This window comes from Mesoplodon bidens, assembly GCF_964165515.1.
Source record: "Mesoplodon bidens genome assembly, contig: HAP1_SCAFFOLD_397, whole genome shotgun sequence".
NCBI classification, from domain to species: Eukaryota; Metazoa; Chordata; class Mammalia; order Artiodactyla; family Ziphiidae; genus Mesoplodon; species Mesoplodon bidens.
The window spans coordinates 294,314-366,402 of record NW_027672072.1 but is presented as its reverse complement, the minus strand read 5'-3'; the positions used below and the strand labels follow the sequence as shown (position 1 = coordinate 366,402).

At 38.8% G+C, this 72,089-nt stretch overlaps 1 protein-coding gene and 1 pseudogene across 2 annotated transcripts in view; one reads left to right on the top strand and one right to left on the bottom strand.

Moving 5' to 3' along the window:
* Nucleotides 1–18,757: 18,757 nt before the first annotated feature.
* Nucleotides 18,758–60,649, top strand: LOC308610618 (ferritin light chain-like; annotated as a pseudogene). Its single transcript has 2 exons — nt 18,758–18,778; nt 59,966–60,649. The product of its transcript is annotated as a ferritin light chain-like (transcript).
* A 10,152-nt stretch (nt 60,650–70,801) lies between these two features.
* The window catches only part of LOC308610613 (UDP-N-acetylglucosamine--peptide N-acetylglucosaminyltransferase 110 kDa subunit-like), a gene marked incomplete at its 5' end in the record, with an annotated part of 4,322 nt that continues 3,034 nt past the window's right edge, over nt 70,802–72,089 (bottom strand). Inside the window, one exon of the mRNA XM_081259681.1 lies at nt 70,802–72,089. This exon is cut by the window's right edge and continues 3,034 nt beyond it. Within this exon, the coding sequence (XP_081115807.1) occupies nt 71,983–72,089 (107 nt within the window). The 3' untranslated portion in view covers nt 70,802–71,982.

Below are 72,089 nucleotides of genomic sequence, written 5' to 3'. Positions count from 1 at the left end.
AGAATTGATCCATTGCTGAAGCTTAAAAACAAACTAGCTATAAATGTTACTAGTTTTCTACACTGCTGTTACAAGACTTGACTGACATCCGTGATGTACTCTGTAATATTTTTGAAATGATGAAATGTGTGATCCAGAGACTTGAAATATTTCAATACTTGTGTATAGGAATTTTCTTCCATGAACTAGAAATGAAAAAAGTGAGAATGTTTCCTTGCTCAAATCACATTAAGTGGATTCCCTTACATTACTTGCATTCATTTTTAAGATAGTCATAAATGGTTACATAAAATACAGGAATATTATCTGTTGAAGAAGTTGATGGTTTTTATAGTCAATGTATGTATTCAAATGATAAATATTTCTGCATAATCTCTGACCCAACAATACCATTCCATGCCACTCCAAGAATTCTTCCATCAAAAGTAAAAGCTCCAGGACATAAAGACATGAACCTCTATGTCCATTACCACATTTCTTGAAATCATAAAACTGTCTGGAACTTAATAAATGTTTATCAATGGGTTTTGACTGAATGAAATTATGGCTCACTCATAGTACACATTACTGGGCATCTACTAAAGGTAATATGGTAGTGACATATGCTAGATATCATTAATATAATAGAAACACAATGTACTAAAAGTGTTTTGCAACTAAAAATCACTATACATTGTATGGCTTTAAAAAGGAATGAAATGCTGCTACATGCTATAACATGGATAAACTTTGAAAACATTATGTTAAGTGAAAGAAGCCAGACACAAAAGGACAACTATTATATGATTCCACTTATATGAGGTAGTTAGAATAGGCAAATTATAAACCCAGAAAATAGAATAGAGTTAACCAGAGGCTAAGGGGAGGGGAGAAATAAGGGGTTATTGTTTAGTGCGTACAGTTTCTGTTTGGGATAACAAGAAAGGTCTTAAAATGGATAATGGTAATGGTTGCTCAACATTGTGAATGTACTTAATACCAATAAATGATACACTTAAAAATGGTTAAAATGGTAAATTTTACATTATGGGACATTTTACCAAAATAAAAAATAAAAATATACTCTAAAATAAAGTAAAAATTTACCTCATACTAGGCATACTATGAAGTTTGCATAAAATTGCACTTATTTTAGGAGCTTATATGGTTATTATCATATTTGGGGACGTGTAAAGAAAGCAACAGCTTAAGTAGTCCTCTTGAGTTCTTTCTCTCCATCTTTCCAACCTGGTGTTTTCTAGATTAATGATTTTGTCACGCCTCTCTTTGAATACTAGCATCAGTAGGAATGCTAGCTAGTACTCGTTTACTTAAGTATCAGCTAAAAAGTTTAATGTATTTTTATGCTGGTAATTGTTTTAGAACCTGGGAGGGATGTCATTGTTTTCTTAACTTGCCAAAAGCAAATATAGTACTGTAGACAGCATTACTAGAAAGAAATAGTAACTTTGAAGTAGACATATGTCCATCCTAAGCAAACTGAATATATTTCAAAGCAGACCACACCACTCAACTGCTGGCAATGTTCTTCCACATACTTGGCAGTATACTACTCGAAGTCTGAGAACTGTTTCTTTTTTGTAAAAATGATTTTGATTGGAAAACCCTGAATAAATCCTTTGGAATGTGTAACGTTTAGAGCTCCTTCTGGGATTCCTTTTCCATGAATCAAGGTTCTTTGATTCACTATCCTCCTTGGCACTTGCTTCCTAGTCATCTCAGCAGCCTTTGTGCCAGTGCTAATGAAGAGCTCCCACTTTAGGTCCTAAAGCAGGGAGAACAATAAAAGGAGAACCTCATTTCAAGTACCAGAAATGTCTGGGCTATAAAGGACACACATATTGTCAAAGTAAGCCCAGAGTGGGGTGACATCACCAAGGTCATTCCTGGCTCCACGTCCCCCACAGGAGGAACAACTAACAATTATTTGGAAACAGGACACTATTTGAGAGAATCCTAGAACATGGAGGTGAGGCTGAAGCACCCCCGTGCACCACAGAGACCAAGACAGACTGCATTAGAAGGGTGAGAAAAGGAGCTTGACCACACTGCCCCTCCCCCAAGCCAGTGGAGCACCATGGGTGAGGTCTCCCCTGAACCTCTGGTTCCTCCAGTAGGGGAAGAGAACTGGGGGACAGCAAGCACCACCACTAGCATTGGGGTTGCTTTGTGGGAGCCACTGCTCTAATCTGCTCCACTGGGATTGCAGGGGAATCTGCAGGGTTTGACCACTAAAAGTTGGACTGTGATGAAGGGGGAAGGGGCATGCAACAGCCAGCACATGGATTGTGACCGATGGAATTCATACCTGCAGTGCCCAAGTAGTGATCACAACTGGCACCTTTGCTTATCTACAGAGCCAGGTTGGTGGGACACTACAACCGGGGAACTCAGCAGGGTACAGATCCACCTGATACGCATCTGGCCCTTGAACCTGGTTTGCCCATACCCAGGGAAAGAGCAGAGTCACAGCCCACCCACTGTGGAGAGTGTTTTCTGGCCATCTGACCAAAAGGGCTGGCAATAAATCCTGGAAGCTATTTGGCCTAGTCGTGCTCCAGCCAAGAGGCAGGCAGCCAGAGCTCATCACTGGCTCTGGTACAAAGCAGAGCCAGTATCAGGTGTGGAGGGATCCTGTACCATGCACAGGCAGGGAGATTAATTCATATCCAAGGCTGAGAGGAGCTCCCAGCTCCTCCCAACTGGGGAGTCTGTTTGAGAAATTAAGAGTCGCCTGGAGTGGTCCCTCCTCATCCCACCCAGGCAAAGGAACTGGGACTAGCCCCATCCCATCTGCTGGGAGAGTGTCTTCCTGGCCCATCTGACTAGAAGGATTGGTGACAACTCCTAGAAACTGTGCGGCCCAGCAGTGCTCAAGCCTAGAGAAGGGTAGACAGAGCTGATAGTCGGCAAAGCAAAGCCAGTGGCCTTGTTCAGCCACAGAACGTGGAGTGTGGATCAGCTTGAGTTAAGACAACGAAGAGCTTTACTGGCTTTAGAGCTGCTTCTCCTGCTGCACCCAGGCAGGAAATCTAATTCATAGCCCTACTCATCACTGAATACAGCCTTCAGCACGTCCAACTGGGGAACCTAACCAGAGAACATGGGAAGCTGTACAGCCCATTAAACAGCCCTAGATACAGTGGCACTTGAACAGACAGCACAGCCTGTGGCCTCCCCCTTCTGCAGGGCAAAACCAGTGCCCTCACCTGACCAGGGAATTAAGTGCACACTCTGGCCTGATTTGGGTTCCCAAACAATGAACTATACAGGCTCTGGGTCCTGTCCAGAGCCAGGTCCTATACAAGCTCTGATTCTCTGCCAGGAAACTAATTCATAGCCCCATGTACTACTACTACTGAATATAATACCCAGTTAAGTCTGGAGGAAGAGCCCAATTATTCAGATATGCAGATACCAATGTAAGGAATCAAGGATCACAAAAATTAGGCAAATAGGACACCACCAAAGGAAAGTAATAAAACTCCAATAACTGACCTTAAAAAAATGAAGATCTGGGCTTCCCTGGTGGCGCAGGGGTTGAGAGTCCGCCTGCCGATGCAGGGGATGCGGGTTCGTGCCCCGGTCCGGGAGGATCCCACATGCCGCAGAGCGGGCTGGGCCCATGAGCCATGGCTGCTGAGCCTGCACGTCCGGAGCCTGTGCTTCGCAACGGGAGAGGACACAACAGTGAGAGGCCCACGCACCGCAAAAAAAAAAAAAGAATATCTATGAACTGTCAAAGAATTCAGAATAATCCTCCTAAGGAAGTTTAGTGAACTACAAGAAAGCACAGACAGCTAAGTGAAATTAGGAAAACAATGCATGAACAAGACAAGGAGTTTGACAAGGAAATAGCAACATCAAAGAAACAGGAACACTAGATTTTAAAAATACAATAACTGAACTGAAGAATTCAATAGAAAGTTTCAAAGGTAGATTCGACCATGCAGAAGAAAGAATCAGCAAACTGGAGGACAGGACTTTAGAAATTACCCAGTGAAAGGAACAAAAAGGAAAAGAATAAAAAGAGTGAAGAAAGCCTATGGAAATTATGGGACACAATAAAGTAAACAATGTTCATGTATGGGAATTCCAGAAGAAGAAAAGAGAGAGAGAAAGGGAAAAAAAGTATATTTAAAGCAATAATGGATGAAACTTTCCCAAACCTAGGATGAGAAATGGACATCCATATCCATGAAGTCCAAACAAGCCCAAATAGGTTGAACTCAAATAGGGCTACTCTGAGACACATTGCAATTAAATCATCAAAAGTCAAAAACAAAGAAAGAATTTTAAGACCAGCAAGAGAAAAGAGAGAAGTTACATACAAGGGAACCCTGGGATAATTGGATATTCACATGTAAAAGAATGAAATTGGACCAATATCTTATACCACTCACAAAACTAACTTGAATTGGATTAAAGACTCAAATGTAAGACCTGAAACTATGCAACTGCCAGAAGAAAACATAGGAATAAAGCTCATTACATGGGTTTGGTAATGACTTTTTGGATATGACACTGAAAACACAAACGACAAAATAAAAAATAAACAAATGGAACTACATCAAACTAAAAAGCTTCTGCACAGCAAACAAAAACAAAAACAAATCAACAAAGTGATTGAAAAGACAACCTATAGAATGCGAAAAACATATTTGTAAACCATATATCTGATAAGGGTTAATATCCAAAATAAATTAAAAATTCATACAAATCAATAGCAAAAAAAAAATTACCCAATTAAAAAAATGAGCAAAGGACCCAAATAGACATTCTTCCAATGAAGACACACGAAAAGCCAACAGGTACATGAAAAGATGCTCAATACCACTAGTCATTAGGGAAATGCACATTAAAACCACATTGAGATATTACCTCACACCTGTTAGAACAGTCATCCTCAAAAATGTCAAGAGATAACAAATGCTCGTGAGGATGTGGAGAAAAGGGAAGCCTTGTGCTGTTGGTGGGATTGTAGATTGGTAAAGCCAGTATGGAAAACAGTATGGAGGATCCTCAAAAATTAAGACTAGAACTACATATATCTAGCAACTCCACTTCTGGGAATATATCCAAAGAAAATGAAAACACTAACTCAAAAAGATATCTGCACCCCCATGTTCATAGCAGCATTATTTATAATAGCCAAGACATGGAAACAATCTAAGTGCCCATTGATGGACAAATGGGTAAAGAGGTTGTTTTATATATTTATAGATATATACGTATTATATGTATACACACACACACACACACTGAAATATTATTCATCTGTAAGAAAACAAAGAAATGCTACCATTTGAGACAACAGAAATGGACCTTGAAGGCTTTATGCTAAGTTAAATAAGTCAGAGAAAGAAAGGCAAACACTATATGATCTCACTTATATGTGGAACCTAAAAAAAAAGAAAACAGTCATAGAAAAGGAGATCAGACCTGTGGTTACAGGAGACAGAGGGTCAGGGGAGGGGAAATTGGAGGAAGATGGTCAAAGGTACAAGCTTCCAATTGTAAGATAAATACATACTATGGACATAATGTACAACATGATGACTACAGCTAACACTGAGGTGTGATATATAGAAAAATCGTTAAGAATAAATTCTAAGCATTCTCTTCACAGAAAAGTATTATTTGATCTCATTTATATAAATTTGTGTGTTTGTGTGAGAGAGAAGGACAGAATACAAAAATGCAAAAAGAAAAGTTGTAAAGTATGAAGCTGCTTAGGTTTATATCTCAATCTATAACAGATAACAATTTGTTTAATTTTAATAGGTACAAAAATAAATATTAAGCATAGAACAAGCAAAAAGAAAAACTGAGCCCAGCGTAGATGTCCTTAAAGCATTTGCAAAGGAGGGCTTTATTAGGTCCGTGAACACCTGCAATTACAGGCAAAATTCTATGTGTGTGTGTTGTGTATGTACTTGGGGAGTGGACGCATAGCCTTTAGTGAATTATTAAAGGGGATGTTAAGACCCAAAAGTTTAAAAAGCACTGGAAAGCCTGACCACAAAACCATTTTAAACTACTCTGATTATGTTTTTATAGTTTTCCTTCACTCGTTAACACTTCAAAGAACAGCATGTGAATGCGGAAAGAATCTCTGCCATTTAGGTAAGATCTCTGAGTCTCAGTGTAAAATTAGCATATAGTAGAAGGATGAAATTATACACCATAGATGAAAGTACCTAGCAGAGCGCTTTAAGACTAGTACTTATTTATGCAAGACATCTTCCCCTGCTTACTTGTTTTCAGTAGAATGAAAGCATACTGAAAGCTGGTACAATGTCTTCTTTAAAGTTTTCTTTTGTAATGCTTACTATGCTTTTTGATACGGATGAGCCAATATCCACTTAAGGGCATGTAAGCTCACAATAACTTTTGTTGAATATAACTGTTTGAATGTACTTTCACTATATTATTATATAGGGATTTTAAACTAAAATGTACCTGCACACACTATTTAGAGCCTAACTTGGATATTTGAGTAGGTGGATATACACCCCTGGAAAATAATAGCTAATTTCTTCACTAAAATCAAATTGCTGAACATCTACTTTGCATATACATAGCTAGGCACTGTATTATGAGTTTCAGGTAATAAAAAGTTGTTAGTCAAAGACTCTGCTCCCTAGGGTTATTTTACAACAGCAAATCATGTTCAAACTAAAGGATAGACCAAAATAGAAAGTGCCACAGGCATTTAGACAAGGGAGAAACACATCTGAAATGAGAAGGAAGGTGGGTATGGGGAAGGGTTCATGGAAGAGGCAGTGTATGCTGTGAGCAAGGTTTCAACGTGTAGCAGGGTGAGTGAAAGGAACAAATGAAGACATATAGTCGTGATATCATGAGGCACAAACTAGAAATAAACAGCACTTGTTCTAGGCTGGTCATGAGGTAATTTAAGGGGATTAGTGAGAAACTAGATAAAGAGATATCTCTTTATGTATTACTTATTAATAATACTTTTGAACACAAGTATTTAATTTTTTAAAAAAAGAACAATATTGGGATAGGAGACTAGGAGGTACAAACTATTATTATAAAATGAGCTATAAGGATATACTGCATAGCACAGAAAATATAGCCAATATTTTATAACTATAAATGGAGTATAACCTTTAAGAATTGTGAGTCACTATATTTTACACCTGTAACTTATATAATATTACACATCAACTATACTTCAATTAAAAATGCTATTTTAGTGAATAAAACACTAAGCAGTAAAATTTTTAAAAAAGAACTTAGAAGAGAACTTAAAAATAAAGACATAAAGAGCAGGTTGAAACAGCACAGAAATCTGGCAATTAAGAGGCCATTGATAACTTTCAAAATAGCACTTTTTCTACCCATTCTCAGTGGAGGCAAAGCCTTATGAATCCTACTATTTCTTTTTCTGTTTTTCAAAATCTCAGGATAAGTCTACTTCAATTGTAGCTAATGGCAGTAAAGCAGCACCAGAAAATGCCTTTTGTAAAGAGAGGGCAACTTTGTGAATCCTAAGTGGGTACTCAAGTCTTAAATTACTGATAACACTGACCACCCACCAGACTAAATGTTTTTTTTTACGTGATTGGAAAGCAACAGATTGATTTCAATTCTATCTTGTCATATCTACAAAAAAGTTCCTACAGTTCATTTAGCAACTAATAGAATACATCCTTCTATTTGGTATTAATCCTCCTTAACACGGGGCAATTAATTTTTCCTTTCTCTGGGAAACGTTTTTAACAAAGGAAATAGAGTCATAAATTAATTTCGGTTAGGAAATCATACAACTATTTCTACCTAGGGCTTTGAATTTAGAAACTTTCCTCAGAAATTGTTTAAATATAACGAAGTCCAAATTCAGAAATACCTTAAATTTAATTATCTTAGTTGCACTAAAATAACAAATTCTATTTTCTATCTTGTTTTCTTTCTTCCCCAGAAGGCTTCTCCAACCCTAATCCATAACTTAATGCATTCATCTCACCTATAAAATCACTGGCAGGTATGATGCCGGCTTTGGCGGCTCCAGTCGCCTAATCCTGACCCATTTCTTGCCAAAGAACTCAGTTTCTTCAGAAACCAAGTAACAGACATTTCAATTTCTAACCATCATTAGCATATTTTCATGTACTAATACTCAACATAAAAACACCTTTCAAAATTACAGAAATTTTTACTGTACTTAAGATCAATTGCACTAACCTGTATTTCATAAACCTTGGGCTACTTTCAAAAAAATGAATTATTATTTTAATATGTTTTTCACCTATTATTCAGAATAATTATTCATATAATTAAATATTTTACAATTAGGTAAGAAAGGTGGAAAATCCGATTTCGGAGGAAGATGGCGGAAGAGTAAGACGCGGAGATCACCTTCCTCCCCACAGATACATCAGAAATTCATCTACACGTGGAACAACTCCTACAGAACACCTACTGAACGCTGACAGAAGACCTCAGACCCCCAAAAGGCAAGAAACTCCCCACATACCTGGGTAGGGCAAAAGAAAAAAAGAATAAACAGAGACAATAGGATAGGGACGGGACCTGCACCAGTGGGAGGGAGCCGTGAAGGAGGGAAGGTTTCCACACACTGCAAGCCCCTTCGCGGGCGGAGACTGCAGGTGGCGGAGGGGGAAAGCTTCGGAGTAGCGGAGGAGAGCACAGCAACAGGGTTGTGGAGGGCAAAGCGGAGAGATTCCGGCACAGAGGATCGGTGCCCTCAGGCACACACCAGCCCGAGAGGCTTGTCTGCTTGGCCGCCGTGGCGGGCGGGGCTGGGAGCTGAGGCTCGGGTATCGGCTTTCAGTCGGAGCGCAGGGAGAGGACTGGGGCTGGCGAAAGGACGAGAGCCTGAAGGGGTTAGTGCACCACGGCTAGCCCAGAGGGAGTCCGGGGAAAGGGTCTGGAGCTGCCGAAGAGGCAAGAGACTTTTTTCCCTTTTGTTTCCTGGTGCACGAGGAGAGGGCATTAAGAAGGCTGCTTGGGGAAGCGCCGGAGACAGGTGCGAGCCGCGGGTAAGGCGCGGACCTCGGAGACGGGCGTGAGATGCTGGGGCTACTGCCGCCGCCGCCGCCGCCGCCGCGGCCCGCCGCCGCCGCCGCCGCCGCCGCCACCGCCGCCGGGCCTGTGTGCGAGCGCGGGTCACTGTCCGCTCCGCCTTCCGGGGGGCCTGTGCACCCCGCCACTGCCGGGGTCCCAGGATCCGGGGACGGCTTTCCCGGGAAAGCGCACGGAGCGCCACGGGCTGCTGCAACGTCACGGCGGCCTCTGCCGCCGCAGGCCCGCCCCACACTGCGCGCCCCTCCCTCCCCTCTGCCGGAGTGAGCCAGAGCCCCCGAATCAGTGGCTCCTTTAAACCCGTCCTGTCTGAGTGAAGAACGGACGCCCTCCGGCGACCTACGCGCAGAGGCGGGGCCAGGTGCAAGGCTGAGACCCGGGAGCTGTGAGAACAGAGCAGAGACAGGGAAATCTCTCTGTGCAGCCTCGGAGGCAGCGGATTAAAGCTCCACGGTCCATTTGATGTGCCCTGCGTCTGTGGAGTGCATGAATGGACAGCGAATCATCCCAAATTGAGGAAGTGGACTTTGAGGACAAGATTTAAGACTTTCCCCCCTTTTCCTCTTTTTAAAACGAATTATCCCAAATTAAGGAGGTGGACTTAGAGAGCAAGATTTCAGACTTCTCGCCCTTTTCCTTTTTTTACAACGAATTATCCCAAATTGAGGAGGTGGACTTGGAGAGCAAGATTTTTGATTTTTCCCCCTGCTCTCTTTTTGTGAATGTGTATGTGTAATCTTCTGTGTAAGATTCTCTCTGTATAGCTTAGCTTCCACCATATGTCCCAGGGTTCTATCGGGCCGTTTTTTTTTCAATAATTACTTTTTAATTTTAATAACGCTACTATATTTCATATTTTATTCTATTTTACTTTACCTGCTCTTTTTTTCCTACCTTCCCTTCCTCCCTCCCTCCCTCGGCTCCTCCTTTCCTTCTTTCTTTTTCTTTCCTCCCTCCCACCCTTCTTCTTTCCACTTTCTTTTTCTTTCCTTCCTCCCTCTCTCCCTCCTGTCTTTCTTTCTTTCGTTCCTTCCTTCCTCCCTCCCTCCCTTCTTCCATTCACTCTTCCTTTTGCTTTCATTCCTCACTCCCTCCCTCCCTCCTTTCTTTCTTTCCATCCTTCCTGCCTCCCTCCTTTCTCTCTTTCTTCCTTCCTTCCTTCCTTTCTTCCCTTCTTCCTTTCTTTCCCTCTCTCTTTCTTTCTTCTACTAATTCTTTCTTTCTACTTTTTCTCCCTGTTATTCTGAGCCGGGTGGATGAAAGGCTCTTGGTGCTGCAGCCAGGAGTCAGTGCTGTGCCTCTGAAGTGGGAGAGCCAACTTCAGGACACGGGTCCACAAGAGACCTCCCAGCTCCACATAATATCAAGCAGCAAAAATCTCCCAGAGATCTCCATCTCAACACCAGCACCCAGCTTCAGTCAACGACGAGCAAGCTACAGTGCTGGTCACCCTATGCCAAGCAACTAGCAAGGCAGGAACACAACCCCACCCATTAAAGGAGAGGCTGCCTAAAAACATAATAAGGCCACAGGCACCCCAAAACACACCACCAGACGTGGACCTGTCCACCAGAAAGACAAGATCGAGCCTCAACCACCAGAACACAGGCATTAGTCCCCCCCACCAGGAAGCCTACACAACCTACTGAAACAACCTTAGCCACTGGGGACAGACACCAAAAACAACGGGAACTACGAATCTGCAGCCTGCAAAAAGGAGACCCCAAACACAGTAAGATAAGCAAAATGAGAAGACAGAAAAACACACAGCAGGTGAAGGAGCAAGATAAAAACCTACCAGACCTAACAAATGAAGAGGTAATAGGCAGTCTACCTGAAAAAGAATTCAGAATAATGATGGTAAAGCTGATCCAAGATTCTATTTCCAAGATCCATAATCTTGGAAATAGAATAGACAAAATGCAAGAAACAGTTAACAGGGACCTAGAAGAACTAAAGATGAATCAAGCATCGATTAACAACACAATAAATGAAATGAAAAATACTCTAGATGGGATCAATAGCAGAATAACTGAGGCAGAAGAACGGATAAGTGAGGTGGAAGATAAAATAGTGGAAATAACTGATGCAGAGCAAAATAAAGAAAAAAGAATGAAAAGAACAGAGGACAGTCTCAGAGACCTCTGGGACAACATTAAACGCACCAACATTCGAATTATAGGGGTTCCAGAAGAAGAAGAGAAAAAGAAAGGGACTGAGAAAAGATTTGAAGAGATTATAGTTGAAAACTTCCCTAATATGGGAAAGGAAATAGTGAATCAAGTCCAGGAGGCACAGAGAGTCCCATACAGAATAAATCCAAGGAGAAATACACCAAGACACATATTAATCAAACACATATTAGTCAAAAATTAAACACAAAGAAATCATATTAAAAGCAGCAAGGGAAAAGCAACAAATAACACACAAGGGAATCCCCATCAGGTGTACAGCTGATCTCTCAGCAGAAACTCTACAAGCCAGAAGGGAGTGGCAGGACATAATTAAAGTGATGAAGGAGAGAAACCTGCAACCAAGATTACTCTACCCAGCAAGGATCTCATTCAGATTTGATGGAGAAATTAAAACCTTTACAGACAAGCAAAAGCTGAGAGAGTTCAGCACCACCAAACCAGCTTTACAACAAATGCTAAAGGAACTTCTCTAGGCAAGAAACACAACAGAAGGAATATACCTACAATAACGAACCCAAAGCAATTTAGGAAATGGGATTAGGAACATACATATCAATAATTACCTTAAATGTAAATGGACTAAATGCTCCCACCAAAAGACACAGAGTGGCTGAATGGATACAAAAACAAGACCCATATATATGCTGTCTACAAGAGACCCACTTCAGACCTAGAGACACTTACAGATTGAAAGTAAGGGGATGGAAAAAGATATTCCATGCAAATGGAAATCAAAAGAAAGCTGGAGTAGCAATTCTTATATCAGACAAAATAGACTTTAAAATAAAGACTATTAGAAGAGACAAAGAAGGACACTACATAACGATAAAGGGATCGATCCAAGAAGAAGATATAACAATTGTAAATATTTATGCACCCAACATAGGAGCACCTCAATACATAAGGCAAATACTAACAGCCATAAAAGGGGAAATCGACAGTAACACAATCATAGTAGGGGACTTTAACACCCCACTTTCACCAATGGACAGATCATCCAAAATGAAAATAAATAAGGAAACACAAGCTTGAAATGATACATAAAACAAGATGGACTTAGTTGATATTTATAGGACATTCCATCCAAAAACAACAGAATACACATTTTTCTCAAGTGCTCATGGAACATTCTCCAGGATAGATCATATCTTGGGTCACAAATCAAGCCTCGGTAAATTTAAGAAAATTGAAATTGTATCAAGTATCTTTTCAGACCACAATGCTATGAGACTAGACATCAATTACAGGAAAAGATCTGTAAAAAATACAAACACATGGAGGCTAAACAATACACTACTCAATAACGAAGTGATCACTGAAGAAATCAAAGAGGAAATAAAAAAATACCTAGAAACAAATGACAATGGAGACATGACGACCCAAAACCAGTGGGACGCAGCAAAAGCAGTTCTAAGGGGGAAGTTTATAGCAATACAATCCCACCTTAAGAAACAGGAAACATTTCGAGTAAACAACCTGACCCTGCACCTAAAGCAATTAGAGAAAGAAGAACAAAAAACCCCCAAAGTTAGCAGAAGGAAAGAAATCATAAAGATCAGATCAGAAATAAATGAAAAAGAAATGAAGGAAACGATAGCAAAGATCAATAAAACTAAAAGCTGGTTCTTTGAGAAGATAAACAAAATTGACAAACCATTAGTCAGACTCATCAAGAAAAGAAGGGAGAAGACTCAAATCAATAGAATTAGAAATGAAGAAGGAGAAGTAACAACTGACACTGCAGAAATACAAAAGATCATGAGAGATTACTACAAGCAACTCTATGCCAATAAAATGGACAACCTGGAAGAAATGGACAAATTCTTAGAAATGCACAACCTGCCAAGACTGACTCAGGAAGAAATAGAAAATATGAATAGACCAATCACAAGCACTGAAATTGAAACTGTGATTAAAAATCTTCCATCAAACAAAAGCCCAGGACCAGATGGCTTCACAGGCGAATTCTATCAAACATTTAGAGAAGAGCTAACACCCATCCTTCTCAAACTCTTCCAAACAATATCAGAGGAAGGAACACTCCCAAACTCATTCTACGAGGCCACCATCACCTTGATACCAAAACCAGGCAAGGATGTCACAAAGAAAGAAAACTACAGGCCAATATCACTGATGAACATAGATGCAAAAATCCTCAACAAAATACTAGCAAACAGAATCCAACAGCACATCAAAATGATCATACACCATGATCAAGTGGGGTTTATTCCAGGAATGCAAGGATTCTTCAATATATGCAAATCAATCAATGTGATACACCATATTAACAAGTTGAAGGAGAAAAACCATATGATCATCTCAATAGATGCAGAGAAAGCTTTCGACAAAATTCAACACCCATTTATGATAAAAACCCTGCAGAAAGTAGGCATAGAGGGAACTTTCCTCAACATAATAAAGGCCATATATGACAAACCCACAGCCAACATTGTCCTCAATGGTGAAAAACTGAAACCATTTCCACTAAGATCAGGAACAAGACCAGGCTGCCCACTCTCACCACTCTTATTCAACTTAGTTTTGGAAGTTTTAGCCACAGCAATCAGAGAAGAAAAGGAATTAAAAGGAATCCAAATTGGAAAAGAAGAAGTAAAGCTGTCACTGTTTGCAGATGACATGATACTATACATAGAGAATCCTAAAGATGCTACCGAAAAACTACTAGAGCTAATCAATGAATTTGGTAAAGTAGCAGGATACAAAATTAATGTACAGAAATCTCTGGCATTCCTGTACACTAATGATGAAAAATCTGAAAATGAAATCAAGAAAACACTCCCATTTACCACTGCAACAAAAAGAATAAAATATCTAGGAATAAACCTACCTAAGGAGACAAAAGACCTGTATGCAGAAAATTATAAGACACTGATGAAAGAAATTAAAGATGATACAAATAGATGGAGAGATATACCATGCTCCTGGATTGGAAGAATCAATATTGTGAAAATGACTCTACTACCCAAAGCAATCTACAGATTCAATGCAATCCCTATCAAACTCCCACTGGCATTTTTCACAGAACTAGAACAAAAACTTTCAAAATTTGTTTGGAAAAACAAAAGACCCCGAATAGCCAAAGCAATCTTGAGAACGAAAAACGGAGCTGGAGGAATCAGGCTCCCTGACTTCAGACTATACTACAAAGCTACAGTAATCAAGACAGTGTGGTACTGGCATAAAAACAGAAAGATAGATCAGTGGATCAGGATAGAAAGCCCAGAGATAAACCCACGCACATATGGCCAACTTATCTTTGATAAAGGAGTCAGGAATGTACAGTGGAGAAAGGACAGCCTCTTCAATAAGTGGTGCTGGGAAAACTGGACAGGGACATGTAAAAGTTTGAGATTAGATCATTCCCTAACACCATACACAAAAATAAGCTCAAAATGGATTAAAGACTTAAATGTAAGGCCAGAAACTATCAAACTCTTAGAGGAAAACATAGGTAGAACACTCTATGACATCAATCACAGCAAGATCCTTTTGGACCCACCTCCTAGAGAAATGGAAATAAAAACAAAGATAAACAAATGGGACCTAATGGAACTTCAAAGCTTTTGCACAGCAAAGGAAACCATAAACAAGACCAAAAGACAACCCTCAGAATGGGAGAAAATATTTGCAAATGAAGCAACTGACAAAGGATTAATCTCCGAAATTTATAAAGAGCTCATGCAGCTCAATAGCAAAAAAACAAACAACCCAATCCAAAAATGGGCAGAAGACTTAAATAGGCTTTTCTCCAAAGAAGATATACAGACTGCCAACAAACACATGAAAGAATGCTCAAGATCATTAATCATTAGAGAAATGCAAATCAAAACTACAGTGAGATATCATCTCACACCAGTCAGAATGGCCATCATCAAGAAATCTAGAAACAATAAATGCTGGAGAGGGTGTGGAGAAAAGGGAACACTCTTGCACTGCTGGTGGGAATGTGAATTGGTACAGCCACTATGGAGAACAGTACGGAGGTTCCTTAAAAAACTAAAAATAGAAGTACCATATGAGCCAGCAATCCCACTACTAGGCATATACCCTGAGAAAACCATAATTCAAAAAGAGACATGTACCAAAATGTTCATTGCAGCTCTATTCACAATAGCCCGGAGCTGGAAACAACCTAAGTGTCCATCATCGGATGAATGGATAAAGAAGATGTGGCACATATATACAATGGAATATTACTCAGCCATAAAAAGAAACGAAACTGAGCTATTTGTAATGAGGTGGATAGACCTAGAGTCTGTCATACAGAGTGAAGTAAGTCAGAAAGAGAAAGACAAATACCGTATGCTAACACATATATACAGAATTAAAAAACAAATGTCATGAAGAACCTAGGGGTAAAACGGGAATAAAGACACAGACCTACTTGAGAATGGACTTGAGGATATGGGGAGGGGGAAGGCTAAGCTGTGACAAAGCGAAAGAGAGGCATGGACATATGTACACTACCAAACGTAAGGTAGATAGATAGAGGGAAGCAGCCGCAGAGCACAGGGATATCAGCTCGGTGCTTTGTGACCGCCTGGAGGGGTGGGAAGGGGAGGGTGGGAGGGAGGGAGATGCATGAGGGAAGGGATGTGGGAACAGATGTATATGTATGACTGATTCACTTTGTTATAAAGCAGAAACTAATAAAAATAAATAAATAAATAAATACATTGGGGGAAGAAAAAAAGAAAGGTGGAAAATAGTTTTGCTATTCTTGTTCTTTGTTCTCTCTTCTAGTTGGTGTGCCTGAGTCAAAATTTTAGAATATTGAAAATTTAATATTTCAAACCCAAACCACATTTAAAGATAATAATAACAACCAGCCAAAACAATATCGGTCCAGAGGTTTGCATGGTCCGGGGAACAGTTCTCTGAGTGGGCCACTTGGAGTGGGATTTGCCCACCCCCCTCCACTCCTTCTGCCTCATATACTGAAGATAGAGACAAAGAAACCAACTCAAATCTTTCCAAAGTGTATTTATAAATAGAGAATTTGTAATCAGAAAAACAATAACAATATATAATAGAAGTAACATGATTTTTCAGAACCAGTATCTTGTTCTAAAGCAATATATAAAAAAGAAGGTTAGCTATAAACCCTGGACCTCTTTTTCATTGATCTCCTATTTTAATTTGTTAAAATAAAATCCATGGCCTTTTGAGTCAAACTGTCTCTTTAATTTCAGATTTAAAGATAACAAATCTCTTTTTAAATGGAATATTGGCACACAGACACCACACAGTCTGGCTTATTGCAACTGTTCTCTGTTGGTGAAGTGGCACATTTGTAATCCCCACCATAGCAATCTTCACTATTTCACAGAACATCATTCAATTGTACATCCCTAGGTGGCAACAAGAATGGGCACTTGAGCTCAGCAGCAAAGCGTTTGTGGGGAAATCCTAGGTCAGAACCCCTAAAAGGGGAGACTAACTTGAGGATGCCCAAATAACCTGAGGTTTACCTTGGCCACCTCCCCTGGCTTTCTGACTGCCTGTGGGAAAAGCCTCTCTGGAAACTCTTTTGAGGTTATTGGGGGAATCCTAGGACAAACACACTGCTTGCTTTTGCAGGAGGACTTGCCCCATACCCTACCCAGCTAGGTGTCTCACAACCTAGCTGGACTAAAAAAGCTTCAAGAAAAACGGGACAGACTGACATTTGCATTTCTACTTCCACCTATTCTTATGCACGTGGAGCAAAATATGTAGGTATAGCCCTCTTTCTCACACCCCAACAGATCCTGCTGTCCTCGAAACCCATCTGGTAGCTGCAGTGACTACAATGAAGGGAGTTATCTGAAACCATGTTGGTACTGAGTTTAAAGGATTTTTCATGCCATGCATTTTGGGGAAGGACACAGATAATAGTCCAAACATGGTATAAGGCAATGCCCTTTCTGGGTCCTTGAAAAATCAGTCACGGAACAGAGGTGGTGGACAGGAGCTGACAAGAGCTGGCTTGTTAATGAGCACAGCATCCCCGGGGTGGGGGGTGGGGGAATCCATGAAATGATTGACAAGAGAAGATGGTAAATGAAGGGAGAAGTGGGGACAAGTGCTGCTCAACCCAAGCTGAACTCCAGGAGGTAAGTTTCTCCTCTAATTGGAGATTCTTTCTAAAGGTTCAGTATTGAAGTGGGTGTTTGACGTTGAAATGTGCAGACCCATTCTAATAACTGGAAGGGGAGAAGACTGAGGAAGGCAAAAGAAGAGGGAAGATTTCCGATTACTTCTCCAGGCTGCTGACAAGAACCTGCTGCTCGCAAACCAAAAATAACCAAGCGAAGGTTGAAGGTAGCAACGTAAAAGTGCAACTCAAATTATTTTACATTCTGAATCCTCTTCAATATCTAAGCGAGTGTGGCACAGCAATGGTTGATTATCTTAAGATTACAGAGGCTGACCGCCTTCTTTGTTTGCCCACTAACACCGCTCCTCCAATAATCTCAAGCACTTGGCTGATTAATAATTCAATTCCAGTTGCTGCTCCTTTTCCCATTGCAGAAGGCGGCAGGGATATTCCCCTTCTTCCCTCTGTATTACAAACCCCATTAGTGTGGCCGAGGCTAATAATAGCCGGGCTGCTTACCTTCTCCGGAGGGATCGAATCAGCGCATGTCCCCGCGCCGGCTGCCCCGGGGCCGCAGTGCCGCCGCGCCGGGTCTGTGCTTGGTCAGTTCGGCCGGCCCCCACCCCACCTGCCAGCTGCAGCAGCTGCTCCCGCCGCTCCCGCCGCCGAGCTCCGGCCGCAGGAAGTCATCCCCCGCGCCGGGCCGGATCGCCACATTCCGCGCCAGCCGCGGGGGGAGAGGGGCCTCTTCCTGCTGCGGGGACCGGCTCCTGGAAACTGCGCTCAAAGATCGCTACCCTTCCCGGTTGTAGGGTTATTTTCTAGGAATGCTTTTACAGAAGAAGCGTCGCCGGCTGGTGGACCGAGAGAGAAGAGCCAGAGTGACTTTCTCTGCAGAGCGCCTTACCTCTGAGCGCTCCCCTGTCACTCCCGCGGCATGTACAGCTCCATTCCGCTGTGTGGGTTTTCCACCCTCTTCATCTTCCTTATCTGTATTGTTCATTTCGCTGAATTTGAGAGTGGGATTAGCTTTGAAGATATCATTCAAACACTCCGAAAATATTTTAAATTGGCGACTAGTTTTTCCAAGCCCCTGTAGCAAGCTCCACTTTCCCTCAACACACACACACACACACATACACACACACACACACAGTTACTCGCACGTACACACCCAGCCAAACCACTCACAATTAGGAAAGCTGGGACCTCTCGCCCTCTTGCCTACGTAATGGAACAGGAAACTCCCAAAGGAGTGGGGAAGTAGGACCGGCTAGCGAAAGCACTCGAGGAAAGAGAGAGGGGTCGCCCCAAGATTTTGTTGCTGTTCAGTAGTGTCCTTAGTGGACAGATGTTCCCCCTCTAACCCCCTGGCCCCGCCCCAAGTGGAATGGCTGGTCTGGTGACCGCTGTAACATTTGGAAACAAAGAAGCTGAAGCCACATTAACAGGTGGCTGCATCTCTTTCTTTCCCGAAGGATTTATCAGAATTGGCTTTAGGAATAATATTAGCATATACGTATATAATAAACCCTTTCCTTCTCTCTTTAAATTGGCACCAGCTATTAACAGGTTTCTCTCTCTCTCTCATTTTCCTCCCTCCCTCCTTCCCTTCCTCCCTCTCCTAAGCTGACCAGATCATCAGTTTCCGGACTTAAGGGGGAAAAAAAGGCCAAGGATGTGCTCTCTTTACAGCTGAACCAGGGCTTATTTTCCCGGTGTTCAGCCATTCCCAAGTAGAGAGGCTTTTTGACCCTAGGGTTCTCTGTGAGTGAACTTCTCACATTCAGCTTGCTTTTGGAATTGCCCATCACTAGGTCCAGGCCAGTTTTATCCTTGGATTTGTCCAGCAACCTAAACAGTATAATTGCACAAGGCCAAGGCAGTACTTTTAATCTAGGAAGAGTTCCCAACTCTCTGTTTAGCAGTTCCAAAATTAGGAGGTAGTGTAGCAAACAGTTTCAACAAGGCTCAGTAAGAATTCTTGACCCTAGAATGCGGGCTTTTAAAAAGCTGGAACAACCTAATTCATCTCTCTGAGTTTCACTTTCATAAAATTAGACCTCACCAAAGAGCAGGGGATTCTTAATATGTATCAAAGTGTATGTGGAATCTGGATGGGAATATTACATCTTTAATTTCACTAACCTCTAGCTGCAATTTAGTATTTAGCATGTCCTTTAAATCTAAATGCAGACAACAAACCACAATAATATTAGGAGTACCTGTGACTATATCCCCAGCAGATACCACAGACAATTTCCTAAGGCAGTTTTTATAGATATCTCAAAGTATCACTACTCTGATGTTACAATCAAATCATCATTACCTTTTTTTGTTTTATCTAATAGACTATATCTATTTTAGAATGGTTTTAGATATACAGAAAAATTAAGGGGATAATACAGAGTTCTTATATATCTCATTCCCAATTTCCTCGATTATTGACACCGTACACCAGTGTGGTACCTTTTTTACAATTAATGAGCCAATATTAATACAATAATATTAACCAGAGTCTGTACTTTATTCAGATTTCCTTGGCTTTTGCCTAGTGTCCTTAATTCCATTTCAGGCTTCCATCCAGGACACCACATTACATTTAGTTATCAAGCCCCCTTAGGCTCCTCTGGGCTGTGGTAGTTTCTCAGGCTTTTCTTGTTTTTGATAACCTTGACAGTTTCTTTTTTAAATGTATTTATTTAATTTATTTATTTTTGGCTGTGTTGGGTGTTTGTTGCTACGCGCGGGCTTTCTCTAGTTGCGGAGAGCGGGGGTTACTCTTCGTTGCAGCGCGCCGGCCTCTCATTGCAGTGGCCTCTCTCATTGTGGAGCACGGGCTGTAGGCGCGTGGGCCTCCGTAGTTGCAGCATATGGACTCAGTATTTGTGGTTCACGGGCTTAGTTGCTCCCTGGCATGTGGGATCTTCCCAGGCCAGGGCTCGAACCCGTGTCCCCTGCATTGGCAGGCGGACTCTCAACCACTGCGCCACCAGGGAAGCCCCAACCTTGACGGTTTTGAGGAGCAGTGATCAAGTGTTTTGTAGCATACCTCACTAATGTAAACTGTCCAATGCTTTTCTCACGGTAAGACTGGGATTATGGTTTATTGGGAGGACAACCAGATAAAGTGCCTTTTTAATAACATCTTATCAAGGGTACATGCTATCAATGTGATTTGCCTGTTGATGTTGACCTTGATAACCTGGCTGAGGTCGTGTCTCAGATTTCTCCACTGTAAAGTTACTCCTCCACCCCTTCCACACTACACTTGTTGGAAGGAAGTCACTATGTGAAGCACAAACCCAAAAAGTGGAGAGTTATGATCCACCTCCTTGAGGACAGAGTATGTACATAAAGTATTTGGAATTCTTCCACACAGATTTGTCTATTTTCCCCTAAACATTAATTTATTCAATTATTGATATTTATTTATATCAGTATAGACTCATGGATATCTATTTTATCCTTTGGGTTATAATCCAATACTACTTTATTTTGTTGTTTGAATTGTTCCAGCTTTGGCCATTGGGAGCTTTTGCTTTTGGCACCTGTGCTCCTTTGACATACTCCCTTTGGGGTGTGTGAGTTTGTGTGTGTGTGTGTATCTGTGTGTATCTGTGTTTAGCATGCATGTTTGTGTGTGTGTTTAATACTTCCTGACTTTCTGGTACCACAAGATGCTCCAGGCTCATTTTGTGTATTTCCTGCCCCAGTCCTAGAATCAGTCATTTCTCTGAGGAGCCCTGATTCCTTTTATTGGAGAGTAGTAATAGAAACCAAGATCTGGGCTCTAGATGTGCTGTTGCTAATGGGCTATTATTTGATTAGGCTCTCTTAACTGAGAGAACAAAGAAATATATATGTATACTAACCCATGTATATACACATATCAGTAAATACTTCTATATATAACTATCTATATCTATATTGAGCTGAGTGTATACTGATGTCTGCAACTATAATGCATTAACGCTGAGATTAGTTTAGCCTTCTCCTCTTGTTTATCTGTAAATTCATACTTCAATATTGAGAAATGTGGCTACCACCATCCACCATCTATTTATTTAATTGTTCCAATTTCAGTACACATGTATCAGAGTTGTGAACCCATCTCCCCAACATCACTATTTTTAAGTATAGTAGTTAATAGAGTCTCTGTTATATCTTGTTATTTGATGAGTTTAAATACCCATTCGTTTCTATATCACAAATTTGGTTTTTAAAATATTCTAATGACTACATTTAAAACATAGTAACTAGTTTCTTTTGAGATTCTATGTATTATATTTTATGAATTTAAAAGTGTTATTTTAAGACTATTTAAATGGGCTACTCCATATTGTCAAAGGGATTCACAGTAAAAAGAAGGTTAGGACCCCAACCTCACAAAGATTATTGTCAGTTTATAATGAGATGATGTGAAATTGTCTGGTGCAAATGTTGGGAGCTCATGCTTGATAAGTGTTAGCTTTGTCCACTTGGGCAGGCTTCTTTCTCCTTTAAAGTTCTAAACACCTTGGAAGAGAGAACATGCTAAACCTTATGGTTAATAATTTATAATGTAGTGGAAGGATTTGCTAGGCATCAGTGTTGGAGGTAAAGGTCCATATAAGGTTGACGGAGGATGAGTGATTCCACTGCAGAAGTTTGTACTTGATATAAATTAATATAAGTGCAAGCAATGTATTTTAAGTTCATTCTAGAGGAGTAGTTCAGAATAGCTTCATAGAGGAGAAGACCTGAGCTATCTTGGGAGATGTTTAAACAGATGAGGAGTGGAGCCGGAGTTGAGAAGGCAAAGGCAGTGTAGCCTTAGAATGCAAATGTTCACAGACATGATCTTGTGGTTTATTCACCATCCTTACCAACCTAATAAGGACACCTGCTGGTAGCTGCATCATCATCATCATCACCATCAACATCATCACCATCATGTTAATAAAGAATGGATATATTTGCCAGGTAGTCAAACAAGCTCTTTGCATGTAGCACCTAGATGTTTTCTACGATCCACCTTATGAGTTCAATCATTGTAATTATTCTCATTTTTCACATACAAAAATGAAGACTTAGAGAGATTAAGTAATTTGTTCAAATCTTGGTGTGTGCCCTCTCAACTCCATGCTCTTTACCTCTGTGCTTAACAGGCTAGGATGATTTGCCCATATTAAGGGCTCAAATATTGGTTGATAAGTATAATAATCTCATAAAAGGAAAAGTGAAGTAATCTACTTTGATGTTTATGGTGCAGTTTGGTGAATGCACTGAAGTGCCAATAGATGAATAATAAAAGTTAGAAACACACAAAAATAGAGAAGAAAAATTCATATGTGTATGTCTGCTGGGAACAAAAAATCCTCCTGAATATCTAACTTCTTAGTAAATATCAGGATATCACATACACATCATTAGGCAGCATCAATGGAGGATCCTCTGTACCCTGCAAGAGGGCACTGTTATAGATGCACAGAAAGAAAATTCATATTTCCTGTACATTATAAATAAGGACATACTATGATCACTCTTTAAGAATGAAGTAATTTGAGTTTTTAAATTTTCCTTATCAATTGGTGTATATGAATCATGTTAGGTGAAGAATTATTGGTTGATTGGACATTTTATGTTTTAATTCTTTACAGAAAACAGTAAACAAATCCTTTTAGGCTTAAAATATCACATTCAGCAAATGAGTTATTATACTGAAGAAAGTGATGAATTCAGTAAAGTGTCTGGAATCTAAAATAAGAAGTAATTGAAGGAACTGGGAATAGATGACATGAAGCAAGACCAGGAGAGAAGTAGGTGGTCGCTCTAAACTATTTTAGGAGTTGTCCTATGAAAAAGGGTTTAGACTGTCCCACACTGAAGATTTTAGACCAAGTAGACAGGTTTAGGTTGATAAAAGGATGAACATTTTGACAAGTAGAACCTTTCAACTATAAAATGGACCGACTGCATTTTAAACTCAAGAACTCCCTGTTACTGAAGTGCTTTAACAGAGGTTGAAGTTAAGCAGTTGGAAAAGTAAGAGCCTTTACAGTGAGAAAATTCTATGATTCTATGGTTTTCAACTCATAAATTTGTGTAGTTCATCCATTTTACTCATTGTATACACTTAAGTATACTGTTCCTTGAAATGGCCATTCAAAGTTGTTTCCTGTGCCACACACTATGAATGTTAGGGTTAGTCCTGTGTAAATCTTACCCCCATTGAATTAGTATTAACCCTAAGCAAGCAGCTTTCTTACATAAGGAAACAAAAAAAGAGGTTCAGAAATGTCCAAACTAAGTTTTTATAAAACTGTGTTATCAAATCTAATTTATCAAAAAACTTCAAAGAGGGGCTTCCCTGGTGGCGCAGTGGTTGAGAGTCCACCTGCCGATGCAGGGGACACGGGTTCGTGACCTGGTCTGGGAAGATCCCACATGCCGTGGAGCGGCTGGGCCCGTGAGCCACGGCCGCTGAGCCTGCACCTCCAGAGCCTGTGCTCCACAACGGGAGAGGCCACAATGGTGAGAGGCCCATGTACCGCAAAAAAATAAAAATAAAAGGAAGATGCAGACCTGTATGCTTCAGGATTTTCTCACCAAAACCCCACACAATTTCTTTACTATTCCAGCCAAGTATGGCCTAGCCCTACCCTCATCCCTGTTTTTCTTGGTTTAGTAATAAAGAAAGAGATGGAAATAAAGAAGAGATATCAGGTAGAAAGATATAAAATAGTGGGGAAAATAATATAAGTGAAGTCAAGTACCACCATCATTTACTAGAAGTGAACTTTCAGCACCAGCATTAATATTTTTTCCTGTTATATCTGTAAATGATAATAACTAATATGTACATAACAATTTTCAATTTAAACAAATCTCATTTTTATAACTAACTACTTCGCAACAAGCAACATGCTAAGGCAACACCAATAGATGAAAAACGGTAGTCCCTGGCCCCAAGGAACGTTGTCCAGGAGAACACAGATATATGTAAACAACACAATCACAATACAGTGTAGCGAGTGCAACAATCAGGCATGCAGAAGTGCAAGGGTAGCAAAAAGGAGCATGTGATCACAACACTAAAAAGAAGACTGCACAAAAGACATAATATGTAAACTGAGGTTTGAAAAATGAAGTGGGTTTCCCAGGTGCCCCATAGGGAGAAAGGAATTCTTGGAGGAGGGAAAAGCATAAATGAAGACAGTGAATTGTTCATATAATCCAGAAGTGAAGTAGGCAATGGCAAGAGAAATGATTGGACACAGGCGTCATGAATACTTGCATGTCTGCATTTTAGCAAGTCCATTCTAAAGGAAACTTTGAGGATCAACTCGGGGGTGGGGGGCCGCAGGGGGCACAGAACTAGTCATTGCTGCCAGAAACACGGGAACCACTTTCTACCAACCCACCAAAATAACGACTTCAAAGGCAACATGGTATCACAGAAAAGGTTTGTTTTTTTGTTTGTTTGTTTTTAGTTCATTAGGTCTCACTTAAAATTCTGATTCCACAATGCACTTGCTTTGGGATCTTGAACAACACTCATAACCTCTGCAAGTTTCAGTGTAGTAAGTTTATGTGATTACCTTCATCTGTAATATCCCTGCGTTGCAATCTTAATGGAAACTCAAGTTCAGGTCAAAGACAAGTTTCTCTGTGACCTCTCCTCTGAATTGATTCAAAAGCTGTCTCTCCCGTCCTCATTTGGCTTCTCTTATGGAATCTCATAAAAACTTCTATGACCTCTTTTGTGTTTTTTTTTTGTTGTTGTTGTCTGTTTGTTTGTTTTTTAATTTAAGTATAGTTGATTTACAATGTTGTGTTACTTTCAGGTGTACAGCACAGTGATTCCTTTTTCACATTCTTTTCCCTTATAAGTTATTACAAAATATTGAGTAGAGTTCCCTGTGCCAATAAGGAGATCCTTGTTGTATCTATTCTATGCCTTATTTGAATGACCGTAGCACTCGTTGTCTGTATCATTTTTATGTCTCTGGTTGCTTTGTGACTGAAAATGAAAAATTTCTATTTGTTCATTTCCTGGCCCTTCCTTAAAAATGTGTTCATTTATGTATTTCATATTTATTGACTACATCTTAGACACCGTGTTAACTGCTGGTTCTAGATGTTAGTAAAATATAGACCTTCCTGCTCAAAAGGTCACAGTATTTGTGGGAAAACAAAAAAATGAACTACCTATATCTCAAAGAGCTTTGTACTTCCCAAAGAGAACACACCTAGTAGGTACAATAAATACATGTATCATACATAAATGTATAAATAGTTAATGGGATTAAAAACTAGAGATAATTGCTTTTCGATTCTGAGGAAATGATGATTATATTTCACCAGGAGCTCAATACCACTCTGAGAATGAGGGCTTAACCCCCGTCCTGACTCACTGCATTGCTTTTCTGTATAAAAAATACACAAGTCTGTATATACGCTCTAGAAAAAGGCTTATCTGGCATGAATTTCAGAGAGCAAGAAGAAAACTTCAAGAAGTTCAGAGAAGCATCCAGCAGCTCAGATGATTGGCACTAATACAACTTGCTTGACAGGAAAATTGAGCTGTAAATCTCACAAAATTAGATGATCTTTGAAGAATTTCAAAACCTCCTGCTATTAATTGGAAATCCTAGAAGAACCGCTTCTTTTAAAGCATACTGATAATATGCTTTACAGCTTAATATTCAGAAGCCTATGTTTTGGCTAAGTGAGCTTCAGGAAAGAAGGAAACTTGTGGTTCCGTTCCATCTACTCTGCAAACTCTGGTCAAGACATCTACTTCTGTGCTCAGCCATCTTATCATCTGTAAAATGGAGGCAACTCTAAGAAAACATAGTTACAGAGATGTTGCACAGTTTCATGTGTCATTGTCTTCATTTGTTTCAGAAAACCAATAACATCTAAGCTACTACTGCAAAGAGTGCAATGTTACTTGGGGTCATCTGGTGCAGCTCTGTCAAAGTAAAGAAAAGGAAAGCGGCCTAGAATAACGATAATTTTCCCAAGAGGACACTATTATTTTATGGTAAATCTGGGACAAGAACGCTGATCTCTTTGATGCCATTCCATTGTTCTTTCGTTGGGTTCTGAACAACCCAGAGAAAGAAAGAGAAATAAAACTCCTATGTGCTGTGTCACTGGTACAGGTCGTGGCAAGATTGGAATTGGAGCACTACATATTAACAGGTATTTGGGGAATTCCTCAAACTAATTAAGATATATACCAGGTCCATAAAAAACAGTATGTTTTCTGAAGATGATTCTGTGGCATGAACAGAACTGGTAACTGAAGGTGTCTGTGTGCTGCAGTTCCAAACAGCATGGATGAATGCTTGTTTTCTGGCACCTTGAGGACTCCATCCCAACATACACATTAAAATAAAATTAACATTTCAACTGGGTCATAGTTAATTCTGCATGCTCTTGTAAGTCAGCAAAATATTCCATATATCATTTAAGTTGTCACTCCCTTTCTTTTTTTTTTTTTTTTGCCGTACGCGGGCCTCTCACTGTTGTGTCCTCTCCCGTTGCGGAGCAGAGGCTCTGGACGCGCAGGCTCAGCGGCCATGGCTCACGGGCCCAGCCACTCTGCGGCATGTGGGATCTTCCCGGTCCGCAGCACAAACCTGTGTCCCCTGCATCGGCAGGCGGACTCTCAACCACTGCGCCACCAGGGAAGCCCCGTATCTGATTTTCGTATTAGGACTCTTCTAATTTTTTATATACATTGGAAAATAACTGATGTCTTTCTAAGGTGTATATCTTTGATTATGTTTTCTATTTTCATAAAGCTTCTTGTATTCTCTACTCAAAACAGGAGTAAATAATGGCTGCATATAACTAATCATAATCAGCCATTTTGTCCAGATTTTTAGATGTGTTGGTATAAAGCTACCATAGTATTCTTTTGTAATTAAAAAAAATTCTCTCTGTTTTATAGGTAGTCCCATCTCTATCATATTTGCCAAATATTGCTTATTTTATTGGTGTTTGTAAAGAGCAAGCTTTTGGTTTTCTTTGTCACGTTTACTGCTTTTCTTCTCTATTTTTGACTTTTCTCTTGATTAATTTTGTCCTTCCACTCTTTGGGATTTACCTTGTTCTTTTTCTATGTCTACGGTCCATTTCCTGTAGCTTCAAGAGCCATTTTCCACAACTCAATGAGCTCTGCTGGCTGTGTCATGGCCACTTCATCATATGCCATTAAAACTTAATCTCATACACTGTGTGAAGACTCGGCGGTCTTATTTTGCTTTCAAAATTGTTCTATAGCCTTGGATCCTTCTTCTTCTCCTAAATTAGCACTATCATCAGGGAAAATTCTAGTGGGCCTAGAATTCTAGGCTTGCCTTTCCTGCAGTTTCATAATCAAAGAAAAAACATTTCCACCCTTTTTTTGATGTTGATCGAAAATTTAGCAACACTTCTTTGCACTGTATTCAAATCCCAAAATATGAGCAAGCCTTCATGCACACAGGCTCACTGAAATGTCATAACTTTAAACTATGTATGACCTTGAACAATGACCTTTCCAAATACTCCACACTCTTTCTAGGTGTTCAGACTTTTTCATTCCTACAACATCTTTTACATAGGGTCGATTTGTGTCCTAAGTTCTTCCTCACGCCCACTTCTGAGTATATATCCAGAGGAAATATCATCATAATTTGAAGAGATATCTGTACTCCCATGTTTATTGTAGCATTATGCACAAGAGCCAAGGTATGGAAACCACCTAAGTGTCCATAGTAGATTAATGGATAAAGGAAATATGGTATATATATAGAATAGAATATTATTCAACCTTAAAAAAGAAGAAAATCCTATCATTTAAGTCAACATGGATAAAACTGGAGGCCACGATGCTAAGTGAAATAAGACAAAAACAAATAGTGCATGATGTCACTTATATGTGGACTCTAGAAAAATAATGAAATAAATCAACTCTTCCCTCCCTGGACATTTTCCTCAGCAGAATCTAGCAGCCTCTACTATGAGTATTATCTTTTTTCTTTTTATTGTTTGTACCAGATCACAACCCCAGGGAACCTATGTATTTACCGATGTATATCTACATTATAGTTTACCATTGTTCTTTTCCTTTGTAATTCATTCCTTCCACTTCTGGCCTCAGAACCTCATTTTTACTTTGGAGAAGTCCTTGTGATTCAGGTAGGCTGTGTGTCTCCTTCCTAGGCTGTGTGACTTGGGGCTGGCTAGACACAGTGTTTCACATATACTCTATATGTCTTAAGTACTTATTTCTCTGTTTTCCATCATTTTCCCTCCAAATTTTTGTGTAGTTATTTTTTAATTGACATTTGTATTCCTTTCTTTTGTTTGACTAAGGTACTGTTCAACCAATCTTCTGAGTGCTTAATTTCAACTTTTTTAATTCTAGAAGTTTCTTTTGGTTGCATTTCACAGATAATTTTTGCTTAAATTGTACATGTTGCCCTTCTTTTAATACATTAATCATAATTTTAAATAATAGTTTCATTGAGATATATTTTACTTTCCATATTATTTAAAGTGTACAATTTAATGTGTTATGCATCTACCACCACAATCAATTTTAGAACTTTCATCCACCCCCCAAAAGAAAAAGAATCTATTATAGGTCACTCACTCCCCCATTTCTCCAAACCCTAGGCAGCCACTAATATACTTTGTCTTTACAGATTTGTCTAGTCTGGACATTGCATACAAATGGAATCATACAATTACTTAGCATGTTTTCAAGGTTCATCCATGTTGTAGCATGCATCAGTACTTGATGTCTTTTTATGGCTGAATAATAGTCCATGGTGTGGATATTACTATGTTTCATTTATCCATTCACAATAAATGGTCATTTGGTTATTTCCACTTTGGGGCTCTTATGAATAATGCTGCTGTGGTTGGATTTACGTGCAAGTTATGTATGCAGGTCTAGATTTGTTTTTTAAATTAACAGACTATTTCGGAGCAGTTTCTGGTTTACAGAAAAATTAAACAGAAAGGACAGAGTTCTCATAACTCCTTAGCTCTCTACCCAGTTTCCCCTATTATTAACATCTTACATTAGCGTAAGATGTTTGTTATAGTTAATGAACCCATATTGATACATTATTACTAACTAATATCCATGGTTTACATTAGACCTCACTCTTTGTTTTGTACATTATATGATTTTTGACAAATGTGCAATAACCTGTATCCACCATTACAGAACCATACACAGGAAGTCTCTTTGCCTTTAAAATTCCGCACTTCACCCATCCTTTTCTCCCTCCCCGCAACCTCTGGCAACCACTGATCTTTTGACTGTCTCCACACTTTTGCCTTTTCCTAAATTTCATATAGCTGCAATCATATAATATGCATGTAGCCTTTGCAGATTGGCTTTTTTTCACATAGCAATATACATTTAAGCTTCTTCCATGTCTTTTCATGGCTTCATAGCATTTTCTCTTTATTGCTCAATGTTGTTCCTTTGTACCAACATATACCATAGTTTGTTTATCCATTCACCTATTGAAAAACATCTTGGTTGATTTCAAGTTTTGGCAATTATGAAAGAAACTGTTATAAACATCCATGTGCAGGTTTTTATGTGGACATAACTTTTCAGTTCCTATGGGTAAATACCAAAGAGCATGATTACTAGATCACTGTATGGTAAAAGTATGTTTAGTTTTGTAAGAAACTGCCAAGTACCCTGCTAGCAGCAAATGAGAATTTCAGTTGTTCTGCATCATCAACAACTTTGGTATTTCATTATTTGGATTTTAGCTATTTGAATAGGTGTGTAGTGGTATCTCGTTATTCTAATTTAAAATTCCCTGATGACATGGAATGTGTAGCATCTTTTCATATGCTTATTTGCCATGTGTCTATTTTCTTTGTTTAATCATAGTTGTTTTTTGTTTTTTAGCCAATGCCTACTAACTCTTGTCCTCCTGTGTCTATTTATATTGTCTTTTTTCTTTCTTTCTTTTTTGAGCTTTTGATCATTGAGTCTTTTTCCTGGTATGTCCAATTATTTTTTATATTAAAATTGGGCTTAACTTATTTTAGGAAACTATAAAGATACCTCCATATTCTGGATGTTGTTATCGTTCTCTTGAAAAGATTTCCTTTTGCCCATGGCAGACAGTTACCATAGGGACTGGAAACCTTAGTCCATTCTCAGTTTGAGCTCATTCAAAGCCTTTTTTTCCGTCTGTGTGAAGGGTGCTCTATTTCTGTCTTGTCCTTCCTCTACGGGTGTTGCCGTTTGGGATTACCATGTGAAAGTTTGGATTCTCCCTATTCCCAACTACCCTTGTATTTGTTAGGCTTTAAATGTAATGGTTCCCCCAGCCCTGTGAGACTAAGGATACGTGTAACTTGTCATTCCATTAGTTGTTGCTTTTAGCCTCAGCTCTTGCCGTTTGGCTTCTGTGGTTACAGTCTTTTGAACTCCTTGGCTTTTCAGCTCCTAGGCTATAACATTTGAATCAGCAAATGCCCCAAGGAGAAAAGCTGCACCAAATGTCAAGCTTGCATCTGTGTTTCCCTTCTCTCCAGAACTTGGCCCACATGTCTTGGTGTCTCTCTAACATTCGGATGCTGGCGAACACATGTTTTCTTACTGTATCCAGGTTTTCTAAAATTTCTTTAGACTTCACCTGATCTTATGTTATTATTGAAGTATCATCTCAATTAGCCCTAGGAAGAAAATTTACAATTTTATGTTTTTTTTAATTTTCTATATTACCTCAGTTTCTGTAGAGACCTTTTACCTGATTGTTCAGTCTAGTTCCTGTGTTACCAGTAAGATGGAGATAGGTGGAGTCTAAGAATATTGGGGGGAAAATCACTGATGAATGATATGGCTCGTTCTTTTTGTTTTTCCTCTCCTTATTTACTCTGGCAGCCTACATTTGCCCTTCTTGATTTGACCCAGTTGCCCAGATAACCAACCCACTCTGGCAAAGACATGACTTTACTCTCATAAATGTCTGCATGTTAGGATAAGTTAGATGATGAACACCATGCCAAAGTTCTTTCTGTGACCAGTCAGAATGGCCATCATCAAAAAATCTACAAACAATAAATGCTGGAGAGGGTGTGGAGAAAAGGGAACCCTCTTGCACTGTTGGTGGGAATGTACATTGATACAGCCACTATTGAGTACAGTATGGAGGTTCCCTAAAAAACTAAAAATAGAACTACCGTACGACCCAGCAATCCCACTACTGGGCATATACCCTAATAAAACCATAATTCGAAAAGAGACATGTACCACCATGTTCATTGTGGCAGTATTTACAATCGCCAGGACATGGAAACAACCTAAGTGTCCATCGACAGATGAATGATAAAGAAGATGTGGCACATATATACAGTAGAATATTACTCAGCCATAAAAATAAATGAAATTGAGTTATTTGCAGTGAGGTGGATGGACCTAGAGACTGTCATACAGAATGAAGTAAGTCAGAAAGAGCAAAACAAATACCATATGCTAACACAGATATATGGAATCTGAAAAAAAATTCTTCTGAAGAACCTAGGGGCAGGACAGGAATAAAGACGCAGACGTAGAGAATGGACTTGAGGACACGGGGAGGGGGAAGGGTAAGGTGGGATGAAGTGACAGAGTGGCTTGGACATATATACACTCCCAAATGTAAAACACAAACTAGTGGGAGGCAGCCACATAGCACAGGGAGATCAGCTTGGTGCTTTGTGACCACCTAGAGGGGTGGGGTAGGGTGGGAGGGAGACACAAGAGGGAGGAGATATGGGGATATATGTACATGTATAGCTGATTCACTTTGTTATAAAGCAGAAACTAACACAGCATTGTAAAGCAATTCTACTCCAATAAAGATGTTAAAAAAACAAAAAGTTAGAGAGTAAAAAAATTCAAAAGAATTGGCCACACTCCTCCAATAGATTCTCTAACATTTAGCAGAACAGAATTCACACTGAATCTGGTTTATGAGTAAAAGACAAGTCAACTTTAAAGTGGATCAGAGATGACAACATTTCTTTTTCATGTGGCTGCTTTGGAGCCATATTTCTGCTGACCACTCAAAACCTTCCTCTTGAGTATTCTGTGATATATTAGAACCAGGAATAAGGGGTGTTAGTGCTGGTAGGGTCAGACAGTGGTCTGCGATTTAATTCACATATCCTTTCTGCACCAGACTCTTTAAGATCATTGAGTTATCCTAAGAATTTTGAAGCTGTAGAATTCACGACAGTACATTACAATATGCCAATATTACTATTCTCCTGCTCTGACATTCTCCACTGATGGACAGATGAAGGAGAAGGAAGGGCAGTCAGCAGTAACTGAGAGTAAATGAAACTGGAATATTATAATTCAGTATCATTTGAGTGACTGAATTGGCTGGCCCAGTGTTCTCCAGTTAAGGGTGAGGGAAGATTAATCCTGCACATGACACCACTACTGTATTTATACAAGTCTACTGGGACAGTTGTTTGCCTTGATTTGTTTTCTTCATTCATTTCAGTCAGACAGTTGTGTTGACTGATTTTCCTTTTTGATGTATGAAATGACTGTTTGACTGAATTTACCATTTACTTTACACTAGTGCACTGGAAAAATGATACATTCGTCAAATTGGATTGGCAGGTATGAAAATGTTTACCCCAGAACTAGACAGAAATATAATATTGCCTTCTACAGAAATGTAAGTCATATGCCCTGGATTTTGGGGAAATGTTCCAACTTTAACTATTTTGCCAAATTTCAAAAATGTAGGGTAACTGATCCCATAGTAAAAATAAGAAGATCTGTGAAGTCCAGATAAAAATAGTTTTGTGTGACTCTGACAATCACATAACACAAAAGAAAAAAGTATTATGAGATAAATTTTAGTGATTTTCATACTTATTAAGAGGTGTTTCTATGTTAAACTTTTGAGTCTTATTCTAGAAGTTCTTTAGGAACAAACACTTCAAATATATTCATAGAAAACCCTCTTTATTTATAATTCCATTCTTCCAATATTTATAGTTACTATGACAGGCCATTTCTCCACATCCCATCCCATGATTCTCTGCTCCTATTGAACATTTGGAAATTGGTGGCATGAGCAGGAAAGTGAAGCAGTTTTTGAGATTACTGAATAATGCTGATTTTATAAAGACTGCTTTCTTCCATTGTTGACAAACTTATTATGGTACCGATGGTTGGATACTACTCTTAGAGATGAAAAAGGTCTTAAGGAATCTTCCATATTCCATTCACCAATCTGTGTTCTTGTTCAAAGCAAAATTAATTCCTTTCAAAATTAACATATTAGCTTAATAATAATTTTTAGTCTAAAATAATCTATCTGGGAGAATGGGAATTTTTGGTGGGAAAAAGCGACAGAAGATGGGACGAAAAGAGAATTCATAGAAAGACAAAACAGCATTTTTTAAATGGTGGGTATGAACTTCTGTTTCCAACTATATCAGTTTACCTTAGGAAAACACACTAGAAAGGCCAGATAAATCATAAGCAACATTGGACTGTGAGCGTTAGAAAGCTACTGAGGTAGCCATGACCTAGAAAAGTAAAATAGAGAAAGAAACTCACTGAACTGAGAACAATATTCTGCACATGCTTTTCTAGCCCAGTCATTTAGAAACTACTGATGAAGAGCAAAAGGCTGAGAAACCAAATGCGGCTCCTAAGAGGTAGAAAAGCCAGTAGATCTTAGGACAATGTCATAGGACTAAGGAAACCAGAATTGGAATTGAGAAATAACAAGGCAGCTAGAATTTTAAGGACCAAAATCACAGAGAGAGTAAAGATTCAGAGAACAGAGCTGGATTCAGCAACAGTGTTCCCTTGCAGTATTTTCCATGTATAATAGGTAGACAAGGCAAGATGCTAAGAAGTCAAACAAAAGCTAACTGAAGTCAAAACAAAGACTTAGTTGGTTCATAATGCTGAAGAGACAAAATTGGGGTTCAGAACCTATGAAAGATTTGTGGCCCAATGGTAAACTAATGATATGAATTAGGACATTGAAATCTCTACATATGTGTGTGTGTGTGTCTGTGTTTGTGTGTGTGTGTGTGTGTGTGTGTTAGGAAGGTTGAGGCAACATCTACATTGAACCTTATAAAGAAGGAAAATGAGTATGAAGTTGGTCCAGTGACTGAGGTGATCTTCCCCTCTGCTCCCTACCTAAGAATAGGAAATTCTCTCCTCAAGAAAATACAGTTGACCCTTGAACAATGTAGGGGTTAGAGACACTGACTCCCTGTGCAGTCAAAAATCCACATATAACTTTATGGTCGGCCCTTCTTATCTGTGGTTCTGAATCTGAGGATTCAACCAACCACACATCATGTAGTACTGTATTACTTATTGAAAAAAAATCCATGTATAAGTGCATCTGTGCAGTTCAAACCCAGGTTGTTCAAAGGGCAACTGTAATGTCATTCAGATTCTATACAACTTGTCATATCCCAAGTCTGGTATTCACTGAAGAGCCACCAAGACAACCAAGAAAAGGAGAATTAGAATAAAAAACAAAACAGAATCAGAATCATAGATGACCTAAACATTAAAGTTCATACATATTTCGGTAAATATTATCAAGTTCAAGAAAATAGATGACAAGGTGGAGAACTTAACTTGACGAGTAGAAACTACAAACTGATTGAAGTTGAACTGATAGAATTAAAAACTATACGAAATTTAAAACTCGGTACTGGATTGGACACAGGTAAAGAGAGGTAAGTGAACTGGAAGATAGAGTAGTAACAATATTAAGACTAAAGCATGGGAAACGAAAAGAATAAAAAGTAGACAAAAGCGCATTTGGGACATATGGGCCACAGTAAATATTTTTTATCATATGTGTAAACCAGAGTCCAAAGAAAAAAGGAGAGAGAGATTGGGATGAAAACAATATTTCAGAAATATTAACAGCTGAGAGTTCTCTAAAACTAAAAAGAATATATGGAGCCATAAATTCAATAAGCACTAAAAAATGCAACAACAACAAATCCAAAGAAAACCACACATGAGATCACCACAGTACAATTCATGAATAGCAATGAAAAACATAACATCTTAAAAGCTGCCCGATGAAAAAGAGAGAGATTACTTTCAAAGGAACAATAGGATTAAGATTACAGCTTTCTTCTCAACGAAACTGACTGGATACTAGAAAATAATGGAATAATATTTTTAAGTGCTAAAGAAAAGAACTGCCCATTGGGAATTCTAGAGGCAGAGAAAATGTTGTTTGGAAGGAAAGATGAAATAAGGAAATTTGCAGACAAACAAAATTTAGAAAATATGTTCTTATCAGAACTGCCTGAATTAAATTATAAAGGGAGACCCGCAGGCTGAAGGAAGATTATCATAGACGAAAATAAGGACTTTATAAAGAATTATGTATAACAGAAGGAATAAATAAGTGGATAAACCTAAATAAAATCTAACAGCACAAAAAAGTAATAATAAAATATATCAAAAATTAAAATGCATTAAAAAAATGGAAGAGAAAAAGTAGTAAAAGATATTTAAGATCTCAGCATTGCTTGAGAAGCAGTAAAAGAGCTAATAAGTCATGGTACATGTGTAACTGCTACTTATGTACAAATAACAAGCTAATACAAGGGAAAATGGAATTTGAAGAAATCTAAAAGGAAGAAAGAAGAGCAAAAGGAACATAACAAGGTGGGACAGATAGTAAACGAGGAGTAAACGGTCTACAAGAAAATACCTTAACTGTAAATACTCAAATTAAAGGACAAGGATTATTCAAACAAAAAACGTAATTCTATGCCACCTACAAGAGACAAGAGTCAGATTGAAAATTAAAGGATTCAAAAATTATGTCCTAACAACAATAAGTAAAATTGAAGAAGATTTTTTAATATTAACATAAATTTGAAAGCAAAAAGTATCACTGGCGATAAGGCAGGATAATAAAACCCACTGTTACTTTACAAGGAATATATTATAAATCTAAACTTCAATGCAATAGATGAAGGGAAATTCCAAAAAACTAAGTAGAAATAGAAAAATCTAAATTACCTAGATCAGTAACATAGAACCACAACAACAAATCAGCAGGTTAGAGAAGATCTGAATACTGTCATTAAAAACTTTGGCCTACATTTACATAAAACACTGCAACAACAATGATGGAATATATATATTATGCAGAAAATTTTAGGTGCACATGGCACATTTATAAAATTGACTATATTCCGGTTATAAAACAAGACTCCGAATAAGCAAGAATTTAAAAAATATATAACCAATATTTTGCCAAATAGTTGGATATTAAAAACATACTTCTGATCATTATGTAAGTCAAAGATAAAGTCGCAATGGGAATTAGAATTTTGTTAATTGAATGATAATGAAAATATGCCATAACAAAACCTGTGGGTTGCAAATAAAGCTGTGGCCACAGAGAAGTTTATGTATTCAAATTATATTTTCTAAATGTAAAAGGGAAAGGAATAAAGCAACTAGAAGATAACCTATCACCCTGAGGTAGGCAGCTCCTGAACTGTACCTGGTGGGGAAGGCAGGGCAGAACTTCAGGAGGCCAGCTGAGAGCACGGTGAACGCCACGTCAGGAGCAGTCTCCAAGAAAGAGCATTTAATGTACAAAGGGATGACTAAAATATATTTAAGAGCTAGCACCCTGACTCCTCTTAAGGATGACTTAACTTTGCTGGGGAAAAAATAAGAAGTGCTCGATGTAGAAGGTGAATAGCTTTATAATTCCCAGGAGAATCTTGGTACCAGGACCACACAATGAAGAACTTGGAGTCCCCGTGGCTAATCCAGCAGAGAGAAAAGGAGAAACAGAGATGCGAGAGAAAATAAAGGGAACTCTTGGTGGAATTTGGTGCTGCTGCAGGCCCAAGTCCAGGTATGTGCTCTCTAGCTCCCCATCTTAAATAAAAGCCACCATGTTCCTCAGTCTTTCAGGTACTTAGAATTTCTCTTTAGAACCTGAAAATGGGGTCAGGTTTCCTGTCTGCATTGCTACAGTCCAAAATAGAGGCAGGATGGTTGAAATAGTTCTCTATCTGGCAGAGGAGGCCTTGAAGCTGTGAGCCACTCACTGCAAACCAGCAGGACATGAAGGATTCTTGAGCAGACCTGAAGCTACTGGGAGGCCTTTCAGGTGTTAAATCCCATAGTAAATACTGTACCTTCATTGGCCCCTTCTCCCTCTCTGTCCAGTCTTCCTCCACACCCATGGGGGCCCAAAGGGGTTAAATGAGCACTCTTTGACTTGTACTTGGTGGTCCCAGAACTTGACTTGGGCTTGGAGACTTCCATGAAAAGTCTGCCTTCCACCTACTGGCTTGGGTTTCTTGGTCTCTCTGCTCCAGGCTAATCCCTTCAACCTGCTTTTTCCATTTCTGCCAATAAGCCCCCTCTCCAGACCTTCCTAATGCTCTTCTGGGGTGGGAGGAGACTTACTGAGGGCAATGTTTATTTCTAGAGGGAGAGGTGACCACATGACCTCACAGTGGTCATCCCCTTGATTACTCAGTTTCTGTCTAGATTAGTCGTGGGTGTCTGTGCACCCCAGCCTCACCCCCAGGAGTCTTTAGATCACTGTCCTTATCTCAGCCCTGAGCCTCTCTCTATCCTCCTTCCCTCTCTCTCCTTACCCATCTTTACCCACAGACTCGCAGACTTTCTGGACCTCTGAGGACGACAAGCACTTCACAGAACCTCTGCTACAGAACCAAACATACTGAAATGACTCTTTACAAAGCTATTGAAACAACAGAAAAAGAATACATGAGGATTGTTTCTCCTGAGGGTTCAATTACCTAGGGGGCCTTTAGCAAACTTTGATTGATAAATCTAACCTTTCCTTCCTTGGCAATAGTTGATCACACTGTGAGGAAAACAAGTTAGAGAAAGGAAAAATAATATTTGGATTTCAATGAAATAATAAAGATGCAGGGACTATCTTTGACTTTTGCAAGCTGAGAAGAGGTTTACATTTTGATTATTTGATGGCAGGAATCCCTTTTAAAACAGGGCCAGTATGCATGATGCATTTAAAAATCAACGTTTTCAAATAGAGCCATAACCCCCACAAGATTTCCTGATTTCTCTGGGGTCAGATAAACCATCACATTTCACAGTGGTGCCCTGTATATGAAAGTGATAAACATAATCTGGAAGCACGGCAGTGGCTAAAAATATGGAGCTGGAAGGCATTCGTTGAAATGATTTTTTGCTTTTAATTCATTGCATAAAATGCTAATGTCCAAATTCAGGCAGGTAGATCTTACCAACCATCAAGAGCTTCAACCCTGCTAACAGCTAAGTGTGCACTTTTAAACCCTACTTTGACTGCTCCAGAAACTTACTAGGTTTCTTTAATGCCTCTGTTACTATTTCCTTTGTGTCATTTTGCTTTTCTTTAAAAACATAGCTGTGTGACCTTGGGGAAGTTATATTATTTCCTTGAGACTTGGTTGCCTTCTCTGTGAATATCTGGGTATAATTTTAGTATTGCTCAATAGAATTTTTGGTGATAATGAAAATATTCTATATCTGTACTATGCAAAGCAGTATTCAATAGCTACATGGAGCTAATAAACATCTTTGAAATATGGCAAATGCAACTGAGGAACTGAATTTTTAACCTTATTTTAAAATTTGTTTCCACATAAATAATGCCACGTGGCTAGCATCTGTTGACAGATGCTAGACAGATCTACATAATATTTTAAGAACACTCTCCACTCAAAAACTCTACTATTCATTAAGTCAACCTAAATAATTTTGCCCTCTGACAAACAGAAAATAATTTATGCTTCCCTTGAAATTATCTGTCAAGACCTTTAGCAGTTAGGGGACATTATATTCTTAAAATTGACTTTGCTTTATGAAACTTTAATAATGTTGGAGTTCTCTGCCCTTGGTACCACCTTTGTGATGATGGGAAATACTGTGGATGATCAAGGACTATTTCAAGAGAACATGGAGAGAAACCGTCTGGATTTAATTTCATTATGAGGATGTCAAAATGTTAAATTACTTAAAATAAAACCCATATTGTTTTTATGCTAAGTTATAGTCTACATGTAGCTGGAAAAATGTTAAAAATATTTTTAAAGAACTACACATCTGGGCTTCCCTGGTGATGCAGTGGTTGAGAGTCTGCCTGCCGATGCAGGGGACACTGGTTCGTGCCCCGGTCCGGGAAGATCCCACATGCCGTGGAGTGGCTGGGCCCATGAGCCATGGATGCTGGGCCTGCGTGTCCGAGCCTGTGCTCCGCAACGGGAGAGACCACAACGGTGAGAGGCCTGCGTACCGCAAACAAACAAACAAAAAAATTAGAAGTATCTGAAATAAGCCTAAATTCAGAGTTAATCAGATTGGCCTGCTTTCTCAGGGGGACTGGAATTCACTGCTCTTTCCCCTCAACTCCCTGATGTCAGTGGCACTTTCCACAGATGAGGTGGCCTTCTCTGCCTACTGCAGAAGCTCAGTTCCCCCAGGCCCACTCCCTGTTTGAATCCCACCCTTGAGGCCAGGTGCCACCCTTCCCAGAACATTCGTGGTCTCATTTCAGTTTTTGACCTGCTCAGATTGAGTCCCTGTAGACTCTTTCTCAGCTTGAAACCTGATCTTCAACCCCTTTCCCTGACCTCGACGGTTACCTTCCTACTTTAGGTCTCAGGTGCTTTAGCTATAAAATGATATAGTTGCTCTTAATTCTAAAGTCTTCTTTCTAAAGCTCTACAATGTGGTGGCTCCTTGAAAATGTTTCTCTTTGCTGGTTTTAATTTTGTAGAGAATTAAAACCACAGCTACTCTAAAAGACAGTATGTTACATTGGATAAGGAAAGTGTGTTTTTGTAGTTAGATTAACAGGGATGGAAGACGACTTAGTATGTTTTAAGATACTCATGATCCATTCTAGTGAGAGTCAGGGGAAGAAGGGGAAGAGAGTTAATAAAATACCAAACCATTGTGACAAATTAAGTTAACCAAGATGTAGCTGATTAGTTACTACTTGAATAAGCCACACATATCCAATTCAAGTTTTCCTTTATTTTTCTAAGAAGGGATCCCAGTGAACTGAGTCCCATGTTCAGGAACTCCACGTTCAATGGCTTAGTCTTTAAAAACTGTTATGTTGCTGGAAGAAGAAATATTTCCCATCAAGTCCTAATTGATGTTTAGCTATCACGCACATTTGAAATAAATTTATTACTTTGCCTGATCTCAGTGTAATACATTCCAAAGGGGCAAAGAGCACACGAAAATTTATGGAGTCTCCATCTTCTACACTAAAGTGTGCAATAAATTACATAATATTGGGCCGTGAAATTCACAAGCCATAGAAACCACACCATTAGCAATGTATACAGTGGTAAACAGCAGGTAATGATAATCATATAAAACAAAATAGACTGTGTGTGTTGGCACTGCTGCCAATAAAGCAATCATTAAATGCATTCATAGGCATCTACGCTAGGTAAGCTCTTTGAGGGTAATTGCTATGAATTCTACATACCTGTCAGGATATTATATATAGTCCAGTTTCTACGGCCTTTATTCAGAGACGCTGAGAAACGGTTACTGTGGGTAAATTCAGACCTTTTCTCAATATAGAATTTGGTCAACATGCATTCTGAACAGCAAAATTTCACACTGCTTTCAATTTCCTACAGTAATTGCCACCTCAACAAATGCAGGATTAAGTAGAATGGATTATAAGAAGTTAGAAAGGAAAGATGGAAGAAAAGAAGGAAGGTAGAAAAAAGTTGCGTATGGAGTACATCAACATTTACATAAAGAGTGGACCTAAAACTAACCTGAGGTTACCCTAAACTATTAGCGTATGATATAGAAGCATAAATGAAAAAAAAAAAACCAGCAAGGAAAACTCAAAGATTCTTTTTTTGTTTACTTTACTGCATATACACGTCCGTCTTAAACAATCTATATGCTTATATCCAATAAGAGCATTGTTTTGCAAGGCTATTTGGGTTCTATCAGCAGGTAAAGGTCGGACAACTCAACTTTAGCAGAGTTAGCCTTCAGGTGAATAATTGCTTCTTTCAGGTTGTGAGCATTTCAATTTTCCAGAAATGTTTCCCCAAAAATGAAAACTAAAAGAGTCCTAGGACAGCGTCCTTTAGAAGTTTTATAGTATCAAGGTTTTTGGAGGAAGAGTATCCTTGTCGATTATCAACACAATGATTCCAAGCAGGTCAATTTATGCTGAGAATATTATATAACAGACCCCACTTCACCTCCATTATACTGACAATGATCTTCCTTACTTCAACCTTGTGCTTCTTAGTAAAGTTGAAAATACTGAGCCAAGAACAGACAGTGACAATGCCAGAGACTCAGATGTACCTATAGGTGCCTTCAGACAACATCAGTCACCCAGGCTAAAGTCCTGGTTTAAAACAGCCCAACATGAATGAATCTCAAAAACCATATGCTGAGCAAGTGAAGCCAGATCAAAAGGGCACCTACCATATTATTCAACTTACATGAAATTCTAAACTGGGCAAAATTCATCTCTAAAGATAAAAATCAGATCCGTGGTTGCCTTGGGGTGGGAGATGGGGATACTTTTGCAAAAGCCTAGGAGGAAACTTTCTAGGGTTTTAGAATTGTTATCGATCTTATGGGGGTGGTAGTTATACAAATGTGTACATTAATTAAAAGTCATTGAACCGTTGACTAAACATGTCTGCATTTTATTGTGTGTAAATGATACCTTAATAAAGTTGATTACAAAATGAACCAAAAACAAAACAAAGAAGAAGAAAAACCTCTCAAGACCTCAAAGGAAATACACTGTTTTCTTCCAGGGTACCAGATTGGAAATGAGGCACTGGTCTGTTCTACCCTCAGATTATCCCGAGGATTATCTAGTCTATTTGAAAGCACTAGAGTCCCCTATCAGAAAAACTCACCCCATGTTTAATTACTTTGATTTCTTCTCTGCCTCTTCTCCCACACGGTGAAGTCATTTACGGAAGAAAAACCAGCTTTTTCCAACTTTGCATCATCACATATTCTTTCCAAAGCTACTATTTATGGAACAAAATTTGGCTACACTTTGTAAAAATCTAGTTTTTTGAGCCTTACAAATCTTAAAAGTTAACCTATTGCCTCCTTTAGAATTTGGAAAAAAAATTATTTTGAAAATGAATAGCTGAGATTTGACATTTTTGTGTTTTGTGATTTTCTCTTCCCCTAAGAGAGAAGTGAGTAGGAATGAGAAACACATACATAAAGAAAAAACAAATTATCTTGCTGCCTTTGCATGGTTATAATTTATAGGAGGCCCTTTTCAACAATAATCTATTATCAGAATCAATAAAAATAATCTCCATGAAGGCCAGGCCAGGATATTTGTCTCTTTTTCAGCAGATTGCAATACAAACCACATTCATGGATATGCTTCTTCATGATCTTTGTAATACTGTAACAGCTGACCATTTCCTCATGCCTCTTCACCTTAACTTAAACCTGGTTTTTCACTAATGACCTCACATTTCCTTCTCTATCACTTGGTTGTCGGCCTCTTTTCCAACTCCAACTCCAACTCGCATTTCACTCTGGAACCAAAGGAAGACTCACACCTTCCTGCTTTTTAGTGGTACCTCAAGGTCATTAACATATTGTGATCAACCTGAAGAACAGCCAGTCAATTGTTATTGCAGAGCCATCTGAGAGTTTGTAGCTCTAAAAATTAACTAAGGACCACATTTGTCAAAAATACCCTAGTTTAAGATTTTGGTAATATAGCAACAATAATTCCGAAGTCATCAGTGTGGGAAGCACCCTCCTTCGGGAAGATCCTTTGCCATACAATACACTTTCCCTGTCAGGTAATAAGGAAGCACGGCCGTGGAAATTAAACTTTTGCGGAAAGAAATACTTGGCTTCGAGAAGGCTTGAAGTTCATACATTTTTCTTGAATTAGATTCCCCATTAATTACATTATCCACAGAGAGGTAATTATCAGAATTATGTAAGCAATTAAGGAGATGCTACTCCACATTCTTTCAGCTTGTTGACCTTTCTCACTTTATTTCATGTGGCTATCTGAAACATCAGTGATTTACATGTCTTTCTTTTTTTTTTAACAGATTTCTGTGTGTGTGTGTGTGTGTGTGTGTCCCCATGATGAAAACATCATTAAAATAAAATATCATGAATAGACTCTTAAGAAGCAGAGTCTACTTAAAGTCCTGGAAAATGTGAAAGCACTAATATTCATGGACAACTCTACACTCTGAACGCTACTCCAAATTTTATTGATCTCTATTTTGTCTAGGAGTTTTTCAAATTTTCTACCATGATCATTTGTTAGTTTTATAATTACATAATAAAGGCATTACATCATACAATCTTTTGTTATCCATTGCAGTTTTAAAACTATTCCTTTCCTTGTCCTCAGCAGATATGTCATAGATTATTAGTACACAAGCAAAGACTTTCAACGTAACAGTACTTTATAGTGAGAAGAACTATACTGAGCTATCTCTATCCTAAGACAATGCACTAGGAAAGCACTAGGAATTCTTAAGCACTAGGAATACAGAGACAATCAAGGGGCAAGTCCCTTGCCTTCGAGTATACATAATCATTATAGCAAATGCTTAAATAGCACTTAGTATATAATTCACCACAGCAGTCTTATTATACTCCTTTTAAATAGGTGAGCAGAGGAAGCCACAGGGAAGTCATAGGGTCAAGCCAGAATTTGAACCTAGGTAGACTAGTACACTGTCCACGGCTTTAACTACTATGATAATATATATATAAATATAAATATATATATATATATATATATATATATATATATATGTCATATATATATCTATATAACTCCAAGTATTCCGAAGTTACAAAGCACTTATCTACCAAAACTCAAAAAGGAGCACACAAAATTGCATAGAAAATAAACATGTAAAAGGTCATAAATAAACCACAATATAACCTGCTCCACATAATATACTGACTGCAGTGTCCTGGGCCTCTCCCATCCTTAGGTAGCTGGAAATTACAATAAAATAATACTTTTCACTTTTGGAAGCCACACTATCTCTCATATCAACCAACCAATTACTTCCTTATAGAGAATAGGAAATTAACCTGAATATCAGAAAAAAATATATATATATAGCATTACTGATGTAGAATCTTTATTTAAAGACAATAACTTCAATAGCAGAGGGAACTTTACCATTGCAGGCTTCAGATAACCTCTATATTTCTCAGATTTTATGCTAAATCATAAAATGCCATATTGTGTCTGAAGCTATTTTTTCAATAGTCCATTTTCTTAAATGGACTAGCAAAGCAGTAAATACTGAGGAAAATTTTGGCTCCCCAATCCTAAAGCCATTCTGATTATGCCTGGGTCATCATGGGGACATCATCGGAACTACCAGAGGACTGGCAGAAATACCAGTGGTCTAGCCAGCTTATAAATTAGAAATTATACAGAATCCAATTTTATTTTTTTGTTAAGTAATTCCTATGAGGTTTTTGGGATGTGAATGTAAAGTCCTTTGATGTGTAATCTTTATCCATTAGATAGGGAACAATGCCAATCCCCATCATAAATACGTTCCCAATCTGACACTGAAAATCCACTGTAGGGCATAGGACCTGCAAATAGGATATGAATCACACACATTCATCCACTCATTCAGACAATCCACAAATATTCATTTTTAAGTCTACTATATGCCAATAATGTACCGGGCTCTAAGATGCTACACCATGCTAAATGCTGAAACAGACATACTCAGTTCTGGCCCTCCTGGAACTTATGACCTACAGAAGTGCCTTCATTGTAAATGGTCAGGACTCAGCCAATGCTATTATCATCAGCAGGTGACCAAATGATAGAGCTTGCTTTCTAAACAAGCTCCACACTCTTTGCTTTCAACATTTTTGCTTTCCTTCAAGCCACATAATCCAGTGGTCAGTTTCTCCCAGTTAGTGAGGTTTGGGGAAAATGTACCCAGTGAACAATTCCTTGTGGCCTCACTCTTTCCTCACACTCTCCTCTGTGCTCTTGAGCTAAAGAGACCTGGATTCAAGTCACTTGCTCTAACCTTATTATTTTAAAATAGGGCTGCTCCTGCTTTGAGGATTTCCACGGGATCAACACAGTAGCAAAGCAGCACTGAATCAGAAGCAGGTAAATTTCAAAATGACAGCTCTAAAAATATCCACTCTCCTTTTGTTCTCCTCCTATCCCTTTGCTCTGAACACCTCTGCTCTGAGGCTTTGCCTTTACCCTTCTCTGATTACTGCTCCAAAAGGGTTTCCAAGAACCGGGAGTATTTATGGTTTCACTTGCTCCCAAGTCCTTGGTGGGAAAGGATGCTTGCTTTCTGATTCTTACTAATTCCACACTCACATTGTTAACACAAAAATCATCATTTAAAAAAAAATTTCCTCAGCTTCATATTTCATCTGGGCCAACACTGAAAGAATATTTTCAAAGAAACAATATCCTCTCTCCTTTGCTCTTCTGAGTTTCACGTTTTTACCTCCAGTCTCATTTTCAACCCTTATTACGGGATGCATCACCAAAATAGAAGAAAGTTCTTTCTGCTTTCCCTGTACCAGCCAATTATTCTACTTTGTTCTGTCTCTAACGAACAGAATGCGAAATCAACACAAAGCCTGATTATGCGACCTCTTCCAAGGGAAAGGTCTGAGAGTTGTCTATTTACTAATGAAGCTCAGTGTGTATTAAGGGTTGACTGAAGCAATCATCAGGAATTTTCATCCCTTAAATTAGTGTTTTCCACCAGATGCACATCGTTCATTTCAGATAATATAACTTTTAAGTTCAGGATACAACTGGACAAAAGAAAAGAAAAAGAAGTAACCAACACAACACTTGCAGTAATAACACAGTAACAGCTATCATCCTTCCCTGAGGAATTCAGCCTACTTTATGGACACAATTTAGTACAAACTCATAAGAAAGCTAACAAAGCCCAAAACCACTTCACAATAGCGTAGATAGGTAAAGGTCAAAACTTATAACTGCCAGGCCTAGCAGACAATGGCACCTACCGAAAAGAGCACAGGACAGGAAAACCTGGAAGCCTGTGTTCCAGCTTCGGTTATTCCTGTAAGCATTGGTATGATCTGAGTGAACTCAGCCTGCCCTGCTTTTTCCGTTTATAAAAACCTACATCATCCTCTCATTAGAATGAAATGCCGCATCTGAAAAGTTGCAGATCTCTTTAGGAAAGAAACAAAACTCATGTTTCTAACCAAAATGGAATAATTCAGTCAATGGAGACATAATAAAAAGCTGCCATAAAGCAACTGTTTACTTGAAATCTATCTTTTGTGGTGTATTTATATGGGTAAGGAGTGTAAGGATATCATAAGTAGAGTTACCAATTCTTCCAGAAATCAAGGTCATTGAGTTCAGATTCCAACTTTGACCTTGACCCAGGCTTACAGAGATGTAACATGTCCCAATACCTCATATCCACCATACATGGGAGAAACAAGGTATGCAGACAGATCTTCTTCTAAGTATCCCATATGTAGTGGTTTTAATACAGGGTCTCAGATTCGTTGCCATTCTTCACATCCAGATGTGGGCATTTTCCCTTGAATTTGGGCAGGCTTTCCATGGCTTCAAACAATAGAGCAGGGGTCAGTAAATTATGGCTGGTGGGCCAAATCTAGGCCTCTACCGGCTTTTATAAATGAAGCTTTATTGGAACACAGCCATGTTCCTTAGTATATGTATTGTTTGTGTCTGTTTTCACATCACAGCAGCGGAGCTAAGTAGTTGCAAAAGAGACTGTATGGCGTGTAAAGCCTAAAATATTGACCGTCTGACACTTTATGGAAAAAGGTCTCCAACGCCTGTATAAAGTGATACTATGTAACATCTAAGACTAGGTCATAAAAGGTCATGCAGCTTTTGCATGATTCTCCTGGAATGCTTCAACCCTGAACGCTCATTCTTGGGATACACTATCTTGAATCCTAACTACCACGTTATGAGAAGTCCAAGCCACATGGGCAGCCATCTATAGGCACTCCAGGCAACAGTCTTTGTTGGGCACAGTGTTCAAGTCATCCCATCTCAAGGGCCAGACATGTGAATTAAAATTATCTAGATGATTGCAGCCCCAGCCATTTGAATCCTCATGAGCTGAGGTTTCAGACATCAGTCACAGAGTAGAGACAAGCCATCTCCTCTGCGTACTGTTTGAATCGCTGACCCACAGAATCTGGGCACATATTACAATTTTTGTTTATTTCACCACTAAGTTTGGACTTCTTTATTATGTAGCAATAGATAACTACAGCACTGTGTCTGTACACAGGAGATCTACATTTCACAGAGCACATACTTTTAGATGTGAATGTTGACTGCTCAATTTCTAAGAAGAACGTATACACACATATAGGTACAAAATAGTTATGTATATGTAAATATTAGACCTATATAAACTAATCTATATTATCCATAAAATGAGGGGCCCTTGATAATGGCTAACATTTCTTTTCAGTATTTATTGTGTTCCAAGAACTGATAAATTCTTGCATTGTATGAATTTTTTTAACCCTCATAGCAACTCGCTGAGAGAAGTAATGTTATCTCTATATTATAGATGAGAAAACTGAGGCAAAAACAGATAACATGCTCAAGAGTACTCAACAAGTAAATTTTAGAGTCAAGATTGGAACCCAAGTTCTCAAGGTTTAGATCCCTTACTCTTAGTCACCAAGCTATATACTGAGTAAGGAGATGAAAGCTGAAGCCATTACCTCATGCTCAAGAAGGTAGACAGAAACTTAGCAGGCATGGTTGAAAGAAAACAGGACTTGGAGTCGTAAGTCCAGAGCCTGAGTTATGAAATGAATTCTCCTCTCATCTAGATATAGGTTTGTTTTTAGAAAATGAAAAAGATCACTGCATATTTTGATGGTTAATTTCTGTACTTAATGATTACAAAAGAATGGAATTTTACCAGGGAGCTATTTTGCAATGACATAACTTATTGATTCAAATTCAAACCTTTATTATAAATTCTTGATTCAAAAGCAAATCTTTATTAAGTCTCCGTTGCATCAGAAGTCTTTCCCATTCTTCATTTCTTTTAAAACCCTTTCCTGTCTACTCTTGGCCAAAGCTTGAAGCCTAATTTAACATTGGAAATAAAATAATGAAATAGTCATAACACAGCAATTCCAATGCCTACTGAAATGGAAGCTCTAAATAATTTTCCAGATAATTTAGGAAATCAAAAATATTTACATCATAGATGCAAAGAGAGAAGTTACTTGTGTAATAAAATAAATGGTGAGACAAAAAGTTTCTGGTCAAGTAGATTTGTTTAAATATGAACACTAATTTCAGCTCTATCCCGGTGCTAAAACCCAGTGACAGGTTGCATACAGTTTCTAAAGGGATAGTTCAGTGCATTGGGTCAAATTCATGCCATAAAATGTGGTATTATTAGTAGTACTAGAAGACAGAGTGTGACTGTCTTCTTTGGGACATAGATAAAGACCCCAAGTTAGACAATATCAAGCACAAGTTATGTAGAATAAGATATTATCTCAGTCTTTGGAACATGTCATCCAGGATTGAACAAGAGGCAGATTTATTATGAAGTACATGAAGCCAGAGACAGTAAGCAATGAGTGGTAGGTGGTTAAAATAGACAGGTTTTAGAAGTAGAGGCAGGGATGTAGAAAACAAACTTAGGGTTACCAGGGGATTGTGGTGGGGAGGCTAAATTGGGAGATTGGGGCTGAAATATACACACTGCTATACATAAAATAGATAACTAATAAGAACCTGCTCTTCTTATTAGCACAGGGAACTCCACTCAATACTCTGTAATGGGCTATTTGGAAATGACTCTAAAAAAACCTAAAAGTGGATATATGTATATGTATAACGGATTCACTTTGCTGTACACGTGAAATTAACACAACACTGTAAATCAACTATATTCCAATAAAAATTTTTTTAAAAATAGGTTTTAAGAACCATAGTCAGGGAGCAGTGTGGATTGGAAAGACCTGGCAAGAAATGTTTCTGCATCCTCAGACAATGCTCCCCAAGCTGGCTATTGCAAGGGTGAGCATTTAAGAGATCTTTGACCTAAGGAGGACAGGAGATTAACAATCAACCCCAATGTGCATGAATTATTCTCCTCTGTGTTATCAGAAATCAGATGGCATCCTAGAGCAAGGGTCAGCAGATCTTTTCTGTAAAGGGTCAGATAGTAAATATTTTGGATTTTGTGTACCATACCTCTCCGTTGCAACTGCCTATCTGCTGCTGTAGCACAGAAACAGCCATGCACCATACATTAATGAATGGGTGTGGCTGTGTTCAAGCAAAATGTTATGTACAAAACCAGGAGTCAAGCGAGATCTGATCAGTGGGCCAGAGTTTGAGGACCCCAGTTCTGGGTCAGTGTTCACAGCTGAATGAGTCATGAGGCCTTAAGTTCCAGTTCTCATTGTACTAATTTCTACCTGGGTGAACTTGGGTTCATCCTTTTATTTATATGGGCCACTATATTAGTCAAGCTTCTCCAGAAAAACAGAACCAACAGCATGTGTATACAATGTGCCCATATATATTGATAGATATAGATCTAGATATCAATAATGATACCTAGATCTATATCCATATCTATATAAAGATAGAGAAAGAGAGAGAGAGATTTTAAACAATTGGTTCACACAATAATAGAGGCTTGGTCAATTCAAAATCTGCAGGTTAGGCTGTCTAGAGACTCTAGGAAGAGTTGCAGTTCAATTTCTGTAGGTCTTCTGGCAGAATTCCTTTTTGCGACAGGGAGGTCAGTCTTTGTTTTATTAAGAGCTTCAACTGATTGGATGAGGCGCACCCATACTATGGAGGATAATCTGCTTTACTCAAAGTCCAACACCAATTTAAATATGAATTTCATCCAAAACACCATCACGGAGACTACCCTGGTGGCGCAGTGGTTAAGAATCCGCTTGCAAATGCAGGGGACACAGGTTTGAGCCCTGGTCTGGGAAGATCCCATGTGCCGTGGAGCAAATAAGCCCGTGCACCACAGCTACTGAGCCCGTGTACCTAGAGCCCATGCTCTGCAACAAGAGAAGCCACCACAATGAGAAGCCTGCACACCACAACAAAGAGTAGCCCTTGCTTGCTGCAAATAGAGAAAGCCCACGTGTGACAACGAAGACCCAACGCAGCCAAAAATATAAATAAATAAATAAATAAAAATTGTAAAAAACACGAAAACACCATCACAGAAATATCCAGAATAATATCTGACCAAATAACTGGGCATGGTGGCCCAGACAAATTGACATAGAAAATTAACCACCTAAGCCATAGTTTTGTCATCTTTTACTGAGAAATTTGACTTATCTGAACTATTTTGATAACTAGAAGATACCGTCTAGAGGTAACACCCTCAGGTTTTTACATGGTAGGCAGCAGAGGGAAAGAGCCCATTTGTCCAGTCAGATGACACCTAAAGATAAAATTCTGTCTTCTCTTTCCAACCCACAAGGATGAATGCCAAAAATACATCACTTATATCTGCTTTAGCTAACATAGGATAGGTCTGAAACAGACCTATGCTCCCAGTAAGCCTCATGAAATGCTATTTCATTAAGGGGAGACTTTACTTGCTAAGATTAGAAGCAAAAGAGGGTGGTGGATGAAACACTGCCCAAGGATATAAGTTCATGCAAGGAAGCAGGAGAGAGAATGGGTATCCGAAGATGTGCGCTCTAAGCCAACACTAATTCCACAGCATCAGGTTATAATTCAGGGAGCACAACTGCTGGGGGGTTTTTCCCCCTCTTTTTTTCCCCCAAAGAGGGACAAATCAAGCATACTGACAAAGGAAGAGCATTAGTCACCACAGATAAATTCCTTTTTAGAGGTGATCTCACAAATAATTTGGCTCAGTGTAGACTATGATTTGGTTCCAAAAACCATAAGCTAGAGCATTTCATTCCAGGTCCCTCCTCAAATATCCATGATAGGTAGAAATTTGGCATCGGTAGTTCTTGAAATCTCCCCAGGTGATTATAATATGCAACCAGGGCTGAGAATCTGGAGATGTAGAGAGAATTTAAATTGAACTTTAGTTAAACAGTACAACAAGCTCTGACTCTACTGGCTGGAGCTAGAAAAGGGATATGCATTTACTGGGATGAGAAGATAAAGAAAACCAGGGAGTAAATCAAATGCTTTACACCTGTGCTTAGCTAATTGTTACTCAGATAATTCAGACAATCTTACAGCACCTGAACCCTGAAATTCCTTAGTTCTGTTTAAAAAAAAAGTAACTCTTCAAGTAACCGAACTCTGAGAATCATGTAAATCATAAAGAAAAAGAAGAAATCTCATTTTTTGAATTAGTTGATTTCATATATACTGTTTCACTTTCATGATATTAACTAGTTAGCTTTCTTTCCATTTTATGTTTGAGGAAAGTAAGGCTTTAAAAATCTTAGTAATTTTCTCAAGGTCACTTGTTAAGGGTGTGGTAGGCAGCATAATGGCTCCTAAAAATGCCCTCACCCTAATCCCTAGAACCTATTAATATGTTACCTTACATGGTGAAGAGGACTTTGCAGATATGACTGAAGTTACAGACCTTGAGATAGAAAGATTATCCTGGATTACCTCATGGAACAAATCTAATTGCATGAGTCCTTAAAAGTAGAAAACCATTCCCAACTGTAGAAAGAGAAAGAGAGAGATGTCCTAATAGAAGCAGAATCAGAGAGATTCAACATTTTGGGTTTTGTAGGTGGAGAAAGGGGACTCTGAGTCAAGGACTACAAGTGACCGCTGGAAGCGGATAAAGTCCAGGGAACAGAAACACCCCTAAGAGCCTCCAGAAAAGAATGTAGCTCTGCCAACACTTTTTTTTCTTTTTTAACCATCTATATTGGAGTATAACTGATTTACAATGGTGTGTTAGTTTCTGCTTCATAACAAAGTGAATCAGCTATACGTATACATATATCCCCATATCTCCTCCCTCTTGCATCTCCCTACCACCCTCCATTCCCGATCGCACCCTTGTAGGTGGACACAAAGCACAGAGCTGATCTCCCTGTGCTTTGCGGCTGCTTCCCACTAGCTATCTATTTTACATTTGGTAGTGTATATAAGTCCATGCCACTCTCTCACTTCATCCCAGATTACCCTTCCCCCTTCCTGTATCCACAAGTCCACTCTCTACGGCTGCGTCTTTATTCCTGCCCTGCCCCCTAGGTTCTTCATAACCATTTTTTCTTTTTTTTAGATTCCATATATATGTGTTAGCATACGGTATTTGTTTTTCTCTTTCTGACTTACTTCACTCTGTATGACAGTCTCTAGGTCAATCCACCTCACTACAAATAACTCAATTTCATTTCTTTTTATGGCTAAGTAATATTCCATTGTATATATGTGCCACATCTTTATCCATTCATCTGTCGATCCTGCCAACACTTTTACTTTACTCAATTGAGACCAATGTCAGACTTGTAAGGTAATAAATTTAAATTGTTTTGAGTCACTATATTTGTGGTAATTTGTATGAAAGCAATAAAAAACTATTACAGGGGTCCTACAGGAGCCAGGCTATATATTTATACTTAAGTATTTCTGAAATGAATTTAACCTTGTGATTGACAGCAGCAGCAGCTTCCAAGGGATCCCACCACACACCTGAGGCAAAAGCAGCCTAATACAAAGCAGTGACAGCAGCAGGTCACTGCCCCACACTTGGGGTAGAGGGGGACTTGATCTACTGTAGCAGCAGCATAGCCTGAATGGGAACCCATCCTCCTGTGGCACTAGTCCCATCAACATTAGTCTAATCTGCTAGCACCTGCTGCGCCAACAGGCCCAACATATACAAACCCTCCAACTCAGCAGCATTAAGTGAGCCAGACTCAGTGTTTCCTGAAACTCATATCCAATGGCACTGGAAAGCCCAGATATCACCTAATGTTATGAAAACATAAAAAAAAAACAATAACAGAAGACTGGGAACTTCAGAAAGAAAAGGGGAACAATGGAATGGGTGAAAACAAATGGGGTAAATATAAGAGACTATCATTAGCCTCATGAGTTTCTTAAATACTATCTGATGGTCAAAGCAAATATTATGACACAATCTGATGTGGTTCTCAATGTAGAGAAAGGAAATACTACAGAAAATCATACTTTAAAACTGGGGAATATTAAGAGACTAAATGGAAGTAAAATTTTGGAACTTCACTTGAAGTAATAAAACACTGATTCCAGTAGGCTATGGTAAGTTACATATGTATACTGTGATGCCAAAAGTAACCACTAAGAAAACTATACAAACAGTATACACAAATGATTATAAATAAATTAAATTAAAATGGACTTATTAAAAAATGTTTAAGTAACCCACCAGGCAAAATAAGAGAAACACAGGATTGAGAAACTAAGGTAAAAGACAAAACAAAAAATAAAATGGTAGACCTAATCTTTAACATAGCAATAATTACATTAACTGTAAATGATCTAAATAACCAAGTCAAAGACAGAGATTGGAAGAGTAGATTAAAAATTCACAAGCATGATCCAACTATATACTGTCTATAAGAAGTTTACTTTAAACATCATGATATAGGGAGTTCAAAGTAAAAGGAAGATAATGATATATCATGTGAACGTTAATCAGAAAAAGTAGGAATGGCTATATTAATATCAGATAAAGTAGACTTCAGAGCAAAGGAAATTATTAGGGGCAAACAGGGTCATTACATAAAGATAACAGGAATAATCCACCTAGATGACCCAATGATACAAAATGTGTGTGCACCAAACAACAGAACTTCAAAATACATGAAGCAAACACTGAAAAAAGTAGTAAAAGGAGAAAATTTTAAATCCACAATTATTATTTGAGACTTCAGCACAGCAATTTATAGAACTACCAGAGAGAAAAATCAGCAAGAATATGGAAGAAATGAAAACATCATCAATCAATAGGATATAACTGACATTTAAAGAACACACTCAGTAACAGCAGAATACATATTCAAGTGTCCATGGAATATTCACTCATATACTATATACTGGGCAATAAAGAGAACCTTAGCAGATTTAAATTGTAATGTGCCTAAGTGTTGGATGCTAAGACTCAGAGGTTTTCTTATTTCTTTCATTTATATATTCATAAAAAAGTTAGCAGATTTAAAAGAATTAAAATCATAGAGTATGTTCTCTAGCCATAATGGAATCAGACTAGAAATCAATAACAGAAAGACAACAGGAAAATCTTCAATCACGTGAAAACTAAACATCACAATTCCAAATAACTCATGGGTAAAAAAGACAGCATCAAGGAAATATTTTTTAATGCATAGAATAAAAGGAAATGGAGATATAACAGATCAAAGTTTGCAGAATGAAGTGAAAGCAATGCTGAAAGAGAAGTCTATAGCACTAAATTGGGAAAGAAAGTGTTTCAAAGCAATAATCTAATTTTCTATATTACAACAGTAAAAAAGGAAGAGGAAAAAACACTAAACAAGCAGAAAGAAGGAAATAATAAAGATGAAATAGAAATCCATGAAACTGAAAACAGGAAAATAGGGGGGAAAATCAATGAAACAAAAGGCTGGTCCTTGGAAATAAACAATCTAATCAATAAAGATCTAGCAAGACTGATAAAGATAAAAAGATGGATGGCACAAATCACAGATATCAGAAATGCAACCAGGGATACCATGGCATATCCTGCAGGTTAATGAGGAACAAGTTGTTATGAGCAAGTCTACACTATAAATTCAAAAATGTAGATGAAATGGGCCAATGCTTCTACACTCAAAACTACCAAAACTCAGCCAAGATGAAATAGATAATCTCAGTTTTCCTGTAACCATTAGAAACACTGTTTTTTCATTTAAAAACTCCCAAAAGGAATATTCAGGCTTAGATGTTTCACTTTTACCCAAGACATAAAGAATTAACACCAATTTTACATGATTTGATAAGAAATAGAAGTAGAAGGAACAGTTCCTAATTAAATTTATGAAGCCAGTATTACCTTGATACCAAAACCGGACAGGGATATGATAGAAAGAAGAAAACTACAGACCAATATTTTTTATGAAATTGGCTGTAAAAATCCTCTGCCAAATATTAGCAAATTAAATCCAGAAATATATAAAAAGAATAATATACCATGACCAAGTGGCATTTATTCTAGTTATGCAAAGTTGGTTAAATATTTTAAAATCAAACAATGTTATCCACCATATCCAATAGATTAAAGGGAAAAGTCATGTGATCCTATCCAATAAGGCAGAGAAAGCACTTGACAAAATCCAATCCCATTCATGATTTTAAAAAAAGAAGAAAAAAGAACTCCAAGCAAACTAGGAATAGAAAAGGAACATACTGAAACTCATAAAGATGATCTACAAACAACCTATACCGAGATTATATTTAACCGTGAAAGACTGAATGCTTTCTCTGTAAGATCAGAAACAAGGCACAGATATCTGCTCTCACCACTTTTATTAAATGTATTACTGGAGGTTCTAGTAAGAAAATAAAGCAAAAATAAATAAATACATACATTTAAAAGTTAAATTTTTAAAAAGTTCATTTAAAAGATAAAAGGACTATTCCTACTATGTTGAATAGGAAGGAATATATCCTACTGAATGTTGAAGAGTAATATATCCTATTATATTGCCTAAGGAAAAGTAAAACTGTCTGTGTCTGAAGAGGACATGATAATCTAAATGGAGAAAATACCAAGGAATCCACAAAAAGCTTGAGAAATAATATTAGTTTGTAAATGTTTTAGAGTACAAGATCAACACAATTTTATCACATTATATATTAATAACAAATGTGTAGAAGCTTAAATTAAAATATGTGATGCCATTTACAACTGACCTAAGTAAATACTTAAATACAAGCCCAATAGGACATTTATAGGACCTCTATACTGAAAATTACAAAATGCTGATGAAGAAAAATTTTAAAGTCCCAAACAAATAGGGAGACATACCTTGTTCATGGATTAGAAAACACAACATAATAAAGATGTCAATTCTCCCCAAGTTAAGAGGCTTAACACAATTACTCTTAAAATGCCCTCAAGGTTTTTGCGGATATAGACAAGCTTTTTCTAAGATTTGTATGGTAAGAAGAGGCTGAAGAATAGCTAAAACAATTTGTAAAGGAAGATTAAAATGGGAGGAATTAATCCACCCAATTTCAAGACTTTGCAGTAATTTTGGAGGGTAGATACATAGATCAATGGAATGGAATAGAGAACCCAGAAATAGACTGACATAAATACATTTAACCTGTTTTTGACAGCAGTGCAAAAGCTATCAAGGAAGAATAGACATTTCAAAAAATGGTACTGAAACAGTTGGACATCCCTTGACAAAAACAAACAAAAAATGAACCTTAACCTAAACCTCCACACCTTACACAAAAATTAAATCAAAGTGGATCATAATCTTAAATGTAAAAGCAGGACATTTTTAGAAAAAAAAATAGAAAATCTTTGGCATCTAGAACTAGGTGAATAATTCTTAGACTTGACACCGAAAGTATGATCAATAAAAGCAAAAACTGATAAATTGTATCTCATCAAAATGAGTTAAAAATGCTTCATAGAAGATCCTTTTAAGTGGATGAAAACTCAGATTACACAGTGGGAAAACATATTTGAAAATCCCATATGAGACAGATGACTTGTATCTATAATATACAAAGAACTCTCCAAACAACTTAAAAAAATCCAACTAGAAAATAGGCAGAGGACAGGAACAGACATTTCATGGAAGAGAATATACACATGGCAAAGAAGCACATGAAAAGATGCTCAACATCATTAGCATTAGGGAAATGCAAATTAAGACCATAATGAGATATCAGAGAATAACTAAAATTATAGTGACAACATCAAATGCTGGCAAGTACGTAGAAAAGTTATATCACGTCACTGGTGGGAAAATAAAATGGTTTAGCCACTCTGAGAAACAGCTTGACAGTCTCCTTTAATCCTAAAAGTAGATTCACCCTACAACGCAGTACTTGTACTCTTGAGCATTTATCCAAAAGAAACAAAAACTTAATTAAGTTCCCACAGAAACTTACACATAAATGTTCATAGCAGTTTTATTTATCATAGCCAATAACTGGCAACTACCCAAATGTCTTTCAATGGATGAATGTTGAAACAAATTGTGATAAAATCTTATGATAGAATACTACGGAGCAACGAAAAGGAACAAATTATTAATATATGCAAAAATTAAAATGAACTTCAAGGGAATGATGCTGAAGAAAAAATTTTTAAAAGCCAATCTCCGAAGATTAAGTAATTCATGATTATGTTTACATATTATTCTTAAAATAACAAAACTGTGGAGATAGAGAACAGATTAGAAGTTGCCAAGGGTTAGAGATGGGGGTAGAAGGTACAGTGGGGAAACTTCGTGAGGTTTTTGTGGTCCCAGTACAAATAATACAGCACTCTTGGTTTTAATCCCTAAAGATTTTTAAAAACAATTCCTAATAAGAGTTGTCCAGATATTTAGCAATGGCAGCAGATTACAGGTATAGCTCCCCAACATGACAACTTCAAAAGAGATTGTACTAATTCAATGCATATGTTAATTTTAAAAAGGCCAGTCACAGTACTTAAATGGTATATATCTTAACGATATTATTCTAAGTATCTAGCTGTACCAGATGGACTAGCAGGATTTTCTGTACATTCAATCTTATTTAAGACAGTAAATCTTATAATAAGAGAGTTAAAAAAAGAAAAAGAAAAACAAACAAACCTCAACTACAGTTGGATATTCTCATAGGAAGATGAGGTGAAAATATGTAGCAGTGGTTCAAAAGCTTAAGCAGTGGCACCTAAATTTGGCTGCATATTAGAATCATCTGAAGCACTTTTTAAAAACCCTCACACTGACTGTTGGTCATCCTAGACCAATAAAATAACTTTAAATCTCCTCAGACGATGCCAGTGTCTAGCCAGAACTGAGAACCAGCAGACTAAGCAGAAGGGGATGTTTCTACAAAGATTTCTTAACAATAAGTCCTTTCACCCAATCAGATTTACCTTCCCACAAAGGGGTAAAGAAGGCTAGATGCTGACCATACTTGCTTAGCTGTAATTAGCACTTGTGACTCGCCCAAATCCTAGATCATGTTTCCCCTAAATTTCATGTTATTCCCTAAGTTTTTCAAATCCAGGGCTAAGGGGTTTGCCAGGATGAGGTTTTAAGTGTTCACACAGGGGAAGTCCCTGGCAAACCAGGACAGCGGTCACTACATTGAATTGTAAAGCATCCTAAATAACCCTGCCACTGCTCCCAGATACTAGTCTGTGCCAACCAGTGGAGAAAAGGCATTCTCCATTACTACCACGGCAAATGCTGCTGTACTTGCCTTGGCTACTCCCTATCTTTTCCAGGCATCACTCCCCTTCACCTGCTGGTGGACACTTTGGCCAGCTGACAATGCAGATCTTTTCAAACTTTAAGGTGAATAAAAATCATATGGAGGGCCTGTTATAACAGAGATCACTGAGCCCCACTAGAGTTGCTGATTCCATAGGGCTGGGATAGGGCCCTAAAACTTGAATATCTGACACATTATCAGGGGACGCTGGTAAAGCTGGTCAAGTTGTTACCGAATGCAGGTTCATGTGTCTGAAGCACAGTGAGGCCAAACAAACCTAAAGGTTGGAGTCTGGAGAAGAGAAAGGTTTATTGCAGGATCGAGCAAGGAGAGGGGTGGTCCGTGTTCCAAAACCCCTGAAATCTCCAAAGGATTTCAGCAAAGCATTTTTAAAGGCCAGGTGAGGGAGGGACATCCCAGGGCATGTGATCAGCTCGTGCACAATCCTCTGATTGGCTGATGTTGAGGCCACAAGGCAGGTAACATTATCCATCCTTAGGTGCCAGGAGGTCTGAGGGCTACGTGCTCATGATCATCAAGGAGTTCATTTCTTCCATTGGGTGGTGGTTTTTAGCATCTGAAAACTCAAGAAATATGCCTGAGATACTATTATCTGAGTACTTCAGAGAGAAACTACAATAGAGGATATGGTGGATGGGTCTGTCCTAGGAAGGCCCCATAGGGTACTGCTTGGTTACAAGGTGACCATACTTTGAGAACCACTGCTCCAGTGGCTTGGAATGTTAAGAAAGTAATGGAAGAATCCCTTCCCAGATCTAGATTCTAGTATCACCAGCTATTTTGGTGGGAGGAAGGGTAAGTTTTGTCCTTGCTTGGACTTCTTGTTCATTTATATCAAAGCCTATTTGAGGCAGTGCGTTCGGCAGTCCTGCAGATCTGTCTTTTGCTTCAACAGTGTTTGGAATGAACAGACCCAGGGACGCTCCTTGCTCCAGCCCCCGACCACCTTCCAACCTTTCTTCCTTTCGCAACCTTTGGAATCAGACACTCAGCTATCCTCAGCCTCCAGGACAGGCCAACACCAGTTTTTGAGCTTAGCTCCTTATCACTGATCAACCACGAGTTCACAGGTTCGTCAGAATTATTCCACCGAGGTGGAGGCCGCCGTCCACCGCCTGTTCAACATGCATCTGTGGACACTTACCTCTCTCTGAGCATCTATTTCGACAGCAACAATGGGACTCTGGACAGTATGGGCCACATTTTTCGCCAACTGGCTGAGGAGAAGTGTGAGGGCGCCCAGCGCCTCTTGAAAATGCAAAACCAGTGCTGCGGCCGCGCCCTCTTCCAGGATGCGCAGAAGCCTTCTCAGGATGAGTGGGGTAAAACCCAGGATGCTGTGGAAGCCGCCATTCTTAGGGAGAAGAATCTGAACCAGGCACTAACGGATCTGCGCGCCCTGGGTCCTGCCCGTGCAGACTCCCAGTTCTGTGATTTCCTGGAGAGCCGCTTCCTGGAGGAGCAGGTAAAACTCATCCAGAAGATGGGAGACCACCTGACCAACCTCCGCAGGCTGGCTGGTCCGCAGGCTGTGCTGGGCGAGTATCTCTTTGAAAGGCTCACCCTCGAGCCAAACAGGAGTCTCTGAAGTCCAGCCGCGTCTGAGGAGACCCTCTGGCGTCAGAGCTTCTGCCTGAAGCCCCGCTCTGCAGCCACTAGGCAGCTTTGTAACCGCCCTGGAGCCCTCTCCCAAGCCTTGGACCAAATGGAAACAATAATGCTTTTTGCAGAAGGAAAAAAAAAAGCCTATTTGAAATACAAACAGAATAAAGTGAAAAAAAGAAATATATACATATATTCACGTTCTTTTAACATATGAATTGCCCCACTTTATCTGTGTGAAATAAGTTTGTTCCCATTATTGGGCTGGTTCTCAAGCTTTGCTGCTCGTTTGAATTACCTAAAGAGCTTTGAAGAAAAACATTGGTGTCTGGGTCCCAGCCCCAGAGATTTTGATTCAGTAGGTCTAGGGAGGAGCCTGGGCACGGGAAGGTCTCAGAGTTCCCCAGGTGATTCTAATGTGCAGCAACTTTGTGAACCACCTCTTGGCTTCAATGCAGCTAGTCATCAGATATTAAATCTAAGACACATGGACTACTAGTGCGTGAGCTCTGTCGCTAGGTGTATTCCATTTTCTTTCTCCTGGAAGATTCGTGCCAGGGAAAATGATTGATAGTTGTGTTACTTCTCTGAAATGGATGGAAATTTCCAATTAGCGTGAACAGGGGAGGGTGAATGGGTGAATGCAATAAGGTGTATCATTTACGTATTGCCCTATGTGTATGGCTAGAAGCTTTTGCAACTGAGGTCTGCCCTACTTTTCATGCTAATGGTAATGCTTGTCCTCCTAATGCAGCCGTAAACTTTATAAGCCCATAGGTAGACAGCATCACAAAATATTTACCCCTCCCCACTGGCCCACTCTCAAGCTTCACTCCCCTTCCCCAATACACAAATGTACATCAGTGCGCTTGAGACCAATATCAACATACTGACCTTCAATTCTTCTACTCTGCAGCTTCCCTCTTATCAGGAGATGTCAGCATTTAGTGCAAGGACAAATGCTTGCCTCTTGAGGAGTAATGTAGACAAAGCCTCCAAGAGGCAAATAGCCCTTAGGGAGGGGGAAAAAGTCTTTCAAAAAGGTTGATGCCCAGAGGAGGCATTTTCAGTCATCTCAGCTTAGAGGTCAAATATCCAAAATTAAAAAGGTTAAAAAAAAGAAGAAGAAAGCAAGGAAGAAAAGAAGGAAACAATTTTCTTATCTCATAGTAATAAGGCAGTTTTCCTTAAAAAAAAAGACTTAAATTCTCTTTCCTAATCAAAATGTGCTTTTCCATCTTTAGACTATTCCTCTTATATCCTGTATTATTCATGATGTTTAATTCTTGAAATAGCACATGGCTGAAAACAGAAGCTAACCTCTTGTTCACTATGAATTAAATCTTCTTTTCCTAGGACCCGTCTACAATGTACAATTTGGGGTTGGCCAACATAATTATTTTCTCTGAAATACGTTACAGCATTTTGCCTTTTCAATATATAGTTATACAATACATTGATAACACAACATATTTAATATAGTCAATATAGTAAATACAGCTATAACACACATGATATGATGCCACTTTGGTGATTTTCTTCATCCATGTAATTCTGAAATTTGACAGTATAGTTTTCATATTCTAATGAGCTGAGTATTACCTTTGCAAGGATAGAAAAATAAAATAAATTCATAATATTCTTGTGTGGTTTGCCCCTGGGGTGGATTACCATAATGGGGGGATATTTGAGCCTTTCCCCAAGTCATTAAAAATCCTCCAGCGAGCAGCCCCTTGTCCTCTCCAGGGAGTGGGGGGAAAGGATCTTTAATCATAATAATCCTGGGGGGAGAAATCTCGGAAATAAGACATCTGCTTCTGTGCCTTGTTGTTTTGCAGAATAGCAATCATTGCCTTAGCAGCTTCTATTGCCATATGTATACAATAAGTAAATGAACAGAAAATTGAATGAACGCATAAAAGAAGGATAAACCCACCCAGCTTAACAAACCCACTCTCTCACCTGCTGTGCCCCGAAACATGAAAGAAAGAATCATGGGATCATAAGGATTAATAAAATAACAGTCTCTGTTAACAATATTGACAGGAGGTATAAGGATAATTTGTCTGATGTGGGACCAACAGCTTAACTAACTGCTTAATTCTTTTTTTTTTAAGGGCAATTCATTCATTTATTGTTTAAAGATTGTAAGACATCTGAATTTTTGTAGCACAATTTAAATGTTTTACTTTTTTGATAAAGCAGAGTATAATAGCAAAAACAATTAGTTTCCAGTAATATCTATATCTCTATTCAGAATTAAGTCTTCCACAGACATGTAACCTGGAAACAAAAGCCTGTTACAATAAGCAAAGCTTCAACGGAGTGGCTACTTTTCGGGCCAGGGAAAGGTTCATCCCTATAGGAGGATGATGTGCTATGTAAAATGGCTGCAAGGTCACAGCCTTGAGGGCGTTGGAAGTCTACTATCCTATTCCACATTACGTAGTTCAGGGAACTTCAAATGTCTGTTCATCTGCAACCAAGCTGGCAACCTTTAACTGCTATTTCAAGCAGGTAAGAAATAAATGAAAAGAAATCCCTACATTGATGTTCCTTGATTTACACTGTTAAATGGTTCATTAACATGTAATTCTGGCTAAGAATTACATTTGAGACTCCTTGCCCAGATTTTGGTTAACAGTACAAATCTTTCAGAAATTCATGTTTTTATTAATCAATAATTTGTCAGCTAGGATACGTTCAGGCATCAGCTGCAACATCAAAATAGGTGCACTGCCTCAGCGCTTTGGAAAGACATAATCTAAAACACTAATAGCAGACAAAATATCTGTTACTAGACAGCATATGTGCAGTACAGCAAGACAAAAACATATTCATATGTGCCACGGACCAGCCTCAGAAAGAGGATTTCACCGCCCAGGGTCAGAAGGGACGGGGTAAGGAACTGAAGTAGCACCGACGAATGGGGTCAGAAGGACCAAGACAACTGACGGTTGCAAGGCAAGTTTTATTATGCTACAGTTGCAGATTATATAGACTAGAAAAGGGAAGGTTGCCAGACGGTGGTTTACATTATCTAATGACTGTCTCGGCTCAAGGTTAACTTCCCTGGCAGAAAACCCATAAACCCAGAATCATCCAAAATAACCTGCACGTGCAGGGTGGAGACAGATTGGCTTGTCTCATTTTACATACTTTCTGATTTCTGGGCCCTGGTGATTTATCTCCCGTGGAATGGAACAAGGAGGGGAACAAGTAGGGACAGTCCCTTCGAGCAGCGGCGGCATGCCTGGCATGTCTGTAGCCTGCTCTCAAGGCTGATTGCTTCCCACAGGTCCCCCTTCTTTATTTTTTAATTTTTGCTGCAAAATAATTCCATGAAGCTTAGTGCCGAGAGTAGTATACTGTAGCATGAGGATACGAAACAGACATGAGAAGATTATTATCAATAATAGGCAAATTATGGCCAGGGTAATAACTCCTGACAACCCTCTAGTAATCCACGACTAAGGGTTTAACCACTTTAAATGATCCAGTAAAGTTTGAATTACATCTTCTGGTGAAATATCATCAAGATGTGCATGTTGTATATCCTGAATTTCAGCATTTAATTTCTTAAGATCAAGACTAATATTATTATCTGACCAAACACTCAGCAGATGCATTTTTACTTTTTCCCATTCCCAAATACAGTCATTGTACTTGTAAGGAATAACACAAATCCACGTATACTTTGCATGACAAGCTAAACGCATCCTCAATTTTAATTTTAATCTGATCTCCAATCCTCAAAATTGCGTTTTTAAATTCATCTAACTTGTTATTAATCTGTAAATCTATGTGACTTTGTAAAGATTAAGCAAGACTGGTATTTTGAGATAATTGATTAGCAAAGTGAGCATGATTAATACTCTGTGAAAGAGCAAGACGGGCAGTAGCCGCGGTAGCAGACAGAGCAGCCAAGGCAAGTAAACTTACTATTAGCCACCCAATAAAGCGTCTCCTTCTCTGCAAGGCTTTAGAGAGTTCCACCCATGCCTGTACTCCAGTATCTTCATACCAAGGTTCTCTCAGATGTACAGGCACCATAACATATATGGGTTGCCTTAGTATAAGCACAGATTGTGTTCCTGCAGAAGGGAACATACAACTGCTAAAAATACAATTAACACAGCTAATATTATATCCTCCTTTGGAAGAATTACCAATGTTAATAGAACCAATCAAAAGTGTATATGGAGGAGCAACACAAGTTATAACAGGTGTATTGGAATAAGTTAGAGCTAGTTTCCATATATCCCAGTTCTTTTGAAATGTGATAAACCTATCTATGATGGGAATAGAAGAGAGAAGAATTGACCCCTTGGTATGATCTGTAGTACACCATATTTGGTTATTATTCCAAGATGCATTGCAACATTCAAAATTGGATCCAGCAAAGTTAATGGTCATAAAAGGAGGAAATTGAGGTTTTGATTTTCTGTTAAGAATAGTAACCTTATGTCCAACTATAAGTATCCCTTGTCCTCCAAGTAAATGCTTCATACAGAAATAATTTCCTGAATCTTCACCTGGAACCTTGGCCATAGTAATAGCGGAATCCCAAAGTGGCGAGGCATATGAGATTCGACCTCTAATATTAATAGCTTGCCCATTTTTATACCAAATGATGGTATCCTTAAGATCCTCTCGTCGGCTGGTAGCCGGGCCTGTAAGAGTAATGTTGGTTCCTGTAAAATGAAGGTTCACAAAAGCAAAACAGTGTAATAAATGAGTGATAACATGTTTAGTAGCTTCTCGGGTCTGTGCTGTAGCACAGAGGAAACCAGAATAAGTATCAATAGTGACATGAACAAATTGTAATTTCCCAAAAGACGGGATATGAGTAACATCCATTTGCCATAAATAACTAGGTAATAATCCACGAGGATTAACACCATAATGTGGAACAGGAAGGTGAGGTAAGCACTGTGGGCATTGCTTAACAATTTGTCGGGTGGCTTCACGAGTAAGGGAAAATTCTTTGCGTAACGTAGCCGCCGACTGATGGTGTAAAGCATGCGACTGCTGTGCTGCTTGTGAAGCAGTTTGATCATAACTTACCATAATATGAGGGTGTCCAGGACATGGACCATGAGTATCAACAGTATGAAGATAATGAATGCAATACCTTAGCCATTCTTGACAGCATGACGAACGGAAAGGAGGAGGACGGTAATTTGGGATATGTCCTGCTTTAGGGAAAAGAGATTGAGGAGGAAGAGTAACTTTAACTTTATTTTTGGGAGGAAAACGCACAGGATAAAGATCACGTTTAGATCGAGTTAAAACATCTGCAGTCACATTAAGTTTAGACAATGGACCAGGCAAGTTAGAATGAGCACGGATATGCAGAGCTGCAACACGGCCATCGTGGGAACGAATAAGCTGTTGAAGCAAACGAAAAGAGGATGATAATTCAGGGTCATTAGTATGTCCTCTGGTCGCAGTCTCCAGAAGAAATAATAAGCTGATAAGATATTTACTATCAGAAAACAAATTAAAAGATACAGAAGGCAAATGTTTAAAAGCCATCATGACAGCATACAGTTCAACATGTTGAGCTGAAGTCAAGGAAGTTTGTTTAATGAGTTTTGTTCCGTCGTCAGTGATTACAGTAGCCCCTCCTGAAGAAGAACCGTCTGTAAAAACCAAAGGTACATGAGGAATAGGCTGTTGCCTAATTATAGAAGGAAAGATATAACAGTTAACTTTGTCGAATTGGATCAATTTATCAGCAGGGTAATGGCATTCCAAGGCACCTGAAAATCCTGCAAGAGCAAGACCCCATTCATTACTATGTTGAAAAAGCCAATTTTGTTGATTAACTGAATAAGGGATAATAATTTGAGAAGGTTCTATACCCAGAAGTTGTAAGCATCTAGTTCTACCTTGCATTATTAGCTTACTACTAAGTTCAAAATAAGGGTTAATAACCTTAGAGGATGTAGTTTTCATATGAATCCATTCAATAATGCCAACAGTTTGCCATAAGATGGCAGTAGGCACATGAGGTGTTGGACAAGCAATTAAAGAAATTGGCAGGTGAGTATGCATTCGAGTTAACTGTGCAGAGCTGATAGCTCTATTAACTACTTGTAAAGCTTGAAGTGCTTCTGGAGTCATAGAGCGTGAAGTAGAAGGAGCTGAGTCACCTTTAAGAATATCAAACAAAGGCTCTAATTGAGCAGTAGTAAGTTTTAAGGAAGGCCTTGGCCAATTAATGTCTCCAAGTAATTTTTGAAAATCCTTTAATGTTTTTAAATTATCAACTCGAATTTGCAGTTTCTGAGGCCTAATGGTAGTGTTATCAATATATTTTCCCAAATAGAAAAATGGAGATTGTCTTTGAATTTTTTCTGAGGCAATGACCAAGCCAAATGATTGTAAGGATTGTTGTAAAAATTGAAAAGCAGTCTCTAATAAAGAAATATTATCAGTGGCTAAAAGTATATCATCCATATAATGTATGAGATATAACGTTGGAAACCTTTTTCTCACAGGAGTTAAGGCCTGAGCCACATAGTTTTGGCATAATGTAGGACTATTTGCCATGCCCTGAGGCAATACTTTCCATTGAAAGCTCCTCGTGGGCTCCTTAAAATTTAAGGAAGGCAAGCTAAAAGCAAAATGTTTTCTATCTTCAGGAAACAAAGGAATAGTGAAAAAAACAATCTTTTAAATCTATAACTAAAAGATGATAATCGTGTGGTATGGCTGTTGGAGAGGGTAGGCCTGCTTGAAGAGCTCCCATTATTAGCATAGTTTTATTAACAGCTCTTAGATCCGGTAATAACCTATATTTTCCAGATTTTTTCTTGGTAATAAAAATAGGAGTATTCCAAGGACTACTGGAAATTTCTAAATGCCCTAATTGTTCCAGTACTAATTGTTCTGCAGCTTCTAATTTCTCCTTTGTGAGGGGCCATTGGCCCACCCATACAGGGTCATCACTCAGCCAAGTAATTGGATCAGCAGTGAGTGGAGGAGAATCCAAGGCCCCTAAGAAAAACACAAAACTTGCCTATCATTTTTTATATTCACATCAATAGGATAGACAGTTCCTTGTTGATTTGTTCCCAGCCCTTTTGTGGGAAGAAATCCTTGATCCAACATCATATTAGAGACTTGAGAATTTGGACTATAAAGTAATACTCCCATTTCTTTTAATATATCTCGGCCCTAGAGGTTTAAAGGCAGCCTAGGCAAAACATAAGGCTGGAAGTATCCTGAATGGCCCTCACTATCTTGCCATAATAATAACTGACTACTTTGCATAGGAGAAGAACTCTGTCCTATTCCTTGAAGTTCTGTAATAGTAGGACTAACGGGCCACTGTTTATGCCAGTGAATCTGTGTCATAACAGAGACATCAGCTCCAGTGTCTAACAAACCTGAAAAAACCTTTCCATTAATGGTTCATTTCCTTTCTGGACGTTCTTTCCCTGTCTTCTGAATCCAGTAGGCAGCATTAGATGATCCAAAAGCCTTTGTGTCTCTCTTTTGATGTTGTAAAATTTGTCCATGAGGTACAAAGGGCAAAAGTAGCAATTGTGCAATTTTATCCCCAGGAGAAATCATTATTATATTTTTAATAGTTTGTGCCATGATTTTTATTTCTCCTTCGTAGTCACAATCTATAACTCCTGGCATAATAGTTAAACCCTTCATGGTGACACTACTTCTTCCCAATAATAGTCCCATCAAACCCTTGGGTAAAGGTCCACAGATGCCCTTAGAGAAGGCCTGAGGACCCATTTCAGGAGTTAATACATATCGGGCGGAGGTACTGTGGTCCAGTCCTGCGCTTCCTGCTGTTTCTCTGGAGAGCAAAGATATTGTATGTTTTTGTTTTTGGTTAATGTCTGATTGATAGTTTGAGGAGGATACACAGACATTGCCCCTATTATCTGTTGGGGCCGGGGAAGGCCCCGGGAGGAGTTTCCCGACAGTGGTGTTCCATCCTTGTGGGCCACTGAGCGACAACCTCGTGCCCAACGTTTTCCCCTATTGCATTTAGGGCATAAACCAGGGATTTTCTGACCATCTGGAGGGTTTTGAGTCGGGAAGGAAGGACCAGGGTTACAGTGAAAAGATCTACATTCTCCAGCAAAATGACCTGCCTTTCCGCATTTAAAACTAGTCTTTGTTCTCTTTGGATTGTTTTTAAACCCCACTTTAGTTGATGCTGCAGCCATAGCAGCACCCTGTATATAAGCAGGCCCAATGTCTGCACAAAGGCGAATATAATCCTTCAATGTTCCCCGTTTTCTCCAAGGTCGAATCGCAGCCTGACATGCATTATTAGCATTTTCAAAAGCAAGTTGCTTAACTACACTTGTACCAGTGAGTCCATCCACAATGAGTCTCCCCACCGGCTGTAACAATCTATCTACAAAATCAGCATATGGTTCATCAGGTCCCTGTCTAATTTTTGAAAGATCCTCAGTTTTGTGTGTAGAAGATAATTTCCTCCAGGCTTGTAATGCCAAATGATTTATTTGAGGATAAGCAACAAAGGGATAAGTTAATCGATCTTGTAAAGAAATATATGGTCCTTCCCCAATCAGCATATGATAATCAACTGGAATATCATGGGTAGCATTCTTTTCTGCTTGTTCAGCAGCCCGTTCATAAAAATCAAACTTCCATATTAAATAATCTCCACCATTTAAACAAGCTCGTGCAATAGACTGCCAATCAGCAGGGGGAAGAGCTTCTCCTGTAATAGTGTCAACCATAGCAGTAGTAAAAGGAGCAGTGGGCCCATATTGAGCACAAGCAGATTTTAAATCTTTCAAAACTTTAAAAGGAAGAGCCTGATGCTCCCTAATAGCCTGTTGAGGATTATTAGGATCAGGTCTTTCCGTGACAGGACAACAGAAAATAGGATCTTCTCCTCGTTTTATTGCTGCTTGTACAGCACGTTGCAAGGGACTGAGCAGTTTTACAGATGGAGAATTTTGAGGAAGACAGTCCTTACTAATTTGCAGCTTTTTCACTGACTTATCTATTATAGCCATTAGAAAATCATCTTCAGGATACTTCTCTCTTTTATGTTTAAAAGCCTCATCTGTTAAGTCAAAATGTTCCTCTTCATCTGAAATATTTAAATTTATTAGCTCTTTTGGTTTAGGAAGTGGCGACACAGTAGCTGATAATACAGTCGTTTCTTCTGTCAGAGGCTTATGTTTTTCTGACTTTACATTCAAATCAACACTATCATGAGAAGAACCTAAACATATTTTTATCAGATTCCACAAACTAAATGTAACAACGGCAGTATGAGTAGGCCCTCGAGACTCATAATAATTTTTAAAATCTTCTCCAACTTTCTGCCAGATTTCTATGTCACAGAGCCGCCATCAGGAAACCAGGGAGATACATCATGGATATGCTGAAAAAATTCAGTCAACTGTGAGGTAGAAACTTTATTACCCCGAGCTTTAAGCATCAAAAGTAAAACCGGAGCAAATAATTCACGCTCCTTTGAGCCCTTTGAGCCCATCTTATTTTACTTCTGACTGTTGCCTTATGCCTCTATTAGTTTCACTTATACTCGTGTCCACACATATTTTGCATAAGGGTTCTCTTACCTGCACTTTCTTTTTCTTTTCATTGGCTTCACGCTTCAGGTCCCTGTTCGGGCGCCACTTGCCACGGACCAGTCTCAGAAAGTGGATTTCACCGCCCAGGGTCAGAAGGGACGGGGTAAGGAACTGAAGTAGCACCGACGAATGGGGTCAGAAGGACCAAGACAACTGATGGTTGCAAGGCAAGTTTTATTATGCTACAGTTGCAGATTATATAGACTAGAAAAGGGAAGGTTGCCAGACGGTGGTTTACATTATCTAATGACTGTCTCGGCTCAAGGTTAACTTCCCTGGCAGAAAACCCATAAACCCAGAATCATCCAAAATAACCTGCACGTGCAGGGTGGAGACAGATTGGCTTGTCTCATTTTACATTCTTTATGATTTCTGGGCCCTGGTGATTTATCTCCCGTGGAATGGAACAAGGAGAGGAACAAGTAGGGACAGTCCCTTCGATCAGCGGCGGCATGCCTGGCATGTCCGTAGCCTGCTCTCAAGGCTGACTGCTTCCCACACATATGTTGGCTTGTTTAAGCCTCAAGCCCTCGATCCTTTGTTGAAATACAATAATTTCATTCCTATGGTTTTCAATACCAAAAACTCAACCTCCAGGAGGGCTAAAGTCTAAATTGTACTCCAAACCAAGTAGCAGTGCAGTTCGCTACTACTGAGGCTGAATCCATAAAGACTTCAAGACCACGACCAGAAGACAAGTTATTATATATAATACCCTAGAAGGCCTGAAACATAATTATCATATACATAGCTGGTCCTTCAGAGCTTTTTACCTATAACATGTTTTTTGATGAAAGTTATTTAATGTACTGGAGATAACTGTGACTTACTGATCAAATATTTGAATACTTATACTTACCTGGGATTTCATTTCTGCTGAAAGAAAAAGGAAGAACAGGACTCACCTAAAAAACAAACTTTAGAAATGAAAGTAAAAAGCTTATCACACACTATCACTTTTGGAAGCAGCATAGAGGGGCAGTCAACGGTAAAACACTGGTGAAATAGGTCAAAACTCTAGGCCAAAAATCCATTATTATTATCGTCAGTGACAGTACCACAACTGTGCCCTTCATAATTAATAAGCACTCCTAAGAATCTTCATTTGGCACCAGATGATGTGTTGAAGAGAAACACTCTGGGAGGTTTTGAATCACACTTGGTATTTTGTTAGCCAAGTTACAGGAGAATTTTTAAAGTGGGGGGAAGGGAAGAAGGAAACGGACCAGAAAAAGAATTGAAGCCATCATCTACAGACCAACAAAGCACTGAGAGTTCCAAACGTTATGTCAGACACTAAAGTGACTGATAGAGGCTCAAGTGGTTTATAAAACCTATAAAAAGACTACACCAGCAAAGTCCCCATTTATCGGTAGAGATCAGAAACTAAAACAAGGAATATTTTAGCTTAAAACCTTATCTCAAGAGAATCATATACACTTCACATGAATAAAAATACCTGAAACCAAACATTTTTAAAAGCTCCAATACCCAAAATAGAAAGAAAAAAATTAATTCAGAAGACTCAATCAATCCGTGATAATCACAAAACGGCTGGGCAATCTCTATCTCCCTTCCACATTAACCATCCATCCCCTGGAAGACCAAGGGAGATCAGACCTTCCAGACTTACCTTCCAGACCTTCCAGACACCTGGCTGCTGCAAAATTCGATGGAGACTCCTTGTGGAACAGCAGTTTCGCATCTCTTGGGTCTCTCCCTATCGTGATCATGCAGGAAGCAAGTCTGGCTGTGCTATTTCTTATCATTGTCTGTCACCCATCTGCACCATGCTATTGAAAAAGTAGTTCCCTTTCCCCCAGAAGGTTGAGGCTCAGCTACAGGGGTAATTCTCCTGGGCACACAGTCATTATTTAGGCCGACTCAGTGACTTCAACAGGCTTAATCATGTGATCAGGTTTGTTGCCAGCTGCATAATGCTCCCACATCTGTAGGTAGAGCCGCTCTAGTTCCATTGTGT